At 40.7% G+C, this 56,679-nt stretch overlaps 3 protein-coding genes across 4 annotated transcripts; 1 reads left to right on the top strand and 2 right to left on the bottom strand.

The window, feature by feature from the left end:
- Positions 1-3,900: 3,900 nt before the first annotated feature.
- Positions 3,901-23,200, bottom strand: trim54 (tripartite motif containing 54). The gene is made up of 9 exons (XM_030047887.1): positions 23,072-23,200; positions 18,430-18,599; positions 17,528-17,537; positions 15,693-15,863; positions 12,131-12,226; positions 10,480-10,713; positions 6,074-6,096; positions 4,948-5,072; positions 3,901-4,188 (listed from the first exon to the last, which is right to left on the bottom strand). Exons 1-9 carry the CDS (start codon positions 23,189-23,191, stop codon positions 4,112-4,114), a joined length of 1,026 nt encoding a protein of 341 aa, XP_029903747.1. The 5' UTR covers positions 23,192-23,200; the 3' UTR covers positions 3,901-4,111.
- Positions 8,221-9,777, top strand: LOC115356661 (sericin-2-like). The gene is made up of 4 exons (XM_030047886.1): positions 8,221-8,307; positions 8,400-8,472; positions 8,543-8,607; positions 8,723-9,777. The coding sequence occupies exons 2-4, from the start codon at positions 8,468-8,470 to the stop codon at positions 9,652-9,654; spliced, it is 1,002 nt and encodes a 333-aa protein (XP_029903746.1). The 5' UTR covers positions 8,221-8,307; positions 8,400-8,467; the 3' UTR covers positions 9,655-9,777.
- A 4,860-nt stretch (positions 23,201-28,060) lies between the features above and the next one.
- Positions 28,061-56,173, bottom strand: dnajc5ga (DnaJ (Hsp40) homolog, subfamily C, member 5 gamma a). Of its 2 annotated transcripts, XM_030046545.1 has the most exons (7): positions 55,999-56,173; positions 48,679-48,800; positions 46,277-46,490; positions 40,802-40,958; positions 37,647-37,855; positions 34,617-34,656; positions 28,061-33,310 (listed from the first exon to the last, which is right to left on the bottom strand). In XM_030046545.1, exons 2-5 carry the CDS (start codon positions 48,789-48,791, stop codon positions 37,650-37,652), a joined length of 690 nt encoding a protein of 229 aa, XP_029902405.1. In that variant the 5' UTR covers positions 48,792-48,800; positions 55,999-56,173; the 3' UTR covers positions 28,061-33,310; positions 34,617-34,656; positions 37,647-37,649. The 2 variants fall into 2 exon arrangements, with proteins under 2 accessions (XP_029902405.1, XP_029902406.1); XM_030046546.1 differs by lacking the exon at positions 37,647-37,855.
- Between the last annotated feature and the right edge of the window lie 506 nt (positions 56,174-56,679).

The following is a 56,679-nucleotide window of genomic DNA, read 5'->3' as shown; positions in this document are numbered from 1 at the left end:
CGCATGTTTCTCTCCACTGCTCTTCAGTCCGGCTTCCAAATAAATCGACGCTTTGGGGACAAGATGTTTGGTCCATCTTTGTAAGTCCAGGTGTGCAGTCGCCGGCCTCGCTCCCGATCTCCTGTGGATCGGGACTTTTGGAGTTGTTTGCACCCATGGTGCAGGTAAGGTTTAAGTGTCCTTGGAGAACTCTAGAGGGTGCTTCTAGTAGTAACCGAGGTCAGTCTAGGTGTGAAAAACTCCTGCAGACTCCTACAGTCTGGCTGATGTCAGTGACGATGTCATAACTGAATACTGAGAGTCGTGGCTGTGACATCACTCACTCCAGCCAACCTTTGAGGTTCATTGCCGTTATGAGCTTGAAAAAACAAATATAACTGTGGCATCAAAAGGTATTTAAAAAGTTAAATTAAGGTGAAAAAAACAGGAAAAGATGTGACCTGTTTCAAGTCTGCAGCTTAAAGTTTAGAGCCAGTAACCCAGTATTCAAAAAACCTTTGTTCTGGTTGGCTGCTGTTACCACAAAGATTATATTCACACAGTGTGATGCTCTCAGCTGATGTCCATGTTGGTTCACATTCACTCTGAGCTGTTCACACTGTTGCCTGAAATATTCCTGTAATATTCCTGTAATATTCTTGGGATATTCCTGTAATATTCCTGTAATATCCCGTAATATTCCTGTAATATTGCTGTGATATTCCTGTAACTGTTCAGCTGCAGTGTGTGTGTGTGTGTGTGTGCGTGTGTGTGTATGTGTGTGTGTGTGTGTGTGTGAGTGTGTGAGTGTGTGTGTGTGTATGTGTGTGTGTGTGTGTGTGTGTGTGTGTGTATATGTGTGTGTGTGTGTGTGTGTGTGTGAGTGTGTGTGTGTGTGTGTGTGTGTGTGTGTGTGTGTGTGTGTGTGTGTGTGTGTACGTGTGTGTACGTGTGTGTGCGTGTGTGTGTGTGTGTGTGTGTGTGTGTGTGTGTGTGTGTGTGTGTGTGTATGTGTGTGTGTATGTGTGTGTGTATGTGTGTGTGTGTGTGTGTGTGAGTGTGTGTGTGCTGCTCCGAGTGGAAACTGTGGCAGTGCATGTGTTGTTCTTGCTGAAGGCCTATAAAGCAAAGCAGGGAGGTTCATAATGCTGAGGGGAGTGTGCAGCGTCTCTCCCTCATGTTCTCCTCAGGTTCTCCTCAGCTTCTCCTCAGGTTCTGCACAGGTTCTCCTCGGGTTCTCCTCATGTTCTGCTCAGGTTCTCCTCAGCTTCTCCTCATGTTCTGCTCAGGTTCTCCTCAGGTTCTCTTCAGGTTCTGCTCAGGTTCTCCTTGGGCTCTCCTCATGTTCTCCTCAGCTTCTCCTCAGGTTCTCCTTGGGCTCTCCTCATGTTCTCCTCAGCTTCTCCTCAGGTTCTCCTCATGTTCTGCTCAGGTTCTCCTCAGCCTCTCCTCGGGTTCTCCTCATGTTCTGCTCAAGTTCTCCTCATCTTCTCCTCAGCTTCTCCTCAGGTTCTCCTCATGTTCTGCTCAGGTTCTCCTCAGGTTCTCCTCAGCTTCTCCTCAGGTTCTCCTCATATTCTGTTCAGGTTCTCCTCAGGTTCTGTTCAGGTTCTCCTCAGGTTCTCCTTGGCCTGTGCAGCTTCACACTGGAACAGCAAATGTCCAGCAGCAGCAGCTGATCTGACCTCTAATAACTAAGTGTTGGTTTTGGGTGGGTTAGGTTAGGGACAAAAAAAGCGGAAGGTTAGGGTTAGGGTTAGGGTGTGGGTCTGTCCCGGGCCGGGCCCTGCGGAGGGTTTCCAGATCAGACTGTCGTACACAGCCAGGATCACGGCAGCCAGAGACACCGACAGCACGTAGGCAACCACGGTGGCCAGTCTGACCCACTTCTGGTTGGTCCGGGCCAGCAGCTTTGCCTTCTTGTCCCCGGTGTAGGTGGCCGGTTTGCCCCACTCCATGCTGCGCGTCCCGGCGCTGTGGGGGTCCGGCGCTGCAGGGGTCCGGCAGGTGGAGGAGCCCGGTGTGTGCGCAGGTCCATCCAGGGTGATGAGCTCCTGCTCCCAGGCAGCTCAGCACATCATCTGGCTCCTCAGCTGGTTACGCACAGCTGCGGTCCGAGCTGCGTCAAGTCAAACAACCACCGACAGGAAGCCACGGGGCTTCACCTTCAAAAATAAAAGTGTAAAACTGCCAAACCAGTAAAGCAGCTGACCCTTTGAAATCTAAATAATTCACTGATGTATTTGAAGTTATATCAGTAAAAAAAAAAAAAAAAAACAGAATCATTAAATTTCCACAGAATTACCCGCTCCAAAAAATAAAATAAAATAAAAAATTATAGCTGCTATGCAGCAATGGTCAGGGATGGGCAATTTTAGGCAATTCTGAGCAAAATGTGGAGAACAGGAAGATAGCATTCTACATCAGTTGAGGCTTGAACTCACAATTTCTGAGACCAAAGCCCACCTTCTATCTCACTGAGCTAATTGGCAAGTGTCAGTTCATGTGAGGCTTCACAAACTGACTAAGCCAGTCATATGATAGCAGCCGCCTATGCATGGAAAGGCAGATTTCAAACCACTGGAAAAAAAAATCAGTCATCAAGACAAAAATCTGAAAATACACATATTGCATCTGGATAGCATGGGGATGTTGGTAATTTGTTTTTTAACAATGATTGATTTGCTCCGTAAGTGAAAAACTGATGTTTAAGTGTAAAGTGTACAAAGGTTTCTTCGGTATTGGAGCTACATTTTGATGAAAGTTGCAAAGCTGTAGCACATATGGTTGCTTTATTATAAGTTTTGAAATTTAGAGGCTTGCTGTAGCGCCACCATCAGGACTATTGACTTGTGTTGGCAGCTGAGGTAATCTGGCATGGGACTGGACCTTTGTGCAAAGTTTGGTGAGTTTTTGCACATGGGAATGTTGCACAAACTGAGGCTTGAACTCACAATCTTCAACACCGAGGCCTGGCCTCTATCTCACTGAGCTAAAACTTCACATGTAGCTTCACAAACTGACTGAGCCAATCACTGACGTGCAGGACAGTAGGCAGCCATGCATGGAAAGGCAGATTTTAAACAACTGTCAAAAATTTAGTTATTAAGACAAAAATCTGAAAATACACATCTAGACAGCATGGAGATGTTGATCATTTGTTTTTAACAATGATTGATTTGCTGCATAAGTGAAAAACTGATGTTTAAAAATGCCATTCTTGCATTGACTCCAATTGTTCACATGAGAGCAAAATTCAAAATGCTGTCAAAAACTGAGTTTTTGAGATACAATTCTGAAATTTACCACACATCATCGACCATGACTCCAGAATTTTGTCCATTTTTTCATGAACATTGAAGATTTATTTATCAAGAATTTGCAAGTGTATGTTTACAGTACCATTTACAGTCAAACATTTTGATGCACTGTAGGCTCAATTTTTGATAAATCAAAATTCTGTGTGGATTGTTTGTATAGGACAGTCTGAAGATGCTCTGTAGCAAGTTTAGTGACATTTGAGCAAAAATTGTGGGAGGAGATAGGTTTAAGAAGTTTTACAGTTTTTGAAAAAAATAGAGTGATGGATTTCATAATTTGCAATAGTACAAAAGTGCAAGTGTACAAAAAAAAAAAAAAACCTGAAACAAGCTTGGACTCTGCACATGGATTCTTGTACCAATCAGAAGCTTCTTCTCGATGTGGATCAGAACTGCAGGCCAGGTCATGCAGTTCAGCACACATCACATTATCTGAGCTGACCTAAGGTGGCTATTTCTAATTGAATTATCATTAACTGAAATGTCTTCTCTTGATAATGGACCAGGCAAACCTTGGGGAAAAAAAAGAAAAAAGAAAAACACCTACTATTTCAAAAAGGGCATGTGGCAGCAAGAGGCAAAGGGGCTCCCGCAGGACCCACAGTCTGAGATGTTTCAAAGCTTCACGCCACTGGTTTGAAATATTTTTGCCTCATAAAGAACAGTTGAACGTGACACATTACAAAGGTGCTAGGCTAAATCACTTTTGCCATTTCAGAGGGACATGACCTACATAAATCTATTCTAGATCTAAGAAACTGGTTTTAAATGGCCAAAACTCGTGAAGGCCCTGCCTTGGAGGGCTCTTTGTCTTAATATCTGGAGCAGTAGTCAGGTTCTGAATCCCCTCCTCCTTCCTCTGGATCCTCTTCTCCATCATCCCCCAAGCCTTAAGACACACACACACACACACACACACACACACAAGCTTATTTAGCTGGAGAAGTGAGCAAACAGAGTAAGCTAAACCTGCATGAACAGAGACTAAAGGAAATGACCAGGTGTCTAAAGCTCCCGGAGGTTTCTGTCTGGTTCGCTTTAAAATGTTTACTGAGGTGCACACCACGTCATTTCTGGACAAATTAAACTGAAACAGTCACTGTGGCCTTGAACACACCTGTTAATGTGAATTCAGTGCATACTTTGCACATCATGTATATGTGTAAATTCACATTTTTAATAATCCCACATGATCAAGATATCAAGATTTTTTTCCCCCATATATCCCAATAAATGTGGAACACAAGCTTAGTGATTATCTAATCATATCAAATATTTTCAAAAGCAATGAAATCAATGAAAGCAAATGTGTGCAACAGCGAACATAAAAGCAGATCGAGTCCACCATAAACAAACATGACATACATTAATAGACATATTTTCTATATGTGAGTTGTCCTTGATGACCTTTAATTCTGAGGATTTTTAAACCAGCTGCATTTGTTTTTGCTTTTAAGTAGATTTTTACATCTATACCTTTACTTGTACTTCACTGAAATTCCAGAGGTGTTTCTCTAAACCATGTCCATCTTGTACCTGTATACCTTCTTTTTTTGTTAATTTGAATTGAATTGACTGTGATCTGCCTCATACTAGATGTACTAGTATGATATTTTATGGTCGTCTGTTGTAACACTCAGCTACACACCTGAGCAGAAGTCCATGTTCCTGAGCATTTCAGCAACATCGTCTGTGTTGATGTTGAAGTGGCTCATACTCTCATAACCCACCTCTGGACGCTCCACCTTATGTGCCTTGGCTGTAGTTCCGATTCTGTCAGAGCAAACACACACACACACACACACACACACACACACACACACACACAGAACCCCAGGTTTCAAAAGTGACTCCAGCACTAATGTTGGACTATCATCAGCAGTCCGATTCATATGTGTTGGATATCTAAGGCGAGACCAAAAAAAAAAAAAAAAAAAAAAAAAAAAAAAAATCCTCTTTTTCAGCCATTTTTCAGACTGCAAGGACATGATATGTGTCAGTCTTTAGATCAAATGCCTCCTTGCACCGCTCTTCCAAAGCCACACATGAACCAAACCGTATCAGGGCCACAGGGCTGTATGGACCACATCCAGGAACTTAAGTGTCGCCCCCAGTTTTATGTTCAGGCCCTAAAATTTGATTCCAGATCCTTTGAAACAGCATCCATAACCTTTGAGAAACTCACTTTTTATACACCTTATACGGCATACTGCTGGGACATTTCTTCACCACTCCCTGGGCCTTTGTTCTAGGAAGGTTCACTGATGTTGAGCATCTTTGTGGGTGTTTCTGCTCTACCAAGTTCCCGTAGCGTTGGCTAAAACTGCTGGGCTTTGGTGCTGCTGCTTTCCCTGCCTAAATGCTTCCCATTGCTCATGGGAGGGGAGGTCCCAGAACAGAGCCATACCACCAAATATAATTTAGTGCAAATCATTTTCTTTTTTTTTTTTTTTTTGGACTAAAGAGGTCCTAAATGAAACTTAAAACTGTTACTTAATATTTTCAAAGATTTATGTCAGTCTGAAACATGTTAATGATTCTGTTAGACATGCAAAAGTAGAATTCTATTACACATCACAGTAACTTGGACTCATTCATGTTACAGGTATCACTCATGTTAGATATGACCTCCAGTCCAGGTGATGCCTCAAACTCAGGAGAAATGAGCTGTGTAAAATGGGCCAAACATTCAAAATGACTGCTCTGGTCCCTTCAAATGGAGCCCACTCCACTGCAAACAGAGGCATGGTGCTGTCACACAACACAAGACTTACTTTTCCATTATCGCCTTGGCACTCTGAGAGTTTGAGAGTGAGGGAGAGACAGATGTGGGGGAAAGAGGTAAAGTCAGTCAAATTCTGCTTGAGCTCTCCGTGCTGTTGACAACTTCTGTAAGACAATTCAGTGTGAAATAAACGGCTTGAGAGTGTTTCCAAGCCAGTTCCTGTCTCTGTCTTTTATAACACCTGGAAGAGGATGCAGTCAGACATAAAACAGCAACACCTGGGGTTCATATTCTCTCTCTTGAACACACACTCACACACACACACACACACACACACACACACACACACACACACACACACACACACACACACAAACACTCAGGCAGGGGCATAGTGGACACATGGAATGGGGGAAGGAGGGTTGAATATTATTTTGAAACCCTTTTAATCCTTTGACACCCAAGCAAATTTCTTGATTTCTTTCAGAAACATGAGGAAAAAGGCAAGAACCAAATTAGCAAGAATATACCCAACGAGTATCTTAAAATTACTGAGAAAAAAAATCCAGAAAATTACCATAAAGGAAATTAGTAAAACATTTCTGGAAAAATGTCAGTTATTATTATTATTATTATTATTATTATTAATACACACAATACATTTGAAATGAAATTATAAATTAGCCCAAAAATGTTTTCAAAAAAATAACCGTAACACAGACCTGTTGATTTATTTCTATGTAAAAACCAAAACTGAAAGACTTTAGAAATTATGGCAAGGTCCCTGCACACACACACACACACACTTTGCTCAGAGGGGACAGTGTGACGCAGACACTTAACATTACCAAGAAGACTGCTAAATATAGGAACCTGCCATCGCTCAACTCATTATCTTTACAGAGTGAGATTGGTGGAATGGCGGTATTAACTATCCGTCTTCCTGTCTGCCAACAGCACAGAGGTTTAACTAACTACTGTACTGTACGGTGTGTGTATGTGTGTGTGTGCGCATCATATCTTGAAATTGGAATATTTCCCTGGAATGTGCCTAAGCCATTGACTTAGATGGGTATTGAAGTTTAAAATGGGGGCTGATCAATCTGGAGGCTGATACCACAGTTTTTGATCAATGGTGTATTGCTCCCGGATGTCGAAACAGGATATTGGCAGGAAGCAGACGTAATGAGCAGCTGATCAAATGTGATGTTAAAAACAAAAGTTAAAAACAGCTCTCATCGCTTTTGTTCTTTTTTATCATGATTATGTGATTATTAGATTAAAATGAGCCGACTGTCTGCATTTAGAGTTGTAGAAGCTCAGTGGAGGGAAAAAGATAAGGCGAAATATGTTTGTATATGTTTATGCAGGTGAATGAGCTGTGGTCAATATGGCAAACCTGAGGGGCCAACCCGGTCACTGTTATCTCTACTGATTCATGCATTAATCATGTGTGTGGTGGTACTGTGTGTGTTAAAGTATGCGCGACCAGAGACTCGGCTGTCCTAAGGGGGATTTTGAGAGCAGCGACCCCAACGCTGAAGCCTCCCTTTGGGCTTACTGCTGCTTCGTCCGTCCATACTCTGGATCTGTGCATATCAAGCCATTGATGATCAATTGCAGGATGTGGCCTGGGGAGTGGGCACGGATCCTGTGTAATGATATCTGTGGCAGGGAATAGATCCATGAGCGTGTATGGAAGAGTTCACATTTTGCAGTGAAGAAGAGGAACATGGTAAATATGAGGTGAGTTTGCTCAGATTAAATGGATTTGCATAATGTTGGTGAGGTGAGGCGCAGCTGCCAGTTGTTTTGTGTCAGCTGGTGCCACCTGTAGTAGAAACTGAATAAGTGTAGGTCACATATGTAACATTTGATTCAAAGTCAGAATTTCCCCTCTTGTATCTTTGATCATGTTTGATCATCGTCTTTTGACAATTTAAAAAAATGTCAAAGTCTAAAGTTTCAGTTTGCCGTTGTGCTGCAGAGAAATCTCCCATCCAAAGCAAAGATAAACCCTAGAGTTCAAGCCAAAGCACCATCAATAGTTGGGGCATGTCTAGTCTCTCCACAAGACCTCAAGAGAGCCATTTTGGGGTGCTGTTCTTTCAGGGGCCAATCAGCCACACCCCTGATTTCTTTGCCAGCAGCTGTTATTACTCAGCCACTAATTAGCAAAGCTTCAAGGTGAAGCTTGCTCGAGTCCTTCAAAAGAGGGACTCGAGCATTAGACAGACATTTCCGAGGGGCTCCTGTGCAGGACGTCTGCTGATCCACTGGCAGGTATGAACTTTGCATTTGTTGAGACTCTGTTTGTAATCGTTAATGTAACTTCATTGTTAACCAGTGCTTTTTCCTTTCTGTGGAATCTGCAGTGTTTTGGTGAGAAGTCTTCAGTCAGCTTCATTCAAACAGATTGTGAATCTGTTTTAAATCACTCACAATGAAGTAAGTTCAAACTGCCTACTCTCACTTTTGCTTGGTAAGACTGCTGGACTAAATACAAATATACTTGTAGGGTGTTGTGGATTTCTTGCCTGCTGATTGGAAGCATAACCTGTTATCCCCGGTCATCCTCTAAAGGTAAGACTAGACTGGTCTAATCAAACGGTTGTTGCAAATTATTTCTCACTGGCCTTGATTGAAGAGCCCTCAATTAACGCTGGCCACTATTTTGAGGATGTTTGTTTCTCTCCAGGCTATGGAGCAGACGATGCTGTCCGGCCAGCCGGAATCTCCATGTTGCAGCCTGGCCTTTCAGGCCCTGGGTATTGGTACAGAGGAAGTGGGGTGAGTTCTGGCCAGGACCACAGCTTCCAACCACCCAGTCTGACATACCCTAGCTATGGGAAAAACACAAAGCTCCCTACCCCACAAAAGCAGACTGAGAAGCTGAGTTCCAGTGGGTCTTCCAGTGTCAACTTTGGGTCTCTGTCTCCCGGCTTTTCTGTCTCGTCTGGCAGTAGCTCTGTCAATTATCACGGTGAAATTAACAGCGCTCCCTCCCCTGCGTATCAACCCAGCAGCTACCTAGCCAGCTTGGACACCCACCACACCAGTGGTGGACTTGCTAATGCAGAGGAGGGTGATTCTGACAGTGGGTATGGCTTCAATCCATCCAGTTCCAATGTTTACAGTATAAATGTGGGTAATAGTGATTTTGACAGTGGCTATGGCAACCCTGATGCTAGTGAGCACAGCCTTTCCTCTACTGGTGCAGAGCATGCAGTTTATGTTGCCTCTCCAGGTGATTGGTATGAGGAGGCTGACACCAGTGCTCCAGTTGGTAGCTATGATCCTGGCTACGATGGCTCTTATGGTTATGTAGACAACAGTGCTGCAGAAGGGGCTTATGAAGGCTCTCCGGATGAAGATGGCAGCTATGGCATTGGTGGGGGGACCGGTGAAGAGAGCCTTGAGCCAGTCTTCAGTGACACGTCAGACCTCCAGCCACTCTTTTCCGTCAGCTCTCGTTCAAGCTACCAGCGAGGAAGAACGGTCTTCTCTCAAACCCGCTACACCCCAGGAGAGTTCCAGCCTCCAGTCAGGCCCCTGTCCAAAGGCACTGTCAGCCAAGCTGCTCCTGCACCAAGAAAGCCTGCTAAAGCACCAGTGAAAGGTGGCTTCTGAGACTAAAGTGGACTGACTCAGCATCTGCAGTCCCTTGCCAAGTTCACTGCCTGTGCCTTGCAGATTTATGGTGCCAATGTTCTCTACTGTGTGACAACATGACCAATAAACTGTAGAAGCAAACACCCTTGTGATTATTATTTATTTCCAGTCCCTGAAACTGATATCTTCAAGCCTCTTTGCAGTCAAACTCTTGTCTACTTTTTCTTGAACTTGTCAAAGACATGCCAAAACATATTCAGGCACAAACGGGTCTGAAAATTCAAACTGGTAAAGTGAACTCCAAAGCTGTGACCTCAGTTCAGTAGGACAATTTGGGTATTTGCTCTGTTAAAGCTAGTCTGCGGTTTACAATACAGAATAAAATCAATAGAATAGGCCAGCCTAAATCAACTGTTAGACACGGGGGTCACTTCTATTGAGTGTAACATACTGTACTATGGTTAAAAAATTTTTTTTATTAAATTCTAATGGCTGCTAACTCTACTGTGCCTGTCTTAAAATAGCAGTTTAATGCCCCCCAAAAAAGTAATCTGTTTTCTACTAAGAAAGCAGCTTACCTCAAGGGAAAAGCCTCTGAAACAACATGGGACACACAATTTTCTGTTGATTTTTGGAGATCTAGCAGCTCCTTGAGGCAGGAGTTACAGGCTGAATAAACACCATGCAGAGTAACGTATTTGGTCAAATGTGATTAACGCAACATTGAGCTATAATCAGTGGGGAACCTCCATATGGACGACACTGTATCGGACTTGTATTGTCAATAGATCAAACACATTGGTTTAACCATATCTACAGGGATAGTATTGATCTGCTGAGTACCTGCATAAACAAAGCCATGTGCGGTTCCTCCATGGACTGTATGGCCGACTCAACCAGCTTGACTGCCGCCTCCAGGTGATCACCGTGCCGATGAATGAGGGAGCGTACGTATTTGAGCTTCTCGTCCTGTTGTTTGGCAATCAGGCCCACCAGATCCCTCTTCCTGTCCTCCAGGATGGCCACCAGGCTGTCAATACGGTCGACCAGCTGCTCCTTCTGTCGTCGACCGTTCTCCTGAGACAAAGAAGAAAAGATGATTTCTTTCTTTACAAATCTGCAGTGTTCTGGAAAATAAAATGAATGAAACAGTCGTTATGAGGACGATTTCCTTTGTTTAGTTGCACAAATGCTGACTCGCTGGAACAGAAATGGTGCATCTCTATGTAAGAGTATAATTCTTGGACAACTGATACTACCACATGGTAAAGGCCTGGGGGCTGCTCCAGGAAGAAAGATTTAGGAGTTCTCCAGCATTTTGCAGTCTTTGGTCATATCAGCTGTTGACTCTTTTCTCTGAACCAAACAGAGCCACTTGTAACAGTTGATACTTAATTTGTAGTATAGTTGTGTGTACTTCTAGTACAAAATAAAACTTCAATATAAACTAGCTGTCTACTCAAAGTTACTATTCTTATACTTAGATTATACTTTAATAAACTAGAAAGTAGGCTTTGATATATATACCTAGTCCACTAACAGTATACCTGTAAGTTCACTTTCAGTATACTTCAAAGTATACTTGCATTATAGAATAAAACTCACATGTAAACTAGTTGTGTACTCAAATTTTACTACACTTACTCTTAAAGTGTACAAAGTACAATTATACAAACTAAAAGCAGGCAAAGTTAGTCCCCAGTATTATTAAAGTAATATACTTAAAAGTATGTGGTTGTCTATTGATAATAGTATAGTATTAGTCTATTGATTAGTATACTTATTACATAAAGTGTATTAGAAAAATGAGTTTGAAGTTTACTTAATTGAATGTACTTGAAGTATACTTTGGTAAGGGTATCCTTTATTTGTTCTTGCACATACTGTAAATTTATCTCACATCTGACCTTGATTTGTAGGGAAAAGTTCAAAGTCTAATCAGGAATATGACTGAGCAGAACTCTCAAAGTGCTGCTACATGTGAATCCAAGCTTTAATCCAGTTGGACACTTTTGTGGCACTTTGCAGCCAGGCAAACTCATCTCCAAACCAGACACAAAGCATTATGGGTTTGCATTTCCCAGAAGGAGGTGGTGAGGAAGTTCAGCCATCTCTGGTGAGTCCAGCTTTCACACTCCCTCACTGCTGTTTAGGAGACACTCTTGGATTTCTCTCTTAAGTTGTGATTCATCACTTCCTGTGTGGAGATTTCCCACCTGTGACCATCCTGACTAGAGTGAATACAGTGAATCTACAACATCTCAGTTAGTAGGGGTGGGATGTTAAGATAAGACCACAAGATTTTTTGCATCAGAATCTTGCATGGTGCTGCTTTAGCGGGGGCAGAAGAGGAAGGAAGCCAAGAGGAAAGAAGGAAATGACAGAGAAAGGGAAAAGTGAACAGAAAAGTGCCCATTCCTTCACATATTTTGATGGCGTGAGCGTGTGTGTTTGTGTGTGTGTGTGTGTGTGTGTGTGTGTGTGTGTGTCTAACCTCTATGGTCTGGCAGACCTCCTCCATCTGAGAGATGATCGCCTGGATGTGGTCATTACTGGCTACTAAGATGGCGATGCCGTCACTCAGCTCCGTCTGCAAGTGATCAGGACATCACGGTTCTTAATTTAACCACCAACTTCACTGCAAAAAGTCAAAATCTTACCAAGATTATTTGTCTTATTTCAAGTAAAAATGTCTTATTTTTAGTCAAAATATCTCATTACACTTAAAATAAGACATGGTCAGCTCAGAAATAACTTGTCTTTAGACAATTTTCACTTGTTTCACGTGAAAATTTACTTGAAACAAGCCTGAAACAAGAAACAAAATTTGCCAAAATTTGCCAATGGAACAAGCAAATTTTTACCTGTTCACTTGTGTCACAAGTAAAAATTTGCTTGTTAAGTGTAATGAGATATTTTGACTAGAAATAAGACATTTTTACTTGAAATAAGACAGATAATCTTGGTAAGATTTTGACTTTTTGCAGTGTTGTTGTGACACACAAGTAGAGGGCAGGTTTTGTGCATAAAGACCTCACACTTCAGCTCAGCAAATGAAGCAAGATGTGTACTGAGTGTTTCCACCTCTGTTCCGAGGAACATAGTGTACTGCTCACAGTCACAAGAAATCCCCAGATAACAACATATGAAAATTCAAATATGAAGATATTTGTCCACAAATGTCCTTATCAGAGGACATCACACTGTTTGTGGGAGGTGCTGTGATGATCACATTCTTTGGATTACAAAGCCCTCATGTGCATGTCGGCAGCTCCAACATCCCCCATGGGAAGTACCAGTGTCTGAACAGAAGGCATTCAGGGGCTCTGGCCAGGAACATGGAGGCCATTTTCACTTTTATACAACTGCACAGAGCAAAGAGCCTATAGAAAAGTTCCTCTCTACTTCAGAGCAGACGTTTGGCTGCTGAGGGTGAAAACAACTGTTTTTGCCGTCATCACTATCTTTAATATTTTTGAGTTTCCTAGGTTACTTGAAATTATAAACTCATAACTTCAATATCACTTTGAAAATCACCTTGGAGGTCATAAACGTTGCCAGTTGAGAGATGGAGATATTTGTGGATACATTAATCCAAACCACTTTATAATACCACGACAGCATACATTTAACTAGTGAAAAATACTGTTGCCTGTTTAATAGCGAACATTTTGTTAGCAACGTCAGCTAAATAGGTAGAAAAATAGCAATCATCAATTTGAACTTTTACATTTCAAAGCCAAACTGACATAAGGAAACCATGGCCTAACAGGCTTTGAACACTGACTGCTGAATTTTCATAATATATCTGTTTGAATGAGAAAGTAGACCCAGTGATCCAGGAGAGGCAGAATGTAGATCCAGTGAGTCAGAGCTACTTTCTCATTCAAATATTCAAAGATATTATGAAAAGACCATGACTTTCCTATGTGAAACTCTTTCAATCATTTTTGTAACTTCAAACTGTGTTTTTGAGAGACAATAAATGTGAATGAAGAGAAAAAGAAAAAGAGAAAATCTTCAGACTCCCTGGTGAACCTGTGTGGCATTTTTTAGTTTCATCTTGAGCTCAAACATACGCAAATGTTTTACTAAACTTCCAGTTGCTTTGAGACACAAAACCCATTATAAACAATAGTCTACATTTACAGCGTCCTACAAACAGAGTAATTCAAAGGAGTTGCCACCAAAGTAACAGACATTCTCGCCTCTGTCGGCAAAGATGACGCCCAAACGAGAATGACATCACAAACGGCTGCATTTTAAATCAACTTCTGCAAAAAGATGGAGGCTTCGCAACTTTTCCCTCCTCATCTAAATTTCAAATGAGTGATTCAGAGACAGAGTGAGAGATGGAGCGACCAGGAGTGAAATGTCACCAAAGCCAACTGCTCAATAACATGTTGGACAGTGCGGCCGCAGTCTGAATGACAAACCTCTGAGTGACCTGTACAAAGACGTGTTTGCCTGTGTGCCGCTGTGTCACCGTGTGTGTGAAAAATGTGCAGATTGCTAAATTGATATTCCGTCCTTTGCACGTTGTGTATTTATGTGTATGTGTATGTTTGTGTGTGTGTGTGTGTGTGTGTGTGTGTGTGTGAGTGTAAGCCTGTGTCCAATCCATTACTGTCAGCATTTACAATCATGTTCCATTGGCATACACCGCATACAGAATGATCTGGTGTCTGTAATAGCACTCATTGACCTTTTAGATGGCTAGACAGCCACTTCTGAAATGAGTGCGTGTCTTCCATGTGTTTACTGCATGTGTATGTATTTCTATACTCTTCTACATGTTAATTATAAGGGTGTGCAGTCCTGAATTTGCTGGTTATATGTTTTTTTGTCCTTTGTCCTTCTTGTGCTCCACTCGGCTGCTAATCCACAATACTAGTTTTAAGTCCTTCTATTCACTTCAAGAGCAAAACAGCTCCAAAACACACTTAGTGCATAAATAAACGTTAACAAGTAAACTATGTGATATAAAAAAACATCAAGTCTTGCTACCCATTTTTGGAGGAAATTAAACATCTCTGTTCTTTTATTTTCCGATCTGAATTGGAAAGTAGATCCAGCAAGTAGTGTTTGCAGGAAACTTCCACATAGTAACCTTGCGCCCGGAAGAAACAACCTGATAGTACTTTCACAAAAAAATTGTAATTACATACACGATAAAAAAAAAATGGTTACCGGGACTATTTTTTCATACTGCAATAATCTACTTTGTTCATGTTTGTTTGTGTGCAAAGTGTTATTTTGAGCTGTTTTTCTATGGAAGTGAATGGAGATTTAGAGAAGATTTAGAAATCCAGGATTGTGGATTAGCAGCACAGGGGAGCGAGGAGCAACTAATGAGGATATTCCAGCACCAGGTGGACTTGGTTAACACCCGGGAAATTATACAACCCAACACCACAGTATACTGTTCATCAATATGCACTGTCCCTGACAAACAAACAAATAAATACATTTAAAAAAAAAAAAAAACTACACTAAAACTGAATTTTGCTTTAAAGAACAAACTGAAGCCTACCAACTAACTCATCAAAATCATCAGTTTATCAGCAAAGTAAATTTGCTTGTGTGGGTCAAAGTGAACATAACACAGCACCACCTTATAAACATGGTATACAAAAAATAACATCTCTTGTTCCTGTATCCTATAGGGTTTTATTTAATGAACAGTTTAGTCTGGAATGTGCAAAACAGACAAGAAGTTGATTTACAGCCGTTCAAAAAAGTGAGTGGAGAAAGAGGAAAAGGCACATTTTTGTTGTTGTTTTATAAAAAATGTTCAGGTGGAGTTTTCGTTTAATGCAAGATTTGCTGCTGGTTCAGAAGTTTGTTTCTGCAGACAACTGTACCAATGCATACGGAGACACTTGGGCTGCCCACAGTCAGCCAGAATAGAGCAACCCACCACCCATTGCTCAGTGTGAACAGGCAGGCAGTAAATAAATGCCTCCCATGCTGCAGGCAGAACACCCACAGAGAGTGAGCAGCGTTTTCGTCTTCCCTCTCTCCCAGGCATTTCCTTCCCTCCGCTACTTCCTTACCTTCTGTCTCTTGTAGACGCTGCTGAGCGGCGCGACGTCACAGTCCTTGTGCTGTCCAAACACTTTGCACATGGAGCAGGTTGGTGTCTCGCAGGAGAGACAGTAGATGTTGATCTTCTCCTCCTCGTGTTCCTCACACATCAGCTGCTGCTGCTGCTGCTCAGACTTTACCTTCACCAGCCTACAAGAGTTAGAGAGATGAACTAGAGCATCAGCTGCTCACCGGCTGAGATGCAGGCTGCAGGAAAACCGCAAACCTCCCACAGTTAAACATGAACAGCATGTTCAACAACTGTCTCTTCACCAATTGTTCTCTCTGGCAGCATTTGACTGATGTGAGTTTGTGAAGGTCAGTAACAATATTGATTTTTTGGACTGATATTTTGAGATCTTTAAAGTTTAACAATTTCAAGAACTTCCAAGTAACAAGTTTTTGACCCAAAAGCTTTCTTTTGATCAGTTACACAATAAAGATGCCCTATAGGGCCTTATAATGCCCTCTATTCCCTTAAATGCCTTACATGCATATAAATATATATATAGGTAATTATCATATAATAATAATCATATCAGAACAATGTCAACAGTGCTAGATACTGGCAAACCAATACATTGGTCTAATCTTAGCTTTAGGCCCTTATACTTGTTATTAGTTACTTGTATTCATCGCACATGAAACTAATACACACACACACACACACACACACACAGAAGTATATTGCATGGTCCTGCCATTTTGTCCATGACTGTACACATGCATGCACAAGCCAGGAGGTATGCTTTATGAGGTGAGCTTATACTTCAGATTACTGTCTTCCTGCTTACCCTCTGTATAATTATACTGTACTGGATTCAACTTAAAATATACACAGATAAATAAAATACATAACTAAATGGATATAAAAAGTCTCATTAAGTTTTCAAAGCCCATGACTTTTGCTAATTGTTTATGATATGGAAATGTAATTATAATGATCATCATGTACTTATAACATGCTCAGAATGCACATATGATGATCCATCATGCCGAATAATGCGTGAGGATGCTATTTAATGACTAATGTTACCTTATACTGTCTTATCATGCCTTGTACACATAAGGCACCTATGGGTTAAGGCAGTTACTTTTTAGAGTGTTAGCTGGGGGGAAGTCCACCTCAACGGCAGGAGGCTAACAGTTAGCATTTGGAGCATCCAGCCAGTATCCAGCACTCAGTAACAATGAGAGGAAGATAGCGCCACGATTTTTCAAACTGGGTGGATTATCCCTTTAATGTTAAATGAAACACTGAATGGGCTCCTGTCCCTCAGTCTGAAATGAAGGATCTTTCTTGATTCATCAGCTTGTTATTTGTCAATCATATATTTACCAATCACTGGCTCACATTACACATATTTCACTCTGACAGTAACACATTAGCACTGATACCGACCTAAACAGAATCTTGAAGGACTCATGTAAGCAGAGCTTGGTGAAAACTACTGAACATTTCTAATTATTTAATTGTGTGATGAATGCTCAGTTTAACTGGCTCTATTTATCACCTCAAAAGCAGATGCATCAGTACTGCATCAACATATTTTGCCCATAATATGATTTCAAGGTACTGTATACAAAAATCAACACCAACAGTATCAGCAGTATCGTCAGTGACTCTGCTTACTATCATGTATATCTTCTCAAAATTATTACAACTAGGTGGGTCTCCTCTCCATCCCCAAGCTAAAGTCAATGCACCACACACTGAGCAGTCAGGATACTACAGACTGGCTGTAATGGAATACAATAGTGCCCTCTACTGGTAGTCATTTATTATTACAATAACATGCTTCACAGGCCTGTTTCTGTGCAAAGGAAAAAGAAACCACCATTGATTTTATTTTGTAGTTGCACTTATAGCTAATATTTTTGGCCGATGTTGAAAACTTTGAATAACTTGAGATATTTTTTAACTAAACTGTTTTGATAATATGTTGTTATGTTGTGGAAGTGATAAAGATTATACTGTCCAGGTTTGGTCCACAATACCTCAGAGCACCGAGGTAACCTCGTGGCTTTCTGGAAACTCCATCTCCAGTGTTTTGACATACCAGAGATGAAACCCCCTCGGTGAGAGATACAGAATACAGAGCTGAGCAGAGGCATGGCTTTTAGCACCACGCAATGGAAATAGCCAGCTCATAAATCAGAGTATATGACATACACTGTGATAGGGTTTCTGTCAGTACACTCACATAGTAGCAGGGCAGTGCCAGAGATACATTTTGGGGTGGCTAATTAAAGTGACTAATTAAAGGACCATTGCGGTGATTTTGAATGTTTGGCCCATTTAGCGCAGTTTCCCCACATTTTACATTAAAATAAACCATTTTGCAAATCATGCAGGGGTAATGAAGATTTCACAGCATACCATCAAACCCCCTTCCATTTCAAATTTGAATTTTTGGTTGAAACACCATGCTTATAATGTTTAATGTAATGCTTCTACATTTAACAAAGTCATCAACATTCATAAACCACAGAATTGATATTTGGCTGTGTAAAGCAAATGTTTCCCCAGGGACTATTTTCCCTGGCGGAGGGACCATTTCACTCCACCTAATGTCAGTGCTGCTGCTTTTAGGAAAACTAATGTTGGCGACTTTATTACGGTGATGGAATATTAAACTCTCCGGCCTTCTGCCCCCCAGCGAGCACATGCATGTTCACACACTCTCCTCCTTTTACCTGGAGGACTCCTGCTGTTGGTAGATGTCTATGATGTTCTCCACCAGCAGGTTCCTCTGCAGGCCGTAAACTCCATGGCGGTCCAGCACCACCTCATGGCGGCACGATGGACAGCGGAAGCGACCCCCGCTGGCCGGCACGCTGGAGGATCCACGGGACTGCCACAGAGGGTTAACAGCCTGGGTCAGGGAGACGGAGGGAGATCATTTCATCCACCCGATCCACCTCTTCAAGAGCCAGCAGGGAACAATTAACCTTCTCTCACACCATGTTGACTGTCAACAATATTATCCCCTTTCTAACTTCAGATGACCTACCTAACACTAAGGAGATAGTTTGCAAGTTGTCACACTGTTTCACAGAAACAACAGTGATATCACCCTCCTGACCTTTGACCTCTTGCATTCTGTTACTGAACCCGCTCACAGCTGCACTGTGTATCTGAGCAGCATAAACAACCCCTGTTTGATCACAGATTTATGCAGTGTTCAGCCTGTCTTTGTTGTGATCAGTTATTTATTGATCATTTCAATATGACAACAGGGTTTGAAGGTGACAAAGTCATCCAAACAGGACACATTAGTGAGCCCCAACCCAACAGGACCTAATGAGACAGGACCTGACAGGCCTTCGTCCAATCGTGACAAGGGTCCAGTGACCCCAAAATGTGTCTATATCCTCTTAAAGGTACCATGTAGAACAGTGAGCAGGCATATCTTAACCCCTTAACGTTCCAGCAGCCTGTCAGCGGGCCCGGCTAACATACTGTCCTGCAGAGGCTGCAGAGGGCTCACGTTTAAGCTAGTTACTTAGCTAGTTAGTAGGTCCCTACTGCACCTTCTAGCAGGTCAGGAGGCTGAGATCTATTCCTATCGTCGCTCTTAACCACTCAAAATACTTATGAACCTAACTGTATTTAATCCCAATCAGTCAAGCACAAGTATCTCATGATCATTACTCATTTTTTTATTTCCTCAGAGGTTTGAAGTGGTGAACTCATGTGAGCACTGGCCGTTGCTCAGCCAGCTCTGGAGACCGTGTCGGCAGGTGCTCCAACATACGAGCCAAAGCATTCGCTGCTTTGATCAGTTCAACAAGATCACTCACCCAAACATTATCCCCTCTGCTTTAATCCTCTACTTCTGTCATCTTTGCCACAGTGTGATCAACTTTTTCCTCAGTAAATTTAATCTTCTCCTTGATCTAATGTGAATTTCAGTGGCTGTGTGGTCTGCTTTCAGATTGTTAATGTCAATGTTGGACTGAGAAAATTTCTCCTGTAAGGTATCCAGTCAGGACTCAAGGTGGTCCAACCTGATACATATATATATATATATGTTCAATAATTTATTGCAATGCAAGAGAACTACTTTATAGGCACCAAAAGTATATTATAATGGGTCATCCTCTGTGGCTAGCTGCACACAAGTAGCCTACACAAAGCCATATATGCTGCTCATGCTTCCAATGTATTTTAAAATTTTGGTACTTTAATGGCACAGTCATCTCTATCAGAGCCGTCGGGCTCACTAGGCACATCAGGCACAGTGCCCGGGCTCTGCCTTCCTCAATACAGGGAACCCACAATAATCAGATTTTTGTTTTTAGGAAGCTTGATTGAAAGCTTGTGAGAGATGCCTCAGATGCCTTTCACAAGCATTTTAAACATAGGAAATATCACAAGAAAAATAGGAAAAAATTACATGAAAACTACTACAAAACTACCAAAAAATAAAAAATCAGTATGAAATTAGATGATTGGATTACAAATGATTAGAAAATTAGCCCAAAAAATGACAAGTCATGGTGAAACGCAGGGCCCCTGAATGATTTTTTTTTTTTGCCAAGGGCTCCCAGATGTTTGGGGACAGCTCTGATCTCTTTCTACTTTCTAGCCAGTATAACCCCCTGGAATCTGCCAGTGCTTCGAGTTCCTCTTCTTTCAGCCAGTCCTACATGGAAACAGGCTGAAGTGAGTTTTATTTTTTGCAGTTAATTGCAGTTCAGCATGAATCTGGTCAATTTCTTCACATCCAGTTACACACACAGTCAGTGGAAGATGCCCACTGCAATCACAATTTCTTGTTGCTGGCCTCTGGGAGTTGCCCAGTCCACCACCCACATTTCCCCAGTTAGCTCTGAGATTTGAATTGGCAGCCTTGTAGTCACAGACCTGCTGCTCCGTCCTCCGTGCTCGCACCTCTCAGCACTGTGGGGTCTGCTGGGTGTCATCAGGCACCATGGCAATCTCCTGTTTGTCTGCTGTTGTGCCCGCATGAAACCCAGTGGACAGTATTAGTGGTTGTTGTGAAAAATAATTAAATGTCAGCTGTGGATAACAGCGAACAGATGACTTGTGTTTAGACAAGCCTCGGAGTGTGTCTCTTTAAATTAACCAAGATTAACCAAAACCAAAAGACGAGCCCTGAACTCTCTGAGAAAATCCTAATGAAACGTTTCTTTTTGCAAGTATGAAATTAACATTTCTATCGGATGCATTTCTTTGACAGCATCCTGAGTTATGTAGTCTAGGAATACAAACAAATACTGTTAGAGTCACTCTTTTGAAAGGTAAAACTCCTCTCATAGTTACTGTATAGACCGCATATCTAATCATTTTCACAATGGTTCCACTATATCACACAATACATATATTGAGTATTCAATATTTTGAATCTCTCTCTCTCTCTCTTCCCAGCTACTTAAAATGTTTTGGAGTTGCCAGTTGCACGTTTGTTTATGTTCTATTTTTACAGCATGTATGCACATACTTTCTCTGCTGTCTCTTATTACTATCACTGTTACCTTTTACTATTGCCCAATTTCAGCATGTGAATCATTAAAGTGCAACCCAATAGTTTGTAGTCTCATGATAAACAAGACATGAGAAACAGCACTTGGAATAGACTTGGCAGGGTGATAGGAACAGAGCAGAGGCCCAGCGACTCCAGAGAGAGAGAGAGAGAGAGAGAGAGAGAGAGAGAGAGAGAGAGAGAGAGAGAGAGAGAGAGAGAGAGAGAGAGAGAGAGAGAGAGAGAGAGAGAGAGAGAGAGGGGAGTGGAGAGACTGCAGGTGAATGGAAACGAGCAAAAGATGAGGGGAGACAGAAAGGAGGAGGAAGAATGAGGTGAGGCTTAGAGGGAAGGAAGGAAGTCTCAGATTTGCAGTAAACACTGACTTGCACTGTGTTGTGTGTGTATGCAGGTCTACATAATCTGACCGACAACTCTTCAGGCCTCCCTATACAAGCACCATATCTGCTCTCTCTCTATATATTTTTAATTTTCCCTTTTGCTGTGTGTCCGGTTAGTATTTGCTGCTGCAACGGCCCAATTTCCCCGCTGGCATCAACAACTTTTCGTCGGATCTGGTTTAAAACCACATTTTTGGCAGAAATTTTCCCCAGCCTTTTGGCCTTCCCCTCCTTCCACCATCTGCCATCTCCAGAAACTTTTCAAACTGTAGCCTGGTTGAACACTGGAAGAACAGAACAGTCTTAAATTGAACATGTTAATGATTTGCTGATATTATAATGCTGCATGTTCATGTTTTGTATTATGGTAGTAACACTGACACCAAACTACGTCTTGGCTGGGCTTTTGTTTTGCTTGCCATGATGTGATGTAATCTTTACCTTGCTCTTTAACCTGTAAAAACCCTTCAGAAATGAGTTCCACCCAATTTTGCTCCTTTTTAAACTCAGCCTTTGCATGAGTAAAGCAGCCAGGATTAGGTTATGTAGTCAGCTGCTGCTGACAGTGATCCACCCAACACTAAATAGGGCCTCAGTGGCTCCTCTAGCCCAGGAAAGAGACAGCTGGCTGGGAACAATAGCAGCTGCAGGGTCCCCACACTATCAGCCTGTACACCAGCCCACACAGGCCTGCACTGCCACTGAAGGTGAGTTACATGTAGGATGTGCATGGCTTCAGTTCAGGCTGGACTGACGTATCAATGTGTATCAATCAATGTGCCAGTATTGGCCTTTTACAAAAAAAAGAAAAAAAAGAAGAAAAAAAAAGACTGTCAGTGTTGTCCGTCTGGTTAAAGTTATGGTTCACCCATTTTGACAAACTGAATTTTATTTCACTTCCCTCCCTGGCTGCTTTCCACTGTCCCGCAAAATGTGGGTGTGATAATGCTTGCCAAGGCCAGTTGCATTTCCGTTGTCACTTCCAGTCTTCGATCATGCCTTGGTGGGACTGTTGGGGCCAGTTTCCAGATGCTAATAACCCACTGAATACCTATGGGCCAGATTGGGGTAAATGAGGTCTGAGGCGGAGTTAAGGGCTTACCTGGCTTTGGGCCTACCTGCCCAAGAAAGAAGAAGAAGAAAAGAAAAATGGAGAACATCTGGCAGTCCTGGTCAAACAGGGACATTAGGGCTAGAGCAGTAGCCACCACAGAGGCAGGAGTAGATTGCAATGTAATGCTGTGACGAGCTTCTTCTTTTCCTCCACTCACTTCTATCACACAGGTTATTCAAATTGGGTGAATTATCCCTTTAACTATTTATTGTATAGCTGGGTATGCATGTATGTTAACATTATAAATGACATAATAGGCATGTGTCCAAGCCCAGCACTGGTCAAATCTTCATACTGCTCAAACCCTAACACACACACACACACACACACACACACACACTCACCTGGAAGATGTCGTTTGCACACTTGCGGCAGAGGTTGTGCTGGCAGGGCAGGATGACCACGGGCTTTGAGAACATCTCCAAGCAGACGGGGCAGATGAGCTGTTTCTCCAGCTTCTCCATGGAGGCAGCGTCGCCCGGCCCAGAGCCGCCGGCCGCCGGGGGCTTGAAGCCCAGAGCGAAGTTCATGGCCTCTAGCTGTCAAGCAGCATCAGAGAGGAGAGACGAGGACAGCCGAGCCTGAAGGTGGAGGCTTCCAGTCCCAGGCTGATGGATTTACTTATTTCCTTTATATTCTAGCTAGTTCTTGCTGAATAGTGTGGATACAGCCAATATTCATCTGACTAATTCATCGGTATCCTCTGTTATTCTGCCCTTCCCATGTTGGATTTGTCATTCTCTCAACAATAGCTCACGATTTTCTCTGCGTATCTCTCCCTCTCTTGCCCCAGCTGTTATCTCTTTTGCCATCCCTTTCTGCCTCGCCCACATGCAAAGACCCTCCCATGCCCCTGTCTCTCACACACACACACGCACACACACACACACACACACACAAGAGTCTGTTGGTATATTTAGCCCTGAAGTTTGTTCTGGCTTGGGTTACTGTCCAAACTGAATTCCACAGGCTGACCACTGGGATGTTTTGGTACATAGCAGCAGACATCTCTTGGTATCACTCTACTGGCCAGGGCAGGGGCAGTGAATAGAAAACAATTTGGAAATGAGACTGCTAACAGAGGAATGTCAGATTGGGCATTGGGAAGTTTTTGACCAGTAACTGATCAGTTCATCACAAATCTGACTGATTTTTGTTTTTAGAAGCACCATTACCCCCAAAAAATCACAGGCCTTTGGTGTTGCTGATTTCCCAGGAGATATGGCTTAAGAATTACAGTCTTGATTAATTTTGATGACAAAGTCAAAATCTGACCAATGACCGAACACTGTTCTCTGATGAATTAATGTATGTGGGAGATTTGAAGAAGTGAAAGGAACTTTGATATATCTGTTCAACATTGTACAGATATATCTAATATAACTAAAAATATATCTAATATATCTAGTTTTCATGCTAAAAATGTTGTCAGGAGTTAATTGTTCTGTGTTTGATCCTGCAGACGCCACCTGCTGGATCTACTTTCCAAATGAAATATCATAATAAGCAAAGAGAGGCTTAGTTTTCTCATAATATCCATACTGGGACTTGTTTTTGACATTGGCATAATTTTTGTTTGCATTCATTTATGTATTTAAAAGGTTTTGCCAAACTATAGAAGTGAATGAAGGTAACTGTACAAGCGAACACTTCGAACTGTACAAGCGAACACAGTTCATTTGGATTTAAATATTTTAATAATGTTGGATGTTCAAAGGGACACTTTCGGAAGCAAATGTAAAGTCCACTGTTCAAACTGCACTAAGTAAACCTTTCTTCCTCAAATTTTATGCAAAAGGTGATATTCTGTATACTATTACAGTTTTACTGAAATTTGAGCTTTTATAGAAATTGCAGTATGTAATTTTGGTCATAGTCGTGTAACATATAACAACATATTGATCCATAAGTTAACACACAGTCGTACTTGTCACATTATTTCCCTGCATATTGCCACGTGGGTGATGTTAGACCTCAACCGAGATACAACTTCTACAGAAAAAAAAACACTATTTGCAATTAATTTACTAGATATCACATTGTTACAGAAAGATATACTGTATATCACTGTGTTGTTGTTATTAGTATTATTTTGATAAACACTGGACCCCACACAATTTTCACTGTTTATTGTCTCTTCTGATATGTACAGGATGAAGGTATTTTATTCCTGGTTACCCTTAAAAAAAAAAAAAGAAAAAAAACATTCACTGCTGTGATTAGTTACTTACTCCTCTTCATTCCTGGTGGAACATAAGGCTGCGACTATCTGCTTCCATCTGCTCCTATCCTGTGCAACATGTTGTGCCTGGCCCTATGTTAGGGTTGCCGTCTTCAGTTCTGAGGTCACAGTTCTCCGCCAGGTTGTTTTTGGCCTCCCTTGTTTCCTATTTTCCAGGTGGGGTCCATCTCAGGGCTACTCTAGGAATGCGGTCCAGGTCCATACGGAGGACATGTCCGAGCCATCTGAGCCGTCAGTGTTTGATTTCCAGCACCACATTGCGGCAGTTTGTCTTTTTGTACAGATCCTCATTGGAGATCTTTTCTGGCCAGAAGATGCGACATATCTTCCGGGGACACCCACTGTGGAATGCACTGATCTTTTCCATGTCACTCTCAACCACTCGCCAGCATTCTGAGCTGCAACTTAACATTGCTGTTATACAGTTGGATCTTGTTTTCAGGCTGTATTGCTTAGATTTCCAGATGGTCTGAAAGCTTGCAAATGTGCTACGGGCTTTCCCTTAGCCTTATACTAATGTCCCTGCTGCATACATTGTCCTTGCTAAGAAGACTTCCTAGATATGTGAATTCCTCGACATAATCCAGGGGGTTACCATCCACAGTGATTGATGCATGTGGTGTTGAGTTTATGCACATCACTTTGGTTTTGGAGAGGTTCATGTTCAGACTGGTCTCTTTAGCAAATCTGTCAGTCCTATCAGTCTTCTCCTGCAGGTGAGTGTGATTGGTCGAGATAACAGCCAGGTCATCAGCATGGCCATCTGTGCTGTGATGGTTCCCTTTTTTCTATTTTTTCCCCCTTGGCCCTGGAAAATCGTGAGCGTGCCACTGAGATGCCTGAGTCATCAAGCAGGAGGAGATGGCATGAGCTTAAAACCCAGAGAGCAAAGCACTGTCACTCACTGACTTACTACATAAATAAATAAATGCATTTAAAATATTATAATAAATTTTCCCTTGGAATTTAATTTGAGGAAGAATGTCAACAATAATAATGATGATAATAATGTATCTGTACTTATGTGGAATCTGATCAAAATGTGTCACTACAGTCAATTCAGGTTAGGATGCAGTGGCCCCATGTATTGTTTTATCTTCACTACATTGCCCAGAAGCCCTTTCACCTCTCCAGCCTGCCAGCTTCCTGCTGAGTGAGTGGACGGCTGTCAGGTCACTTCCTAGCCACCAGAGGGATGAGGTAATTGCTAATCAAGAGAATACAGTCAGCTAAGCCTAAGCCGCTGATGGGATTACAGGACTATTTGTGGGCGAGGCAGGCCCGGGTGGCTGCAGCGTAACCTCCACACACACTGTTACATAACCGCTCACACCTCGCCACCAGCCTCGTGTTGTCTCAGGTGGAGTCATGTTGCTGAGGATGGAGCATCTGTGCCACAAAAGGTTTTGGGTGGAAATCCAGCCGAAGTTCATCTAAAAGGCACCGTCACTCACCCTGCTGCACCTCACAGCACCTCCCTGCTTCCTCCTGGGGCCTCATCCCCTCCAGCTCTTCATACTGACATGCTTCACATTACACTTTGCTGGGAGCAGCACAAAATAGATCCTGTGCATCACAAATCTACAGAAAAACTAAATTTACATGCATCCATATTCAATATATGAGCTGTCCAAATGGAATATAGAGCATTTTGTGTCCTGTGTCTGTGTCAGAGCGGCAGGTGGCATTCTGCAGCTGATCCCATTAACACATTTCTGTCATGTGTGGTCATAGCAGCAAAGTAAGTAATAACCAGCGAGTCAAGGACTTGTTGTATCCAGCTTTATTGTCAGCTAACACACACCGCGCACGGCTTCAGCTCTTTTTAACAACACAACCCACTCTTCTGTGCTCTCAATGCCTGTTTTTCAAAAGCCTTTCTTATGTGCACTGTGCCACCTAGTGGCAGACACAGCAGTTTTGAATCATATGTTATATCAGGCTTAGGCCATGTGCGGACTAAAGACATGATGTGACATGATGTGTTGACATGAATACGGCCGGGAATATTTCGCTTGAGTTGAAAAATGTCAGCTTACTGAATTTCACATCTTTGCATCATTCACAACAGGGACATGTGCCTTGTTCTTGGCATTCAGTGCAAATTCGCATCTTTTTGCATCTTTGCATCGACTTTGACTGTGCAAGATGGAAGAAACTGGCTTTGTGTTTGGTCTGGACTCTCAGTCAGCTGGCTGAATCTAAAATGCCATTTTGGCCACCATGCTGGCATTTTCCCAAATCTCACAGTCCACACTGAAAAGCACGAAAACATGACATCCCCTATTGCACATAGAGATGTCACTTCATAGTTTGAATATAGTTGGTCCATTACCATTACCAGAGTCTTGCCACATGAGCTAGGCTAGGTAGTATTGTTATCCTGGAAGCTAGCTAGCCAGCCTCGTGCTAAATTCTGTGTGCTCCTGCAGATTTTATTTCTGACTCAGCAAATTCATATGATACCTGTTAGATGCATGTAAATGTGTTGAAGAAATGCAAGTTATAGAGGTTCTACATGTCAGTCTTTCAGGGCAAGTTTTCCAACCTAGCGGCATGTTCAGATGAACTGTTAAGTATTTTTTTACGTTGTGGACTCTTTTATTACTGCATATATGGCTGCAAATTTTCTAAGGTTGAAAAATTTCAACTCGCACTAATACGCAAATTTCACATTTTCATGTCAAACTGCAATGCGATAATTTGCATCATTTGTGTCTTTGCATTGACTTTGTTTGTATTTGTGCCGTGTGAAAAACTCACTTTGAATTTACGACCAGTGTATAGAGTGCATTTTGTATGCAGGGAAGAGTCGTGTGACTTATTCCAAACTCAGTTCAATAGAGCACAAAGTTTAAAGTCTCTGAAAATTCATTTTCATATCGAGTGGAACAGAACAGAAACCGATGGCAGGATAAAACACTGCTGACTTTGGGAAAATATTAGCAGAAATGTTTAGTGTAATACATTTTGTAGATATTAGGCTGAACATGCAGAATCACTGGTATGGTCCTTTAACTATGTACTTGCTAACACACACACACACACACACACACACACACACACACACACACACACACACACACACAGCAAGTTGTACACTTTCCATGATTTATTAAATGCATTTCATTGGTTAACGGGGAATCACCTAACAGTCCACTTCTAGAGAGGGAGAATTCAAATTCAGTACAATGGCAAGGACAGGCATCCCCCCCATTTTCTGTCACCAAGTTTAAATTAAAATTTCTATTTGACTTAAATAAAAAAAGCCTAAAAAAACAACAATATATGTACACTGTACTACAGACTTCTTGAAACATTTCCATTTATCATGTAGAATCTTGAATGTTATTTTGCATGATTTAATACCTCTGCTGTTTTGTGTGAATTATTTACAATTTAAAAACAAAAAAGAAAAAAAAAAAAAATCTTCTTTCGGTGCTCTGTAGCCTGTATCACATGTACCCTGAAATGCCTTGATTTGTTATGATCAGACAAAAGACAACGAAGAAACACCTGGATTATTATGGACACTACAAGATTTTTTTTTTTTTTTTTTAGATATTAATAGTGAAGAATCCAGATAAGCCAATAACAGTAAAGGTTGCAGATAAATGCACTGATAACTGCACCTCAGCTGACCTCTCTATGTAAACCCTCAAAGTCTGAGCTCAGATAAAGCCACTAAATCCATGGCCCATATTCACAACACATCTCTCAGTAGGAAAGCTTATACCAGTTTTTTAAATCATAGCAGATGGGTGAAGGGGTTTGGCCGCTGGTCCTAAATCTGCACTAAAAATTTATTGCAATGTACATGTCAGTATTGACGCGTATAAGAGCTGACACTGACTCACAAGACAAACCATTAGCATCAGCCTGATACACTGTGGCATTCATTTATCATGGGAGAAAAAAATAGACCCTTTTAAAAATTAAAAGCTATGGCAATTTATCAAGAACCAACAAGACTTTCCACTGTACAATAATAATTCTCCACAGCCCAACTTTGTGATTTCTAGAGGGGAAAAAAAAGCCTTAACAATTCTTCAAACAAACTGACACTCGCAGAAACCAAATGTTTCTGGAGCAGCTCCTTGTTTTACCAAGAAAAATTGGCATCATAATGCTTAAAGCAATATGGAAGTTTAGCAGAACATTATAAGTCTATATTCTGTCTATATGTGTTCACAAAACAGCTCTAAAAATCATAGTTCATAATAAAGTGTGAACAAAATACAAACATGATTCCAGGAGTTTCATCCTTTTTTTTTTTTTTTGCTGACAGCTGAGTTGTTGAATGAGAAAGTAGATCTGGTGAACGGGATCTACTTTCTCCAGTGAACCTGAGTGGCAGTATATAGACTCATGTTGACCTCAAGAACATATACAGGTCAATGTTTAACTAGGCTTCCATATTGCTTAAAGTATTTTCTCAGTGTGTTCTGGTTAAAAAAAAAACAAACCTGGCTAGGCAAACTTGGTGCTTTACTAGTTGGTGTAAGGAGACAAACCAACCACCACAAAGACGTGCGGTAACTCTGGATGAGAAAGTTTGCTTTAAATCTGACTTACTTCACGGATGTTGGAAAGTCAGGAATTTCAGACTGGAATTGCAAGAAGGAAACATGAGCCAGATTTCTCAACCCCACTGTTACTGATAGGAGTTGGTAATTCTCAAAACGCACTTTAAGTAGCACAATATTCAACAATGGAATCCAATCAAACAGCAGTGTGAAAAATAATTAATCATATACAACATGTAAAGCTGCATTTACATTTGCTAACCTTCTCTGCTAATTAGCCAACATTACCAAATATCATTGACCTTGAGTTACCTGCTGCATGGGAGACAGTATTTTATGCTGAGAAAAAAGAAAACCTTGCATCCATGTTTCTCCCCTGGATCAAAGCAATGACGCCTGACTCTGACTGGAATGCAGAAATAATGAATTGAGATTAGACATCATAAATTACTGAGAGGAAGACATGATGTTAGGATTAAAGAAAATTCTTGACCATAGCTTCCAGTCACCTCTGCCCTACCATATGTTGAGGGTGTGCTGATGTAATTGAACTCCAAGTGATGCCATTCTTTTGTTTCATCAAATGTCACTGATGACTGGTAATGTAACCCTTCCTCACAGCCCCATGACCAAAAAGACCTTTGGTGATCTCTCTGTAGGCAGTGTGTATAACTCAATGGTGTTTTACTGATTTCTATGTGGCAATTGAAAGCATTGAACAGTGTGGTTACAGCAATATTTGGGGGATCAAAATGTGAAGTTACATGCAGCTCTCTGACACCAGGTACATGGATATTTGATGAACCTGGATTATGGATCATCTCTTTTTGAAGGAGCTCTGGTTGATGTCACCGTGCAGTTCCAGGCTGAGATAGCACTAAGGCCCAGAATCACTGAAGGTCTGTGCTCGGAGGGGTGTGCAGTCCATCTCCACATGAGAATGCTTTGCTGTTCAGTGACCCTGCACAATAGGCAGAAAGCTGCCTAGTAGCACTGGTCAAAAAATAAAGCCTCTTTGCACCTGTCATGGTCATGCATATGTGTTATGTAATGACTCTGATTGGTGCCAACATAACTATTTGTAATGGAGGCCATGCAAATCAAGGCTGTAAACTACTGCAATGCAAATAAGATCTTTTGACAGGAGGCAGAAAGAGTTGGTCTATCTAGAATGGTTATCACTGCATCATGACTATCATTGAATTATCACTAACAAAGCAGGTAAACAAGAGAAAGGATCTTCCATCCTAGAATCTTAGGTCACTTCCACACCTAATCGTCTTATTTGCATACATGATATATTGTTACTTTTTTCATGTAGTTTGGTTAGGTTTCACAGGGCTCAAATAAAAGTGGACCACAGCATATAGAGCAAAGTGATGTGCTTGCAAATTGTTGGTCAAAGAAGAAAGAAGAATAAATTTCTTATGTGTCAACATGTTAGCTACCTTTTAACTAAAGTAATGACACTAAAAAATCAAAGCACATTCTCACTTTTTCTGAAAGCAATAGCACTCTGATAGCAAAGTAAGTAAGGATGTGAGCAATGATATGGACCTTAACATTTCTGGCAGTCATCCTCCTTCTGTCTGAACATCAAAGTAAGATTAAAGAAACATAGAGAGATGGATACGACTCTGATCGGTGACAATAGCAGTCTGTCACATTGCCATCACATCCTGGTACTAGGCTGGAAAAACTCCAGCAGTGTCATGATGTCACTACTTCACTGTGAGGCAGACCAACCAGGTAGAGCAGGTTTTAAATTCCTTTCTCATCCCACAGTTGGCAGCACTGGTGTGGCTACCTTTCTCACTTCAAATAACACGCTGCAGACTTAGCTTGAAACTGACCAGAGACCGCTTCTTTCAAGTGAACTCTGGTTAGAAAATTTGGTATACAGCAGGGTTTTGTTAGGGCGTTCTCAATGATCCAAACAACCACTTGGGGTGAATGCACCAAGGGGGTTTGATTCAGTTGGATTAAAGGTGTGAAAGTGACTGTAGATAAGACCAGATAATAGTGCAAAGAGGTCCATTTTGGTGGACTGGTCTTACAGCTGAAACAGACTTTTACTTTTGCACTTGGTGAGGAAGAGGACTATTTGCTTGTGTTGTGTTCTTTTCCAGGGGTGGTATGAACAAATGTGTGATTTGCATACATTTCTCAGTGAATAAGAAAGAAACTCAGCACTCATAGGTCAAGCAACTCAGGGTGAAGGAAATGAGCAGACTTCCTTCACAATACTGTCTTAGTGAATCTGGGCCTGAGTTTATATGTTATTTATGTAGTTCAGACTGAATCCTATCTTGGAAAAAGGAAGCAGACATTCTAAGAGACTGAATAAAAGAACTACTGCTTGGCCCAAGAAGTAAAAAAACAAAACAAAACAAAACAAAAACAAAACTAAACTAAAAAATGGCCTTGGAAAATGACCTGCTTCAGACCCCCTTGTCAGCTTCACAAAGTGCATAGACCAAGTGCATATTGTACACAGACCCATGACAAATAAATCAGTGAGCAAATGGCATTTTGATTGAAATGCAGGTCTTTCTGGGAGTGGAGAGATGATCCTGACTGGACTCATGGCGGGTTTGGCGGTGTTGGCTTTGGTCTGACAAAACAACTGACTGGAACAAATAAATAATGCAGTAATACAAACTTGACAAAGAATGACCTATACATCATTGTCTTGTTAAAAACAAGTTCAATGTTCTTTTTCTTCCACAGGCTTCACTGGTGTGGCGTCAGTCATTGTCTGTTAAGTCAATAGTTTATTCTGGGGGCTTCTTCAGCGCAGGATGGCACAAGATGGGCATGAGGGGCTGGTGTGAAAGAAAGAGTGTGTGTGTGTGTGTGTGTGTGTGTGTACGCTCTGTCTGTAACCAGTGTCTGCACGTTTGTAGAGGTAGGCAGTCCATCTGTGTGTGTGTGTGTGTGTGTATGTTGTTTTCCCATGCTGTACAGTAGCACCCAGACATGCATCCGGGCAGTTAAGTCATGCACATCGGGGAAGGAAGCCTTGTCTTTGCTCCTGATTCATGCTGTCAAACTCAGCTCCAGGTTCTGGCTCAGACTGTTAGCAGTGACGACACACTCTGAATCAGACTGAGGTTGGACCAACAGTCCCACACACACTACCTGCTGGCCGCTAACATACAGTCTCAAGTAGAGGGAGAGATTACAAACAAACAAAGAGCCAGTAAAACATAATTCCAGCCCTGGTCCAGACTGCAGATAAGCAGATGTTCTTGGAAGGTTTTGTGTCTCCAAATGCCTCTGCTGTGTCTGTCTCCCTGTTAGCCCAGTGTCACGTCCTTACTGGGTGGAATGGGAAAACTGGAACAGGATGGTAGGAAGTCCTGGCATTGGATGACTGATGCCGAGCCGAGCCCTGGATGAGTGGACCATCAGCCAGGTCACAGCGAGCCTGGGCTGGGTTGACTGAAAATCTGGAGGGTGGGAGGGGACTCCATAGAGAAACAACGGGTAGCTAGCCTGGCCTGATTTTGTGAGCTAGCTGGTAGGAAAATGGAAGGAGCCTTCAGTGTTGGATTATGGACATTAACCCACCTGCCATAGACTGGTAGCTGGTTAATTCCTGTGAAGAGACCTCCATAATTTGAGCTCCATGGACGGGACTATGAGCCCGGTCCCCACCTTAGGGTTAGGTGTTGCCCCGTGGGGTGACGGGGTAGGACAGGGTGTGGGTCAGGGCTGGGGTGTCGGGGTGGGCCGGCTGGCTTTGGCCTGGTCAGTCTCTGGGGTGCTAGCAGCGGTTGAATGCGGCTGGATCACGACAGGGCCTCGAATGCCTGATTGGAGTGAGCAAGACATTGACAAAAAGCTTACACCAGTAACTGTTTCAGACTGAGTCACAACTGGACTCGTTCCTGACTGCTTTCCCTCTCCAAAGCATTACTGAAATCCTTTTAATCAGGCCAGTCTGCAGCATTTAACTGGAAATCCCCTACTCAGCAGTTTTAACTCATTTGAATAAGAGGAGCTGAGGCATGTGTGATCCCTCCTCTGATACCTACTTTTTATGAATCGATACAGTTGGCATATTAGCAATATTGCAAAATTTCATGTAATTCAGCCCTTTGAAAAATGAGCAAATTCACTTGATTTCTCTCTGGCTAAAAAAATAAAAAATACCTGTAACATTTGCAAAACTATAGTCCTAATTATTAAATTTTATATATATATATATATATATATATATATATATACATACATATGAAGAGTTCATTTGCAAAAACAGATAAAAGCCATTCTTAAAATGAATACACCTTTTTCACTTACACTGCTTGGAGTACACACAAACATATGCACACACACACACACAAAGCATGATTTAGGATAATAAACATTATGCCAAGCTAAATAAACATATAAAAAATAGAAATAAATATAAAGTAAATTTTAATAAAACTCAAAAAAGTTTAAAAAGTTTTAATAAATTGAAATGGAGATATCTGTTTTTGCAAATGAACTCTTCATATATATATATACACACACACACACACACACACACACATATACATATATATATATATACACACACACACATATATACACACACAATTGCTTGCTGTACTCGTGCTAACTTTGCTATGCCATGTTATTGTCATGTTATGTTCCAGGAGAAGCTCTGCAGTGGGAGTCATCTTCCTGCCCTGTCTGGTGGAACCTCAGGACAAAGATGAAACCTTGTCTATTTTAGATTATGCAGCAAATTATATCGATAAACAAATATGCAGCATTCCACCAAATGAGCCTAATACAGTCTGCTTCTGTTACCATATAAAAAGCCTTTCATTTTGATGGCGTAAGGGCTATAAGCAAAATTGACTAATTATAATGTTTTTTTTTTTGTTTGTTTGTTTTTTTAAAAAAGGGATTCTTGGCACCAAGACAATCATCCTAGGTCATGAGCATTGTATAAATATGTTGTATAAATGTATAAATGTACTGTATAAATATGTTGCATTTTTTGCTATCGGCTCTAAAACCCCATCTTGGTCTAATCCTAGTTTCTATGAAGCTTTTCTCACGTATTCTGTCTTTCTACCGTGGATATAGACAAATAACCACAAGCATCTCCAGTGTCTAACCTACCTGCCCCCGCAAGCTGAGGCTCGTCCACACTGTCACTTTCCTGTGGGATCCATCCATCAGGACGAAGCAGAAAAAAAAGAGACAAGGCATACAGAACACATGTTAGATCTAATTCCTCCTCCACTGATATCAACAGACCCAATTATTTGACAAAAAATTCAGACAAGTTTCAGAATTTTTTCATGCAACCTGGAATTGAATTTAAAGCCATTTTAACAACCAATATACAACAACACAGCTGTCAAAACTAGCCTATGTTTGACTGAATATAGTAGAAGAAAGCTGTTAAACTAAATTGTCAGAATGAGAAACATTACATCGATACATCAACTATAAAGGGACAATTGTGTTTAGTAAAGCAAGAAGGACACATTGTAGGCTTTTGCATGTTGTGTATTAATCTCTATTAAGAGGGGGCACACAAGAACCCTATAATTACAAAAAAAAAAAAAAAAAAAAAAATCAGAACTTCATGAACTGGAATTAACCCTTTGAAATCTGAGCAAATTGACTTGATTTCTAACCAAAAAAGGAAATAAATCCAAGAAAAGAGAACAAAGAACATTACTGAGAAACCAGTTAAAAAAAGAAAAAGAAGCAAATGACAAAAATACATAAGTAAATTTAAAGAAAACTACTATCACATTACCACAAAATTGAAAAAAGTAAGAAAAAATAGAGAAAAAAAGAGGGGAATATAACCAGAATATTCCTCCCCAAAAGAAAAGAAAAAAGAAAAAAAGAAAAAACCCAAAAAGAAATCAATTTTGCTCAGAGGGTGAAATGCAACCCTTAAAAATACAGGCCGGGGGGTTTCAAAGAGTTATGTCAAGTTATTCACATTTAGATACATTATTTTAAGATTTCTGACATATTAAAAGGCCCTTCAGAAGCACTGATTCTTTTAGGCAGCAACGAAACAAAGGTAATGTTTTCCCAGCACTGCTTGGGAAACATCACCCAGAGAGAGTGACCTGGAGGTCATTTACCTCAGAGGGTTAAACACTTCTCTGTTCAAATTGCACGAACCTCCTCCCACCACCACCACCACATGGTGCAACATATTTTGTATCATCAAAGTGGTAAGTGACTGCGTAGAATTTATCTAAGGTGAATTTAATATATCAGTTATCTTTATATTTAAAGTCATAGAAACTGATACTTGTGTAAATCTACTGCAGATACAGAATTCTACATAATTTACATTCTCATGGTGTGCATGGAGACATCCATCCAAGGAAAAAGACATGACATTAACAGACATCTTGACTGACTGATGTGATCTCTGGGAAGTGCAATGCAAAAACAACACCATAAAAGAGAGCTCAGCAACAAAGAGGGACAAACAAAACAAGAATCTCATGATTTGTCACTTCCATTGAGCATGTTTCTTCATTTGCTCTATTCTAATTTATATACTACATTTCTCTGTAGTATACTATTAGTATTTCCTGCTGTAACAACCCAATTTCCAATAAGAATTAAGGAAGTTTTATCTTCTCTTGTTTAGCTCCTCTATTCAAATGAAGCCATATGAAGAGTATGGCCATCTATAGGCTAAATGAAACAATAATTCTAACAGATGGATCTCTATCCAGTGCCTCCACTTCCCAACCCATTCAATCAACTGCGCTTTTGTTCCACTTTTAATGTGATTTCTTGTACACATTTTTTTTATGTGATTATATATCTTACTGTCTTGCAGTAAGCCAAATTTGCCATTAGGGACAATTGAGTCTTGAACTTGATACTTGGTAATCAATTTCGATGATTCCTCAACATGCCCAAAGACTCAAGCTCTGCAGGCAGTCTCATGGTCTCTATAACAGTTTGCACAAAAAAGAGAAATACTGTCTGGGCCAAAGTATGGGCTCTGCCACCATTACCAATGTTACCAACTGGTTCTTTTTTTCGTTGCTGTGATCTGAAATCCAACTTGCATGCCTACCTTTACCCTTAGCTTTTCATCACTTAAAGAGCTTATGTAATAGTTAAATAAAAACAAACTATTGCAGCGCAAAACTAGCAAGTCACTGACCCCAAGCACTTCAACACAGTACCCTCCCTTTCTATCCCCAACGAACCTAGCTGGCCAAATCAGGACAATGTCACGTGGGCATATTTATGTGAAACATCAATGGTAAGCATAAGGCCTTGGGGGTCAATCCCTTACAATCAAAGAACAAGAACTTCTTTGTAAAGCCATCACTTTGCATCAACATTAAAAAAATAATATGAAGGAAAAATCCACTGTAGAAGAGGCGGATGCTGCATTCCCACCAACATCAGCCTCAATAGATCCAAATGCAATACAGTCAAGACTTAGATAATAAAGAACAGTGTCAATGGTGGATTTTTCCTTTCACGTAAATGTAATTAGCCTGGTGGGGAGTCAGCCATCAGAGAAGTCAAGTTGAAAGAAAAGGTCTTGATGCAAAAGTTCTGCTATTCTTGGAGGGTAACAGACTATGCATGCAATCCTATTGGTTTTAATTTTAAATCTTTATAATTTAATTCTAAAGCATAAATGAATTATTAAATTACTATGATTTATTTTGATCTGTGCACACTGGAAGAGCAGATTTATTGCCCTACAGAGGAAAAAAAATAACAATAACACTTAACAATTTTAAAGTGCAAGATGAGAAATCTATTTGGTTATTTGTGACACTATGAAAAAAAAAAAGTTTGAGCCTATTGGAAGTTGAAACAAACAAAGTATACCGACTTCATGGAACACTGACATGCATGCGGACAACAAATAAGCTCACCATGGAGAAACATGCAGGCATTTTGACGATTCCTGCGACACATGGTGTTTTGAAACAAACACGCAAGACAGCGCTAATGGACAGAGCATGAGTGGTTTATTACTGATGAGTGAGCAAGTAGCACACGAGCAAGCACAGCCAGGCAGGCAGTCGACAAACACGGCTGGGCAACACGAAGAAGGAACATGGCCTCTGAGACAGGACAAAATGAGCGAGCCGATGAAGTGACACAAGACAAACGGGCAGAGACAGCTCTTACGAGTCATTTTGACTCCGGTAGCATCTCTCCGGGGTTTTCTTCCCCGACTGGACTGGTTGAGGTCGGTGACTGGGCCTGGGCCTGTGGCTCAGGTGTAGGCATGGACATGGGCATGGGCAGGGGGATAGGCTGGGTCTGCGCCCCAGGCTGGCTCTCTGGGCCCTCTGAACCCGGAGTGGATGTGGGCTGAACTATGATTACTGTGTTACCTGTTGGATTAGAACATGAAAAGCCTGCAGCGTGTGGCATATTAAACCCACTGATGAGGGAACGAAACAACAGAGAGATTGTTAGAATCCTGGGTCTTCCGACCAGGGTCTCTTCGCTATTTCACAATCCAGGTGACAGCTTTAAGAGAGATCAGGGTCTTTTTGCTGTTGCAGCCTCTAGGCTTTAGGACAAAGTGTTAAGCTGTTCAAGATCCACTTACACTCTGTATTTGCCCGTTATTGTTTTCCCTTTTCCCACAGCGTGCACAGTACTGCTGCCGTAGGGTATGCATGGCAAATTGTGGTAACACATTCGCTTGCTGATGGATGTTTAGTGGGATACATGCGCAGTAGGCGCCGTGGTTCTGTGCAGTTTTGTGCTTATTAGAAATATGCCTGATCCTTTTTACTTATATCAAAGTGAGTCTTTTTCCATTCTGTTTCATTGGTAGTGTTTCTCACTGAGCAGTCTCTATCAATCTCCATGAAAAACTTTAAAGCTGCTATTGGCACATTTTGGGAGGAATGTCAGTGCAAACTGCCAACAACTCCCCAACCATGAGTCTGGTCTTCATGTGGCTTCCACCTACACACACACACACACACACACACACACACACACACACACACACACACACACACACACACACACACACACACACACACACACACACACACACACACACACACACACACACACACACACACACACACACACACACGTGCGCATGGCACAAATGCTCATAACCGAGACAGAGATGCATGCTAGATGACCGATGATGTGAAAAATACACTAAACCGAAGTTAAACAAAGGTGATTTTCCCAGTCCTGTAAAAATTCAGCTATCTCAGGGTCATAGCCATTCAAAAGCAAGGTGACCAAGGAACAGATGCTCCCTGAAGGTCTGTTTACATTTGGGATAGATGTATTTTTACAAATATGACACAGGTGCAGCCAGATAGACCAAAAAATTTTCCCCACAGTAATACTACTTAGAGAATACCTGTTGGTACAGTATATAATGGAATTTCACCACATATGATGAAAATATTTTGAAAGAAACTTGCCTACATCAGCTTTAACACTGAAAGGCTTTGGCTGCTTTAGTACCCTTTAGGTCAGCAAGAAAACAGAAAACCTATGCAAGGGGGAAATAGACACCACTGCATACGTGCCGAGGAAACAAATTTAAGCAGGTTTGTATGATCAAAATGACACTTCTGAGAAAGCTCTGCTTTGTATGGGCAGGTTTCTTCAGGCACCAGTGCCCAGTGTGTAACTGTCTGTAGTCTGAGTCTCCTCACATCATATGATGCATCTCGTTGCCATGTGGAAAGTGTCTCCATTTTAGCTTCTGAATTGTTACCTTTTGTTTCAATCCATATGCTGACAACTGGTGATTATCTCTAAATATTTGCAGCTCAACTTGCTGAGCTTGTTGCTGCACCTTTATGAATGGTCAAATGGCTTCTAAATCCTTGCATTCCGTCAACTGTGTTTCCTGCTCTTTCACCACAGCCGCTGTTGTTGTTCTGAGTTCTTGCCCCAGCTATTTCTAATTTCCCTGGGCTACAGTTTAACCCTTAAGCAACCCTGTTGGTATGACGTGTAACCAGCTAGCCAAATGAGGGAATTTCTTTTGAAAGAATTGTGTTCCATCCTTCAAATACAGTCACAGAGACTTGTAGATTCTATGTCAAGGAGCATTGAAGCTGTTCTGGCGACTCTGGGTGGCCAAACACTTTCCTTTCTTTTCACATTCCTTTTACTGGTCGCCCATTGAAATTGAAATTTATTTCAGTCTGCAGTCAATAACAGAAATTGAGATCATATGTATAAATATATAAATTCATATATATATACATACATACATAGACACCTAAAAAGAAGTAGACCCTAAAAAACAGTTGAAAACAACACAATAACACAGCTTAAAAGATTTCTACAGACCGAAAAAGGTGTAGGCTGTAGCATAGCTTATAATGAATTCCCTTTTAACAACACATAAATAAATAAATGAATTTACTACCAGCAAAATATCAGTGGCAGTCCTCAAAATGGTCACAATGGTCACAATAGTCAAACTCTACTCTGACTCCATCTCCCCTGCTGCCCAACAGTGAACCTCCTTCCTTATCATTCCATTGTGGCACCTATTCTATCCACATATTGGAAGCTTCTACAATCATTCAGGCAGAAAAAGTGACATCTGTTAAGTCAATATGGAAGGTGAACGATGCCAAGAGAACAATCATATATTGCTGCTTAAACTCTTATGCTCTTAAACCCAAAAAGATTCATGTTGAAAGCTGTGATATATCAAGCTGGCATTCATTCATTTCAAGATTTAATGCTATCGAACAGTGAATGTGTGAATGAACTATGATGACTATGTGTTGCCACAAAAAAACTGAAATTTCAGCACTAATTTGATACCACTGCAAAAATTTTTAACTCAATGGCAAACAGGGGAGTAACAATTCTCCTAATCCACAGTTTGGGTCATACCTCATTTTTGAGCCATGGTTCGGATCATAAATTTTTTTGTACTGCATCATAAGGTGGGTGATTCAACCCAAAATTTGAGTTCAGTCCTGAGTTGAGCCATTAGCTGCAAGTCACTTCCCCGCACGCTACCCTCCCTTTCCTGTCTCTTTCTACTATCGCTAATTCTAAAGCAGAAATGCCAAACCCCCAATTAAGAAAAGCAAGAAAACAAAACAACACAAAAAAATACTCATAAAGATTAGAATGTGATCAGCTTTCTGTCTCTGTCCACTTCAATCAGGCTTCTGACTGAAGTGGATAAATTTTGTTAAAAGCAAAAAGCAAAAATTTTGCGACCACAACCTATACCGCTACTACTGAAATACTACTGAAATACTACTGATACTCTCTTTCGCACACTACCCCTACCTCCTCCGGCCCATGCAGTGCACTCTCACCTCCATCCTGCTCAGCTTTGATCTGGGCCTCAAGGTCTTCAGGGTTGACGTACTGGTAGTTTTCATCATCGTCAGGTGGCTTGCACTTCCCACAGCAGAAACAGCAGCAGCAGCAACAGCAACAGCAGGTGAACAATGTACAGCACACTGCCAGGCTCTGTAGAAACACATACACAAAACAACTTTCAAAATACTTGCGCATTTCTCTGCCAGATAAAGAGCAGGCAACCCATGGAACCACCACAATCTCCAAGTCAATTTCATTAGACCCAATTCAAACTCTGGCCAGTGAGGATTTTACACCACTTTGACTGAACAGTTGAGACATACATTTTTCTGATAAAATTTCTAGCATATTCATAATTCACCCACATATTTATTTGTTAAATATTTTAATAAGTAAATAAATGCCATGGTTGAATCAAAACAACTCTCTCCATGTATTCACTTTCAGACTCACATTCATTTCCTACAGAGATTGGCAAGCACAGAAATTCAAATCAGATGTAAAGTAAAATAAATCGATTTTTTTTTTCTTAACTTCTGTCTTCTTAACTATCCCCATTCATGTTGCCTAATTAACATCGTTAGCTAGGTTTATCAACCCAACAAAACAATGACAGCACCTCTGATACATATTCCATGCTGGATGGCCAGGCCACCTACTTCTGGTTGTCAGCCACCCTCCTATGTGGACACATTACACTGGCAGTAGATACAGTCTCCTAATGGAGTGGACAAGTACCCGTCCCAGACAAGACCAAAGCCAGGCTGTGTGATGAAATCAAGTCCAAGTTAAGAGTAAGACCGATGGTAGTTCAGAAGGGTATAAATTAGGGATGCACTGATTTACTAGTGGAATATTGATACTGGCCAATATTGGCCTTGTTGACTGCCATCAGCCTATTGGCCAATGAGCTGATATTTACTGACTGCAGTGGCCGCTATATATCTGTCCAATTTTGTCCAAGGCTCAAGACTAAGGTGTTCTGTCCACAAAAGGGGATTTTCATTAACATTATGCCTGTTTCTTAGAAAATTACAAATTAGAATCGACTGCACATCTATATCTATCTCTATCTATAGTATGGCGACTACAATCAGTATTTTCCACTGCCAGGTGTTGACTACAACTGAGTGTCTCTTCTCCTGCTGTTACTGTTCGTAATCACTGGCTGTCCTCTTAGTTGACTGAGGTGTGAGACCCATGAAAGATATGATCATTCTGGTTCACATGGTACCGACCGTTTGTCTCCTCAAGCCAGAAAAACATGTTGCATTATTTAGAGAGAGTAGAGAGACTGTTGCACATGAAACTGACACACAAACTGACCGGCAACACCATAGAACTGCATCTTCGAATCTGAGTCGGTGAACTATTAGAGGTTGCATCAAGTTACATTATGATGTGTCCAAGCTCGATTCAGTAAAAATGAGTATCGGGCGAAGATAGATTACTGTTATCATGATGTGTTCAAATGTAGTCTTGCAAAATGTTGCTTTTCGTGAAAAAAAGTAGAATTAAATAGGCTGTGTTTTTGTGAAGGAGAAAGTTATGGGAGTAGCTAGTTCTTAGCAGGCTAAAAAGGCTTCTGAAACAGTTATTTTTCCACAAAAAGAATCTTTGTCATGTTAAAGATTGTTTCATAAATGTGTAAGACTGAATTTGTGCTCATTCAAAGATAGTATAATGAAGGCCTAAAATACTTAACGGCAGTTCAGTTAAAAAAAATCCATATCAGCTATGGGCCAAATTACCATTTTAAACATTGGTATCAGTCCAGAATTTCACAATCAGTGCATCCCACGTGTAAATCAATGCCATAGGGTTTCAGAATCCATGAAAAGTTAGCATGACAAGGCCCTTCAGCTGGCAATTATGAGTGCCTCTTGATTGCATCAGAGGCTTTTCTGTTCTTTAGTTACAGTGTCACACCGGTTGCTAATATACATAGATGCAGCAAGTGAACAACAGAATATCACAAAAAGTCAATGGCAGTTGGTAGTCCCAAACAAGCACCATAATGACAGCCAGCTGTGTCCTTTTGGCCTACTAAATCAGCATTGTCTCTAATTCAGTCAAATTTTTCAGATGAACTACCACCTCCTAAACTGTGTCTACTGGTGGAAAACCACTGTTTGATGAAGTGGTTAGGACAATAATTAGCAAGGAGACCTACAGTAGAGTGTTACAGTATTAATATATGCTTAAAACTAAGTAATCATTGGTACAATTTTAAGACCAGATTAAATATATCTTTAGAGACTGCACTGTAATAATGAATAAAACTTTAACAAGCTATCAAATGTTTTTTTTCTGATGCAGATGAGTACTTATGTCCATGAAATAGAAAAGAATACATATATAAACACAAGAAAAAGACATGAGCAAAGCGTGCAAAAAAGGTTACGCCCATTCCTGTTCTGTTCGGATCACGTCAAGACATTTCCCAAAGCAATAATGCTGAATGAATACTTGCGGTATGTTGTCTGGCTGTTGTTGATTCTCTATCTTGTGAGGATCTGCTTTTAAAGACGCCAAACGCAGGTAAAATACATCAACTCCCAAATTTATTTGAGGTGCCCACACACCTATTATCCACTCTCCAAATCCATGAATTAAAATAAGTCTCTGCAATAGAAATCTCATCCAACACTGGACAAGATAAAAAGCCTGCTGACGTTTTTATTTGGTTCAAATGCATCAGTCGGCCTTGGTCTAAGCATGAATGCAATGAAACTTTCATTGCAAACGCATCGTCACCAACACCCACCACACACTGACATGGTCTCAGGATTTACTCTTTATGTTCAACATGACACAGTGAAGCTCGCAGCCCACTCTGCAGAGCAACTGAGAGTTAGATGAATGGGAGTAAAGGATAACTTTACACAATATTTAACAGTTTGATTATGGATGAACAAGGAGATTTAAAAAAAAGAGGAAATGTCTGTTCCAATCATCTATGTCTGACATAAGACTTATCAGATAGCCGGCTACAAAATTAAGAGTTCATACAGGATAATCAATTTACTGAAATAACTGTAGTATCAGAAGCAATGGTATAAGATCTAGAGTTTAGAATATGACACTTTATAATTTAGCAAAGACAATCTTGAAATTTGCAGAATAAATGCACTCATAACCTTCCTCTATCCATTTCAACTACTGCATCCATTATTAAGCAAATGAGGGAATCTAAAAGAAGAAATCTCACACCAGAAATAAAAGACAGAGTTGTATTCACATGGGATTATTACCAAGAGACCTCTGTCTCCATAATGCAGCCTAGAATTGGTGGTGGCATCTTTTACAGACATGGCAGATTTGCACTGAATTTAAGTCATGATAATCTCTCCAGTTAATACAAATGACTGGATGTCCCCAGGTAAAGTTTGACCCATATATATGCACATACTACAGAAGGGTTGGGTAATTGGCCCAATACATCAGGGATTGCTGATGGTCAGAGTGCATCACTGGTGGAACTGCTCTTGCTGATTTAAAGGCCCCATGGCATGAAAAATGCAATTTTCGTTGTTTTTTTCATGATAGGGAAGGTCTCAGGGCCACATAAATACTGTCCCATGCATTAAACCTGTTATAAATGGAGAAATGCACACAGCCCATTTTTTGAAACCCTCCCTTGAAAACGTGGGGACAGCACTTCCTCCTTTTTGTGACATCACACAGAAGGCTACTCCGCCCACTTAAACTAGCCAGCCCGCCTCTGCTCCCCAGGTAACAAACTAACAAGTTAGTGACATGTCGAAGAAACATTGCTGCGCCATAGACGGATGCAAGGAGACTAATGTTTCACTGCATTCCACAGGGTTCCTACAAGTTTCTTCAAGTTAAATTCGAGTCTTTTTAAGACCTTTTGAAGACCATTTATATCAAAAATTAATACCTATTTCTCGGCCTATTTCACAGCCCTACCGGCAAAGAAAAATGAACTCCTTGAATTTCGAGTGATCATTTATTCAACAAACAAAATAGCAATCCACAGTGCTCATGCAAAATGTGCTAGATCGACTCTAACGTTAGCTGCAGTCGTAGCAGGAGGGGCTGACGGAGCACTAGCAGCTAGCTGGCTAGCGTTAGGTGCGACTTCAGGCGCATTAGCAGCTAGCTGGTTAATGTTAGCTGATGGGAACCTGGCGGTGATTGAAGGAGTTTGTTCCTTTCCTCTGGTGTATTTAATGTGCCTGGCCAATTTGCCGTGCGAGTCCAACGCATTCACCCCCATTGTTCCAAGCTGAATCCTCTTTTTGCACAAGGTACAGTAGGCTTCAAAAACGTTATCTGCCACAGGTTTTAACCAATGACGGAAATAAATTTTATCCATCCACTCTTCGCTGAATTTACATTTCTCCATTTTCCAAGTGTGAATTAACTATAATGTTTAAAAAACAACTACTTGTCTTGTTGTTCGTAGTCTTGTGTCTGCTGTAGCATGAGGTCTTCAGTGACATATTCGTAGCATTTTCCCCGGGCTGAACTGCGTTCGAAATTATTGGTTCCCCCGCTCTTTGTTTACATTATTTCATCAAAATAATCGTGGTTGACAAATGAAACGTTTGACGAGAAATGCAATATGGAGAAGTTACATACAGAACAAATTTTAGACCTAGATATCAAAATTCAAGACTTTTTCAAGTCTTTTTGAGATATTATTTCCAAATTCGTAAATTCGATGCTTTTAAGACTTTTTAAGATCCCGCGGGAACCCTGTTCCAAAAGAAACACACATTAGAGACCAATCAGTGGAGAGGTGCTGATTCTCTCTTCTGATTGGCTAAGTGAACCGTGCTGCCAGAGCTCCGGGATAAAGGCAAGAGAGAGGAGCTGTGAAACTATATTTAGCAGACCACAGGTACTCAAACCATAAATACATCCTGCAGCGATATCAACAGTTAAAATAAAACCCTGGAAAAGTGTACAGCATGGGGCCTTTAAATTACCTTGATTTTTGGCTATTTTAAAGGTGTCTTAGAGCACCTGACAAACATAGATAATCGCCATGAAAAAAAGAACACGTTGCCATGCCTATAAAACCCTAAAACAAATTAAATGTCCTTGATATTTGTGCACATTTTCAATTAGGCTAAATCTCTGTCAAAACAGGATCTAACATCAGTTGTCCAAGAGCAATACCAAGATGTGAGAGCTCCAAAAAGTCAATAATTATAATAAAATGAAGTTTTAGGGCCTGCACACACAACTTGAGTGGATTAGAGTAGACTTTCCCATTCAAATCAACATAACAGGATGGTCGGCAGCATCCATTTTTATGAGTTTTATGATTGTTGCCATTGCAAAAAAAAAAAAAACAGTGGTCACTGTACCTGGCTAACTTCAGCCCCAAAGAGAATGCATTGCCACAGACTGAGTCTATTTTTGACAAATACAACAATTTTGTCAGGCTGCCACCTATCAAACACACAAAACTCAATATGCTGCCCTCATCTTACCTTAAACCACCATTTGGACATAAGGAAGTAGTATTTGACGCTCTCCTCTCCGAACTGTTCAGACACATAGAGGCCCATGGAGCCATACTCATCGTAGATCTTCCTCTTGGTCTCATCATTGAGGATGGAATTGGCATTGTTGATCTCCTTAAACTTCTCTGCTGCCTCCGGGTTGTCTGGGTTTTTATCTGGGTGATATTTTAACGCTAGCTTCCTGATGGGTGAGAAAAGAGAAGCATACAGAAAATTGAGTGAGGAAAAGTAAAGAGAGCAAGGAAGCCCATACAGAAATGTCATATATGTACATATCTGGCCCTATATCAAGAGTGATTTGCCATTTATGTTACATGTAAGTTGACACATTATTGTCACATACATGCATCCTGTAGATATATGAAAATATAGGTTTACAACACATATAGATTTTACTATGGCTATTTCATATATGTACATATATGAAAAATACCTATTGGAAGATTTGTTATATGGCATTATATGTTGCAACCATGTTAACAAATTTTTAATATATATCTATATGTGCACAATATAAGTTTGGGAATTCCATATATGACATATAAAACATTTCTGTATGGGAGTTGGTGGAGAAAAGGAAAGTGAAAGAAGTAAGCAAAGAAAGTTGACTGTTGTTGACAGGGGTGGGGTGAAAAAAATTAATAATGTCATATATAGTGATACTTCCACTTGTGAGACGTTATTGATACAGTAATGCCAAGTATCCTTGTGCACAGGAATTGCCATTGTTAAACCTCGCCTCTCACAACCTTGAAGGAGCTTGTAGTGTCTATGGCTAACTTTTTGGAACAGCGTGCCGAAGCCCTGAGGGTATCAGAGTCTGCTAACAGTTTCAAGTCAAAACTGAAGACATTCCTGGTTAGCGTAGCCTTTTCACTGTGATTTCTTTTGGTTTTTATCTCATTTTATTATTTGATTTAATCTTATCAGCCTTTCTACATTCGTGTCTAACTTTTTTCATTTAATTTGATCCCATTTCATTTTTATTCTTTTTAATTCTGTTTTGTTTAGCTATAAAAAAAAAACAAAAAAACATTGCATTTCATTAGATTGTATAAAATTATATAATTTAGGTTGGTTTGTTAAAGTAGGAAGGAAGTGAATAAATAAGCATGGTGGAGAAAGATAAATTGCATTACAGTGTTAACAGGCAAAGTCCAACATCTTAATCCTCAGCTTGTTAATGACTTGCAAGCAATTAACTGCTCAATATACCCAGGTCTAGGCTGGCATACACCAAGCCTTAGTCTAGATAGTGAGAGCACGTTTGCCAGAAGTCCTGCAAAACCAACTGAAATGCTTCTTTAAATTGTAATTAACAAAATGGAAGAAGCACAAATCAGTCTAACAGACCAATCACACATCTTGTGGTATTGTATCACCCTAGACACGGTTACTCTTTTGCAGAGGTGCTGGTAAACTACAGTGGCAACCTCTAGGGACTATGCTTAGGCTGATTGACGGTTGAATAGGCAATCACTAATGGATGGAACCCATTGCGATTGCCAGTTTAGCTGCCGATGCTGTACGATGAATTGTCAATCGCCGATGCTATGATTGGTCGACTGGACGATGCTGCTGTACAAATGATGACGCAAGCCTACTAGGGAACACTGAGTAGCATATGAGCCCAAGTTAGTGGAGAGTGTGGAAAATTCTGTGCAGTTGTCAGTATTTTGAATGGTTTGCCACCTCTCCATTTATGCCTTTCTTAACAGGTTATTGCTCCAGCCAGGAGTTGAAATTATGAGGAATTTGGCTTTTGCTAACTACCTTATATTAGGCTAGCTTAGGCTTTATGTAGCTGCTGGACAGACTCCTGATGTTTTGAAACCAGTAAAAAGGAAAATTACAAGGACAATGTGCACCCTGGACAAAAAACACCAGTGTGCACTATGTAAAGATGTGCTTGGTTATATGAGTGGAATCTCTGCCCTGTCACAGTTCAAACAGCAGAGGTAGAATAGTTTATAGTGGGATTTTCCATGCCCGTCCCATTGACTTCAACATTAGTGGCACCAAACTCTGGCACCAGTGCAAATTTGGAACACTGTTGCTATGACTTACTGACCCTTCCTTCTTTGTATTCTGTATTTATTTTTACTGTAAGGCGACCTTGAGTGCCATGAAAGGCGCCATAACTAATAAAATGTTATTATTATTATTATTATTTATATGTTCCTTGGGGCTACACAGCAACCAATGGCCCTGGTGACATAGCTATGGCATCATATTGACACAGAAGTATAAACTGGATTTCACTCTGCCTACCCTGGAGAAACTAATAATGTCTGAAGAGACAATTGAGATATGGTTCTCATAGCTTAAAGGTTTCTATAGTTGAATGCTGACAGTGAAGACTTATTTACCTATATGCCTTCTTGATGTCCTCGGCTGAGGCTCCTTTCTCCAGACCTAGCACCTTGTACAGACTCTCCCCAGCAGTGGACATCTTCCTCTGGGGGCGGTTTGGCTCGGCCATGGTGCGCCTCTGTTATCCAATTAACAGGGGAAAAAAAGGATTTACAGATCAAATATTACAGCAATTTAGCAGCAAATATTCCATTGTCATGTTGCAAGATTCAGAGGACTCTAAACACCCAGCAAAGACCAAGAACAGTAATGTCTCCAACAAGGTTCTCCCTCTCAACATCATGTTCTTTGCTGATGGAGCAGCCTGGCTCCTGAATGATTGTACAACAGACCAAGTCATCTGATACAGAGGCTAGCAGAGGTAGGTCTAGAAACATATGTAGTCTGATATATGTGATGCCGATAGTATGTAATGGATTTAGAAGTACAATGTTTAAGGTGTCAACATGACCGAGCATCAACAGAAAACATCATCAGTGGATGTATCAAATTCTTTCAGTTTCCGTGGCATGGAAGCAAAATATGTTCTGTACTCATTCTTATCAAATATCTGCTTATGTTCATCATTAAAATCATGTAACCACCTTTATTCTATATTCATGTATACTCTATGTTCATTTTGTATGAGAGCTTCTGCCAGTGTTAAGCTCACTGTGTGTATTGGTTTGCAGAAAACACAAACACGCCCAGGCTACACTGTCCTTACTACTTTGTTTTGTCTCTAGTAGTGGTGAGACTGCTGTGTTTGGCAAACTGAGGTCCTTGCATTAGGGATAGAGTTACCATCCACTACAACACTGGAGACAGTAAATCAAATGCTGAGCCACCTGACATGACTACTTGTGCAGCTTATAAATGAAGGCTGACACACCTTCCCACACTGGCTGGAAAAATTTGGCTGGGGGAAGTGAGCCAGAAGCACTTGCTTTGTGCATATGCTGTTGATGTGCCCTTGAGCCACATCTTAAAATTCTCTGCTGCTTATGAGGAGCTGGGACATGGCTGTGCTGGGCAGCTCCCAGCCCCAACAATTTACAGCAACACACAATAGTCCAACAATTACAATTAACATCCCAATTCTATGAAAGCATGGCCACTGTACACACACACACACACAGTTTATTCAGACACACAAGGAATGTTGTCCTGACGTTAGCTAAAGAAGATTATGTTTTGCTGATCTAACAGATTACACATCCAAGTCCATGTCACAGAGGCCAATGTCCTGATTGGACTATATGGCTTGACAACTACACACACACACACACACACACACACACACGCACACACACGCGCACACACACGCGCACACACACGCGCACACACACACACGCACACACACACGCACACACACACGCACACACACACACACACACACACACACACACACACACACACACACACACACACACACACACACACAGCAAGTACCCACTAACCTACAAGATGTCTCACTCTATAGATACAGGCTGGACAGAGAGTAGAGGGAACAATACAGTAGACCAATGGCCTGTTAATATGTGCTAGTGCAATTTCTGCTAAAGATACTTTATAAGATACTATAAGATACTTTAAAGATACTAGATACTTTACTTTATCAATTACTCTATCGATTGTAGCCAAAAACAATAATCTTGGTGTAATCTTTGACTTCGACCTCTCTTTTGACACGCCACACTCCATTCATGCTTTTCTTCCTTCCGGGCTTGACAATTCTAACTCCCTTTACTTAGAACTTGGAAGAAGAAATGTCTTTTGCCAGCAGCTAATGCAACTAACAATCATTGTGGGACACAATCCTGTATTACAAAAGTCCTTGCATTCTATTACTGTTTGCCTGTGAAGATGTATACAGTAACCATATTAGTTAACCACATTAATGTTTTTTAATATCAGGCAAAAGGCTGCATATCAAACTTTTGGGGGCCAAATGTAAAACTACTATGTACTATTTTGGCGTTAAAGTGGATCTGAAATTCTACTTATGCTGACAGGTGATGACAGGTACTTTATGTGAATCTAATTCATACAAATATGCTCTGATGAAACTGAGTGGTGACCCGCAGCAGTGGATGTTAAAGTCAGACATGAATGTCCAACACAAAATAACTACTGCTTGAAAAAAATCCTTGCTCTCAAATGCAAACCCATTCTTCTGGAACCTTTTCCTAATCCACGTTGTACCGGATACAACAAGAATTTTACAGAAAGAATGAGGGAGTTGCAGTGGATTCACAACCTCTCCTGCTTCATACTGGACAGCTGCTATGGTTAGTTATGCTGCTCTCACTTTGGAACAACCTTTTGAATGAGTTGTTTCCTTCACATCAGTGATTATCTGACAAAGTCCTTGTCTGTCACAATACTGCTGGAAGCTCAATGTGCAGATATTCTTCTATTTTGCTGTCATTATCTCACACCTGATCCAAATTTGGGTTGAACACCTCTAGTTTGTGCTCAAGAAACAAAACCACAACAGTGTTCATTTTGTCAACAAAAGCAATGGTTTTCGTTGGTGAGATGAGATAGGACAAAAATATTAGTAGCAGACGGTCAAAAATCCCCCCTCTTGTGCGTTTCTCAAAATATAACCTTGCAGTGTGCTGCCCTGTCATTGGTTGAAGTTCAATGTGCAACCCTATCGTTGGTTGAATGAGGGTGGTGCCGCCAACCCTGATGCCCAGCCACAGCCACACAGCTACACAGAGTTCACTGTGATTCAAACAAAACTCCAATAAAGCTCACTGCCTTGGTCGCAAAAAAAGAATCTGTAATGACATACTTTACTGATAATGCTGCAGAAAATAATGTTTTGAATATTTTGTTTGTTGATTTGGAGTAAAGCAACATTCAGTGCAGGGTCATATTCCCCTATTCTTCACACTGTATCATTTAATGCATGGAGTGAAGTGCTCTAAAATCATCTCTGTGTACTTGATGAAAAGTTTCTGTGTTGATTTCATTTTAAAAATCACAAAAATGCAGTTGACGTCTAAAGTATGGGAATATTTCAATTTCCATGGAAGTGATTCCGTAATTTGTAGACTAAGTAAAATGGAGATGGCCTATCATTCCAGCACGATGGCTAAAAACCAACACCTAAAAAGGAGGCATCCAGGAGCCTCAATATTTTTTCATTGATATACATAATATAGCATGTGTAAATCGCTATATTAATCAAATAATAGGAAAATAATTGATAATCGAAAAAATAATTGTTTAGGTAATCGAAAAATTAATTGTTAGATTAATAGTTTAAAAAATAATTGTTTTGCTCAGCCCTACAATAATTCAGATGAAAATGTGAATAAAACTAATATGCATTTTAGTCAAAAGACTAAGACTAAATCAAAGTCAGCTCCCAAAGTTAACACTGAACCACACAAAACCACAAATGCTACATAAAATGGTGCTGTTCTTGTTTTCACACCTTTAATATGTACCATTCCCAGATTAATTTTTCCTCATGGGCAACTAACACTCCCTTTTAAATAACAAATTCAGCTACACCAAAGAACCTTGAGGGGAAAGTGCCACATCAGCTGTCAGGGTGGGGAGTTTTTTCATGTTATCTGTCTATCTAGAATAGACTATGTATCTATGTCGGAGGCAAGTCAAGAGGAAAATAAGCCTGCGGATGTGTGTTGATTCCAGCCTGGATGCTTTGCTGCATGTCATCCTCTCTCTCTGCCCTGTCTTTTCTGTCTGTCTCCACTGTATCTATCTAATAAAGCAGAAATGCCCCAAAAGATGCTTAAAAAAAAAAAAAATAAAGCCAGCACATCCCTTCCTGCGTTATCTAAAATTACTGACACATTCTCTTGTCTGTCAGGTTACAAAGTTAACTTTCCCTGGCCCAGTAATGGCATCAAATACCTGGGTGTCACTATCCCTCCTAGATTAGCAGACCAGGTGTAGATCAATATTGAACCTCTTCTAAATCAATTTAAAGCAGATTTTGAAAGATGAGCCAAAACTTTGCATGAAAGATTCTTTCAATTTTTCATGCATGCATTTCATGTTTTCTGGTAAATTTTTGGTTTTGTTAATTTTTTTTCCCCTGATGAACTAATTACATATTCTCCTGCATATCTGAAGGTTTGCATAGCTACATGTTTGCATCCTGAACAAATTCACACAAGAACAAGAGAAATATTTAAGGACAAGAAAATGAGCAAATAAACAGACAGACTCCTGTGTTTCAATGAGTTCGATGGAAATATGTGAATGAATTTTTTTTAAATTAATGAAAGCATTACGGGTTATGTGCAAATTAACACCAATGTATGTCAAACAGCCACGTGCTATTACTGCACATTTCATATGTAAAGAAGTGGGGAGAAAGCTATATATCAAAACTCTACTTCACCGAGCCTGATATATCACACTAAATTAGCCACCTGCAACTTCAGGTAGAGAACAAACTGAAAAGGTTTTCAAACTGTCCTGTATGCAAATGTGGCTCGTTCATCACATCGGTGAAAGCAGCCTTTTCTGTGACAGCAAGATGAAGCGTAACACAGAATCCCCACCAGTCACTTCTAACTACAGAAAGAGAGATAAAGAGAGACTGAGGAGTCTTTTGTCTACATTTGCAGCTATTTTTTGACTGTTAGCCTTTCTTTCCTCCAAGTCTTATAAAGTGCAGGCATTGATCTAACTTTAGCCACTGTACATCATGACTTTAACCAAAAAGCTGTCAGCTGAGTGAGAGGGAGAGAACGAGAGAGGCAAAGTCTGTAATTTGGGTCACACCAATATTTGTGGCTGATATGGGTCTTCTGTTCAGAATTGGATGTGGTAAATTCCGAAATGATAGATAAGATGCAGGCTGATTGATTACACGTTTATATTATATTTAATTTCTCAGTACTACACTGTTTTTCTGTGGGATATTGTGACCAGATTCCTTGGAAGTAGTCATGAGTATGCAAAGGATGAGCCAGAATAGTTGACTTGACAAGGAACAGAGCATGTTTGACTTGGCTTATTGATTGTTTAACTATTGACATTCATTTAACATCAGTCAAAAAGATGATGCCTGACATCCTTCTCTTTAACCCCTTAGGATATGGTTACTACCGGCTATAGCCTATTATTTTTTATTCTAATTTTATATCATGTGAATACATCAATGCCATGCGAAGCCGTTCTCTTCTACAATGTCATTATGCAAAAATTTTAAACGCGAGCAAGACTGCAGGTCTGTGTTCAATGTGAGTACAAAGGAAGAAATACACCAACAACAATTCTTTATGCCTTTCCTATTAATATAAGAAAAAACTGTTGAGCATTCTGCTTCAAAAAATGCACTGTTCAAGCTTTTTGATTAAGACAGACAAAGCTATTTTTAAATCTATCCATAAACAGCCTAATTTAGTTCTTACTTTGGACTGTCTAGCCGACTAATAGTCTGGACAACAACTAGTGGGCCTTAGAAAAATAGACTTTGCACATCCCTAGAGCACACTTCATTAATACTTAAAATGAAAAGGTTTAACTTGACTTCCTCTGATCGACATGCTTTTCAACACTCATGACAACATGGTTCTGAGGGAAACACTGAATACTGTTGTCATGAAAATGGCCAAACATTGAATATATTCTAATATACACACACAACAACAACAACAACAAACAAACAAATGAACAAACAAATAAATAAATCAATCCATAAAATCCACAACAGGCTCTTGGGTTTAAATGGGTTAGACATGGTACATGCTCTCACCTAGGGAGCCAAATGGGGCACCCCTACAATTTTAAGTTTGAATATTTTACAGGTAAAACTATTTCCATGACCAAAAAGCAGAAACTGTTCAGATTCAGTGTTCTGAATTATGTTGTGCTCTGAATATGAAAACCCTCTGACACAGCATTTAATGCTTAAATGTTGTCATGAATTCAATTTTAAACCATGACTTAATGACTAAAAACAATTGAAACAACACTAACAGTAACTATTTTGATAACAATCAAAATATCAGTCATGTGCACTTGTGTAAAATTGGAACCAAATGTCTAATTTGAGTATGCTCAGGTTGGGTCAGAGGACAGAAAACAAACACAACGTAGTTTAAAAAAGTCGATGGTTAATTGTGGCACGAGACAGTTAATTTGGCACGTATGTTACTGGCCAAACAAGGTGGGCACGTTACTGATATGGGTTGTTGATATTATTCCCTTTAGGCTCAACTGGCTAGTCCCTCAAGTCTTTATGTGTTACAAATTAAAGACACGGAAACTAATTTCAGTGTAACTGTCAACAATCAAACACATTCAGCTGGTTTGGTACGGAACAGCGGTCTAATATAGCACCGGTAATGTGCTACAAGGAGGAAACACCATGTGTTTGTCGCCTGTCTGTCCTTGTGGAACGGTAATCCTTTGCTAATCTCTCTGTACACGGAGAATTACTCTTCATTATCACAGCCTCTCTTTGGTCATTGAATAATTAATTCTGTCGGGCACATTCCACTGAAATTACCCCCATTTCTCCACACCAAGTCAGAACTTTAATTATTAGAGCACATTATTCTTCTTACTGACCGCCTGTCCTCTGCCTTTGTGTCAACTGTCATTCTGGAGCTGACAGCTAGCCGCCTAGCTTAAAGGTGAAGCTATCGAGACATGAACTAGCACCTGGCTGCTACTACCAAGTGTATATTCCAGTCAAGTTTCACAAATAATCTGTTTAGAAAATGCCAGCTAATACTAGTTACTGCTGCCCTGTGGAGCGCATGCTAGTTAGCAGTCCCCACAGGTTCCATTCTCTCCCGTTCAGAGAGAACGACCGTCCATTCAAACAGACGAACTGTATTATCTTGCTTATAGATAAACGTATCCTGCACGATATGACCGAAGGCATTCACTTAGATGACTCAGTTGGAGCGCATCTTTATTTCGGCGTACATTTACAACAGCACCAGGCACTAATTTCAATCAAAAATGTAAATATACTACTGTTTGTCACGGTCCTCTACGCTGCATTTTTGTGGAGGGAAACTATGATTGACAGACGAACCAATTCTAAGAATTGCATTTTCGTAGATATCTGGTGTATCAAATGTATGCCGAATTGAAGACGGGACAACACACTCCCAGTACATGTCTGAATCATATACTGTAGGCTAGAACAACTGCTGATAAACAAGACCATTTTTAATAATCAAAACTTTTTATGGCATTTGGCGTTGTGTTCTCGCCAGACGGCACGCTCGCGCTAGCTAACGTTACAGTAGCTAGTTAGCGTAATGCTAGCTGGATCTGGATATCTGTCACTGGCGACAAACGATCTCGTTTCAGCAAAATCTTACCTTGTGCACAGTAAACACCGTATACTCCGCTGTAGAATTAGCTGTATCATAGAGGCATCCACTTCTCTATCAAAATCCCCAGTTAGACGATATAGGCAGCCCAGCAGCGTGCTGCTCGCCGGGCTATTTCCTGCACCGTTATCTCTGCCAGAGGGTTGACTGGTCTGCTTCCCCCTTCCAGGAAACCAGGCTGGATGCTGCCTTCAAGCTCCCGCCCTAAGCTCGAACTTCCGAGCACCAAGGTCATAAATCGACTTGCCGCGCATTAAAAACGATTTCTGTTGCAAGTAACAAAATACACTGTAGCAAAACAGTTTTTGGCAGTTGATGTTTTATTATCTTAATTAATCAGCACAACTATTTAATGATGCAGCGGTAGAATAAAGAAGGCATACGTAATATAATATGACTTCATTTATTGGCCAAAAGGTGCATCTCCTTTCAATAGAGTGGGCAACACTGATGTAAAATGGCCTTTTCAAAAATCAGTGCAAACTCTATATTAAACAAAGACACATCAGATGCACCACACATTAAAGCTAATTATTCCAGTGATATGTTATGTACCTGGCAATCACAGCTGTTACTAATGACATTAATAAAGGTTCCATTCCATGAGCCAGCATGCACAATACTATGGCCCGGCTGAAACCAGCAACATGGGTGCCTGTGCAAGCTGGT

Source organism: Myripristis murdjan, chromosome 24 (assembly GCF_902150065.1).
Source record: "Myripristis murdjan chromosome 24, fMyrMur1.1, whole genome shotgun sequence".
NCBI lineage: Eukaryota > Metazoa > Chordata > Actinopteri > Holocentriformes > Holocentridae > Myripristis > Myripristis murdjan.
The sequence above is the reverse complement of the archived record's forward strand: the minus strand, read 5'-3'. Positions and strand labels throughout refer to the sequence as shown.

What these genes read in the sequence shown, in the direction of transcription:
- LOC115356661 (XM_030047886.1), top strand. An exon ending in TCCCCGGTCATCCTCTAAAG is followed by an intron (nt 8,608 to 8,722) that starts GTAAGACTAGAC and finishes GTTTCTCTCCAG; the next exon opens with GCTATGGAGCAGACGATGCT.
- trim54 (XM_030047887.1), bottom strand. Translation starts at nt 23,191, where the DNA reads ATGGAGAAGCTGGAGAAACAGCTCATCTGCCCCGTCTGCTTGGAGATG. An exon ending in AGGTCTGCCAGACCATAGAG is followed by an intron (nt 10,714 to 12,130) that starts GTTAGACACACA and finishes TCTTTGTCTCAG; the next exon opens with GAGAACGGTCGACGACAGAA. An exon ending in GCCAAGGCGATAATGGAAAA is followed by an intron (nt 5,073 to 6,073) that starts GTAAGTCTTGTG and finishes TTGCTCTGACAG; the next exon opens with AATCGGAACTACAGCCAAGG.
- dnajc5ga (XM_030046545.1), bottom strand. Translation starts at nt 48,791, where the DNA reads ATGGCCGAGCCAAACCGCCCCCAGAGGAAGATGTCCACTGCTGGGGAG. An exon ending in GACATCAAGAAGGCATATAG is followed by an intron (nt 46,491 to 48,678) that starts GTAAATAAGTCT and finishes CTCACCCATCAG; the next exon opens with GAAGCTAGCGTTAAAATATC. An exon ending in TGTCCAAATGGTGGTTTAAG is followed by an intron (nt 40,959 to 46,276) that starts GTAAGATGAGGG and finishes GTGTTTCTACAG; the next exon opens with AGCCTGGCAGTGTGCTGTAC.